A 72089-nucleotide genomic window follows, 5' to 3' on the forward strand; every position below is an offset into this window, starting at 1 on the left:
TCCCAAGTGGCGACTCTGAAATAAATAAACAAATCCCATTTCGATTGTCCTTTAATTGGAAAAAACTCCCTTGTACCCCCTTGGGTGCGGAAAAAGGAGGTGCGGCATGTACTACCTATTCTTCAGAGTGGTTGCCAGAGATCTATATCAGAGAGATTGTTCGCTTGCATGGTGTCCCAGTCTCCATCATTTCAGATAGAGGTACCTAGTTTACTTCGCAGTTTTGGAGAGTCGTGCAGAGAGAGTTGGGTACTACGGTTGAGTTAAGCACAACTTTTCACCCTCAGACAGACGGGTAGTCCGAGCGCACTATTTAGATATTGGAGGACATGTTGCGCGCTTGTGTCATTGATTTTGGTGGTTCTTAGGATCAGTTTCTACCACTCGTGGCGTTTGCATATAACAATAGTTATCAGTCGATCATTCGGATGGCTCCATATGAAACTTTATATGGGAGACGGTGCAGATCTCCAGTTGGTTGGTTTGAGCTCGGTGAGGCTAGGCTTTTGGGTACAGACTTGGTGTAGGATGCTCTAGACAAGGTGAAGGTGATTCGGGAGCGGTTTCGTATAGTGCAGTCGAGACGAAAGAGTTATGTTGACACGAAGGTTCGTGATGTGTCCTACATGGTTGGGGAGAAGGTCTTATTGAAGGTTTCACCCATGAAGGTTGTTATGAGATTTGGGAAGAAGGGTAAATTGAGTCCTCGGTTCATTGGGCCGTTTGAGGTGCTTCGGAGGATTGGGGAGGTGGCTTATGAGCTTGCTTTGCCACCCAGCTTATCGAGTGTGCATCCGATATTCCATGTTTCTATGTTTCGGAAGTATATTGGTGATCCGTCACATGTTTTGGATTTCAGCACGGTTCAGTTAGATGGTGATTTGACTTATGATGTGGAGCTAGTAGCTATTTTGGAGCGGCAGGTCCAAAAGTTGAGATCAAAGGATATAGCTTTGGTGAAAGTGTAGTGGAGAGGCTGGCCTGTGGAGGAGGCTACCTGGGAGATCTAGCGGGAGGTGCGGAGCAGATATCCTCACTTATTTGAGGCTTCATGTATGTTTTTTGACTCGTTCGAGGACGAACGCTTGTTTAAGAGGGGGAAGATGTAACGACTCGACCGGTCGTTTCATGAATTACCGCTCCGTTTCCCCCATTTCTACTTCTTTGTGAGTTGTTTATTTATATTATGAGGTATTGAGTTGGTTGGTTCGGGTTCAGAGTGTTTTTGGAAAGGAATGAGACACTTAGTCTCTTTTTGGGAAGCCTTAGTTAGAAAAGTCCATCGGAAGTTAACTTATAAACAAATGATCTCGGAACATGGTTTTTATGGTTCAGATAGCTTCGTGAGGTGATTTGGGACTTAAGAGCATGTTTGGAATGTAATTTGGAGGTTCGTGGTAGATTTAGGCTTGAATTGGCGAAATTAGAATTTTGGCGTTTCTAGTTGGTAGTGGAAATATTGATATCGGGGTCGGAATGGAATTCCGGAAATTAGAGTAGGTCCATAGTATCATTTGTGACGCGTGTGCAAAATTTTAGGTCATTCGGAGTTGATTTGATAGGTTTCGATGTCGTTTGTGGAAATTGGAAGTTTCTAAGTTCTTAGGCTTGAATCAGAGGTTGATTTGGTGTTTTAGTGTTATTTTGAGTGATTCGAAGGCTCGACTAAATTTGAATGATGTTATGGGATGTTTTGACATGTTTTGTTGAGGTCCCGAGGGCCTCGGGTGAGTTTCGGGAGGTTAACGAACCAAATTCTTGTTTTGGAGAGTTCCAGATTTTCTGGTTTCTATTGCAGATTATTATCCTTCGTGTTTGCGAAGGGATGTGGAGTGAGGCAGATGAGTTACTCTTCGCGTTCGCAATGTGGGTCCCGCGTTTGCGAATGGGTGTGGCAGAGTATGCATCGCGAACGCGTGAATGGAGTTGCGTTCGCGAAGAGGAGTGAGGCAGTTGGGGACCCTAGGTCTTTGGTCTACGCGTTCACGAGGTGGGGTCCGTGCTCGTGAAGGAGTGAGGTGATTAAGCATCGCGTTCGCAAAGCATTTTGTCGCGTTCGCGAAGGGTTAAGCGGAGGCAAACTGAGTTTGGCCTACGCGAACGCAAGAGGACGGTCGCGTTCGCGATGAAGAGAGTACCTGGGCAGAATGTATAAAATCCATCTTCGCGATTTTTAGCCCATTTCTCACCATTTTTGAACGGTTTTGAAGCTTTTTGAGAGGGATTGAAGAGGGAATAAAAGGGAAACACTTGGAGGTAAGGTTTTTGAACTCAATACTCGATTCTATGTGGATTTCTAACTAATTAGACATGAAACTAGTGGGATTTAAAGCTTAAAATTGGGGAATTATGGCTTGAAATTGGAGAGTGTAAGTTGAGGATTTGAGGGGCCATTTGAGGTCCGATTTTGATGTTCTTGGTATATATAGACTCGTGAGAGGATAAGAATTCTAGTGGTGTAATTTTTATCGGAACCCGAGACGTGAGACCGGGGGTCAGTTTGGCCAATTTCGGGACTTTTGAGTTAATTTGATTATTTTCGCTTGGGCTTTGTTCCATTAGCGCGTATTAATGGTATAATACTGCTTTTTGTTAGATTTGGAGCATTCGGAGGCCGAGTCGAGAGGCAAAGGCATCGCGGGCTAGAGTTTGGACCGGATTGAGGTAAGTAATGATTGTAAATATTGTCCCGAGGGTATGAAACCCCGTATTTTACATCGTGGTGCTACTTTGAGGTGACACACACGCTAGATGATGAGCGTGGGGTCGTGCACCATTGGGGATTGTGTCTTGGTCCGTCCCGTATGACTGTTAAGTCGTGTACTTGATTGAAAACTGTTTGATATCATTATATTTTGGAAAGTATTGCTATGTTTTGGGCGGAATGCCATATTTGGACCTCGTGCCAACTATTTTGGACCCTTAGGGGCTTTTACTACTATTCCTCACTATTTTGACTTAATACTTGTACTCAGTCATATTGTATTCTACTATTTTTATAACTCAACCGTATTTATTCCGTTTTGATATTTAAATAATATTTTGGGCTGAGCATCATGTTTTACTGTTTTCCGAGGGGCTTGAGAGATTTATGATTGAGTAAGGCCGAGGGTCTGTGTTGTGAGGATATCATGGGATCGGGCTGTGTGCCACAGCAGGTTGTACTGATTTGTGATATATGAGAGGCCGAGGGCCTGATTTATTATGCCACGAGATGGCTTGTGATAGCGCTTAGGCTGTAGGAGACCTCCGAAGTCTGAACACCTCTAGTGAGCGTGGGTACCCAGTGTGAGAGATGTGATATTGCCCGATGGGCTGTTGTTGTTTTATGTTGTTGCCCGAGGGGTTGATTACGAGTGATTTTGAGGTAGCCCAAGGGGCTAGTTCTGTTGATATTTTGCCCGAGGGGCAGTTTATGGTACATGCTTTGCTCGAGGGACTGTTTACCTTTCTATCCTTTTACTCACTGCTTTTATCACTTGTTTGAAACTATTGAAAGATGTTTTAAAAAGGGTTTTACTGAACTGAGTTGTTTTTACGAGTTAATTGATTTACTGTATTGTACTGGACATATACTATTTTGCTGTACTGCAATGACGTGGAATTACCTGTTTTCTTACTGCTCAGATGCTTTTACTTTTATTACTTGTTGAGTTGGCGTGCTCACATTACTCTCTGCACCTTGTGTGCAGATCCAGGAGTCTCGGGACGCGATAGTGAGTGCTGATCAGTCTTCCAGCAGGTCTCCGGAGTTGGCTAGGTAGCTGTTTGGCGTCGCAGCCCTGCACTTCTCTTTCTTATCTTCTCAGCTTGTCTTAGTATTTTCTTTTCGGACTATGTTAGCTTTTCGTTTTCCTAGAAGAGTTTGTAGTTGCTCATGACTGGTGACACCCCGATGTCGAGCTTGTGCTATACTTCCGCACTGCTTATTTAAACTTATATTATGCGATTTTAGTTAATTAATGGCTTAAAATGACTTCTTATAAATTTTCGGTTGGTTTCGGGTTTGTGTCGGATGGCCTAGTTTCACGATAGGCGCTATCACGACCGGGTCAGTTTTAGGGTCGTGGCAATAACTATGAAATTTTTTTGGAACTAATTTTTCATGTTATATTAAAATATGTGTTCTACAACATTTTTTGCTATAGCAGCTAAAAGAAGTTCGGACCAGCAATGCCATTATTAGGGGTGTACAAAGGAAACCGATAAACCGCACCAAACTGATAATCCGAGTCAAACCGAGAAAAAAAAACTCGACGATGGTTCGGTTTGATTTAGTTTGGTGTTGGGAAAAAATCCAACCATAGTTGGTTTGATTTGGTTTTAACTAAAAAAAGTCAAACCGAAACAAACTAACCCGATATTATATGTATATAAGTTTTTTAATATATTTGATACATAAAAATAATTATTGCAATATAGTTTATAAATATTTCCTAAACTTTTTTATAGTTTTATCTTTTAACGAATTACTTCAAGCTTGGACTTATAATTTTTGAATGCTCCAATAAGTATTATAGTCCATAAATGTTAGTAACTCAAATAAATGCCAAATTAAAATTAAATCAATACTAATGCTGACAAAAGACATTCAACAATTGTACTAAGAATGACAAAAGTGTTGAATATCTATTTTTTAGTTTTTCCATGATTTAGATAAAATGCATAACTTATTTTTTTTAGTGTTTGGTCATGTAAATAGTAGTACTTATTATGTTCATTTTCATTATGGCTTATTAATAATATTTATTTTATGCGACTTTATTAATTTTATTGTTGAATATTTTAGTATGATGCCATGACTCATCTCACATATTATGTTATTTTCTTGAAAATACCTTATATAGTTATGTCTTACTATGATTAAATAAATATTTGGAGCATAAAATTCGATGTTTTGTGCTGCGAAGACTTTATGAAAGAGAAAAAGCCGAAAAATCTAAAAACCTAAAAAACCGGAGAAAAATCGAAATAAAATATCCAATTTTTGTTGGTTTGGTTTGGTCTTTAGATTTAATAACCCGATACAATGATTTGGTAATTGAAAAATCCGAACCAACCCGACCAATGTACACCACTAAGTCATTATCAAAAGGTTTGACTGTATCAGAAATAAATCTATGATTTTGATTTAGTGAGTTTGAACATTTCTCTACCTACTAATTCTTTGTAGCACTTGCATTAACAGAGTATATTTTTCAGTAGTTAAAAGTGTGATATAGTGTAAAATGAAGTTGATGAAAACTATCAGAGATTAAAGTTTAGATTTCAAGAGTAAAAAAAATATTGTGGTGTCTATGTTTTATCTTATCTATTTTAGTTTTGGTGCGGAGAAGTTGATGTGATACAACACTAAATACATGTAATTTAGTTTAATAATTAAAGTGCAGGCAAGCTAATCCGAATGACTTTTATTTTGACTATGAATGTGTCCGCACTCCTTGCATTATAGTTGTTCTTTCCCAGAACCTGCTTGAACGCGAGATATTTTTGTACACTGAGTTTCCTATCCTTTGAATGTGCCCCACTCCTTGCATTACAATTGCCCAAGCATAGACGAGCTATTGATGGACGAAATAGGATGGAATGCCGTGTGTGTGTCATTGCAAATTTGTCACTATTGAATCGACATTTTCCATTTTCTACATATGTTTTTTATATTTTATGTGTTTGATAGTGAGGTCTGAGGTCCAAGTCTTAGGAAAAATTGGTACATTTGTTCAAAAAAGGAAGAAGGGACCCACCTTAACGACTTCCATTTGTTGAACACAAAAGCAGGATCTGAAGCTTGACTTAATTGCCTACTTTATTTTTCTGAATTAAGAAATTCCTAAGACGCAATTAGGAGCTAAAGCTGCTAGGATTATCCTTTACGTGTACTTAATTAGGGTTAGAGAGAACTTTCTCCAAACCAATTTTCAACTTTTCACATGGCTATGTACCTGACCTTTTCATAGAATAAAAGAAAATTTTAGAGCTATGTCAGAAATATACCATTAAAAATCATCTTTCTTGTTAAATTTCAACGGCTACGTTATTCACGAGATAAAATATTAAGAAATTACTATGCATTTTCTACATATGTTCCATAACGGTGACAATTTTCTAATGGCTGGACAGCTGGTAATTATATATACTATGTATAACTCTATTACATTTCAAACAACTGAAAATTATACAGATCATTAATTAGTTAATTAAAAGGAGGAAAACATGGGAAAATGGTCATACCAAAATGCTACTACCTCTCGTTCATATTACCTATAGCATTTGTCTAAACCAATGTTTTAAAAGGCGGGGTGAGGCGAGGCGTTTTACCTCTGACGAGACGAGGCGTAAGCCCTGAGACATGGGGCGTAAGTCCTCCGGATCTTTAAATTTTACTAGTTTCAAGAATTTTAAAATAGTATAAAATAAAAAAATAATTATTAAAATTACATTTAAATCACAAAATTATAACAAATAATCTATTTAAAATATTTGTAAAGTATAATTCAACTATGAATAATACGAAAAGTATGACATATATCATAATATGCAAATTAGCTGCAACGTCATTACAATCAAACATCAAAAGTAATGTATTCGATACAAAATCTTATATGTATCTCTTAAGCAGTAATGAATCTTGAAAGAATTTCGATATTATAATTTGATATTTTCTTAAAATAGTCCTTTTATTTATTATGCTTTCTATTTGAAAGAGAATTAATATAAAAACATAATTCACAATTTCAATACGATTCTCTAGCATCATTTATTTTTTAAGTTTCAACAAGTTAATAGAGTGACACATAATTCACCATACAATACTATGATAACCAATTATTACTAGCTAATACTGAGCTATTAAATTAATAATTATTGTATCTCGTAAACGTGAAAAAATAATATTTAGAAAAATAATTATAAAAAAATTATGGACTATTATATATTAAAGACATAACAAAAGTTAATAAATAATACTTTTTAAAATGAAAGATTTATTTAAAACTAACTATCATAGCAGTCTTAGTGGATAATGTACAATAATTTTTATTTTAATCGTGACATAAAATACTCTCAATTTAATGATTTATGATAATAAAAAAAGTAATTTTGAATACTTAAGGATTTATTAAGAAAATTTGAAGATTTACAAGGTTAGTTACATACAATTGCATAAAGTTCTAGTGAAATGGCGTGTAGTAGCCACTAAATAAGGGTGTATTTAATTTTTATCCACTATTTAAAATGCTTATCAAAAATAGCCACTACTAAGGGGGAAAAGACACAATTACCCTTTCTCTATTTCTTGTATAATCCCAAAATCGACGAAAACCCTTATTTCATTCCTTCATCTTCTCCGTCATCTTCCGTCATCTTCATCTTCATCTTCTCCGTCATCTTCTGTCCTTCATCTTCTCCGTCATCTTCCGTCATCTTCATCTTCATCTTCTCCGTCATCTTCTGTCCTTCATCTTCTCCGTCATCTTCGTTTTTCTTTATTTGTAAGTTGGTTCAATACCGTGTGAAGTATGTGTGAAATTTCAAAAATTAGCATTATATGTTGATTCAGTGTAGTATATTTTGTGTGATTCTGTTTTTGATAAATTTTTAGTGTGTGAAATTTGAAATGTGTTTGTGGTTGATTCAATATATTTGATTATGTAGGTATATTTCATAAAAATAGTCGTAGAAATTCATAAGCTTACTGATTATGAATTTTCAGTTAACTGTGTTCATTAAATGTAAAGAAGAAACGACATTAAATTTTGTAGTTGGAATTCAAAGTTAAGGACTGATTGTCCTTAACTTTTGCACATGAAACTTGAAGTTAAGGACAAAGTGTCCTTAACTTTGGATGTTGAAAGTATATGTTAAGGACTGTATTTCCTTAACCTATGCACTTACAATTTAAAGTTAAGGACTGATTGTCCTTAACTTTTGCACATGAAACTTGAAGTTAAGGACTAAGTGTCCTTAACTTTGGATGTTGAAAGTATAAGTTAAGGACTGTATTTCCTTAACCTTTGCATTTACAATTTAAAGTTAAGGACTTATTGTCCTTAACTTTTGCACATGAAACTTGAAGTTAAGGACTAAGTGTCCTTAACTTTGGAAGTTGAAAGTATAAGTTAAGGACTGTATTTCTTTAACGTTTGCACTTAAAATTTAAAGTTAAGGATTGTATTTGCTTAACTTTTAAACTTGAAATTTTAAGTTAAGTCCTAATCTTTGTTTGTTTTTCCTTCTTTTCTAGAAGGCGATCATTTTTTTGATTTTGACGATTGGCGTAATTTTCTGGTATATTGGAAAGGAGATTTTCAATATAAGGAAACAATTAAAAGTTTTCTGACGAATGGCCAATGGAAGAAATTGAGGGAAAATATTTTTGGCAACTTCTTCATATTACAAAGTGTGAAGTTCTCGGGTAAACTTATGCACTGTGTATTGCTTTCTGAAATTGTTAGTAATGAACCTGATTCGATGACCTTCAAGGTATTTGACCGCGATATTAAGTTTACTCGTGATGCATTCCATATTATTACTGGTTTGAAGTCTTATTCGTCGCTTGACATGAAAGGTTTAAATGAGAAAGAGAATAGGCTTTTAAGAGTCTATTTCCCTGGAAAGGACAAAATTGAGTTGGCTGATTTGTATAGTTTTATTTCTAGTCGCCCACATGGTACAACTTCATCATTTGCTGGCAGTGATGATGATGCTTTGAAGTTGGCAACACTCTATTTTGTTGAGTCGGTTTTGATGGGCAAGAGTAAAAATAGGAATGTGTCGGAGCAAATAATGAAAATTGTTGACGATGATACACTTTGTGCTTCCTTCAACTGGGGCTCTCTTGCTTATGAAACGCTATTAAAATCATTGAAGAGTTGCTTGAAATCAAATGAGAATGATGTTCAGAAGGAGAAAGAGAAAGAAAAAGATATTGATAGCTACACTTTAGTTGGCTTTCCTTTTGCGTTTTGTGTCTGGATTATGGAAGTACTTCCTTTTTGTTGGGAGTATTGGACTTGAATCAAAAAAAGATTGATGTATATGATTCCATATACAGTGAGCCATATGAAGCAGGAATGAACTACATGCAAATGTATGCACGCATGATCCCCCATTTGCTAAAGTTCTCACAGTTTGACAAAAATCACAAGTCTTTTGGGAATGTCTTCAACAAATTTGATATACAGTGGCAAAGATCACCACACCAAACTGGATCGTACGTGTTATTATTTGTTATATTATTTATATGTACTTAAGATTTATTGTTTAATTCACTGCATATCTTACATTTCTCTTAGGACTGATTGTGGTGCATTCCTGATCAAATTTGCCGAGTTGCTGATGATTGGAAAGGACGTGCAGCAATTCCAACCCGAAGACATAAAAGACTTTCGAAAAGAACTTGCTGCAAATCTTTGGGCACATGGTGAATGGAAAAGAAATTCTGGTTATGGTACTCCACCAGAAAATGTTGGTGATGATTATGAGAGTAAAAATGAAACATTCTGTCCAAAGGAGTTGTAAAGAAATTGTGGTCTTATTTTTGTATAAAATTGTTGTAAAGGTGACATCTGAATTATGCCAGTTTAGGATAGTTCTGAAATATTCTGTAAATTTGTGAAAAGGCACTTATATTTTGTTTTGTTGGCATAGCGTAATTTTTTGTAACAGCTATGCAAAATTACAATTTCAAAAGTTATGTCAAGGCATTTTGTTATTTATTTCGTTGTTTCTCTCAACTGTTGATTTGTCCATTGAGTTTGTTAGTATTTGTTCATGACTAAGTGTAAGTGAACTTCAAATTCAAAGTTAATGACCAAATGTCCTTAACTTTTGAACTTGAAATTCAAAGTTAAGGACCGACAGTCCTTAAGTTTTGAACATGGGACTATAACTTAAGGACCTCATGTCCTTAACTTTTGAACTTGTATTTCAAACTTAAGGACTCCTGTAGTTAATGACAAACAGTCCTCAAGTTTTTAACATGGGACTATAACTTAAGGACCTATGTCCTTAACGTTTGAACTTAAAATTCAAAGTTAAGGACAGACAGTCCTCAAGTTTTTAACATGGGACTATAACTTAAGGACCTCATGTCCTTAACGTTTGAACTTAAAATTCAAAGTTAAGGACAGACAGTCCTCAAGTTTTTAACATGGGACTATAACTTAAGGACCTCATGTCCTTAACGTTTGAACTTAAAATTTAAAGTTAAGGACAGACAGTCCTTAAGTTTTTAACTTGTATTTCAAACTTAAGGACTCCTGTAGTTAATGACAAACAGTCCTCAAGTTTTTAACATGGGACTATAACTTAAGGACCTATGTCCTTAACGTTTGAACTTAAAATTCAAAGTTAAGGACAGACAGTCCTCAAGTTTTTAACATGGGACTATAACTTAAGGACCTCATGTCCTTAACGTTTGAACTTAAAATTCAAAGTTAAGGACAGACAGTCCTCAAGTTTTTAACATGGGACTATAACTTAAGGACCTCATGTCCTTAACGTTTGAACTTAAAATTTAAAGTTAAGGACAGACAGTCCTTAAGTTTTTAACTTGTATTTCAAACTTAAGGACTCCTGTAGTTAATGACAAACAGTCCTCAAGTTTTTAACATGGGACTATAACTTAAGGACCTATGTCCTTAACGTTTGAACTTAAAATTCAAAGTTAAGGACAGACAGTCCTCAAGTTTTTAACATGGACTATAACTTAAGGACCTCATGTCCTTAACTTTTGAACTTGAAATTCAAAGTTAAGGACAGACAGTCATTACGTTTTTAATATGGGACTATAACTTAAGGACCTCATGTCCTTTAATGTTTGAACTTAAAATTCAAAGTTAAGGACAGACAGTCCTTAAGTTTTTAACATAAGACTATAACTTAAGGACCTCATGTCCTTAACTTTTGAACTTGAAATTCAAAGTTAAGGACAGACAGTCATTACGTTTTCAAAATTGCAAGTTGAACTTACTGACTCCTGTTAATAACTTTTAATTGTTGAACTCAAAAGAAATTAAAAGAAGGTAACAAGATATAAATATTGAAAATCTAGGCATCCGCTCAAATTAGAATAATAATGAATACAATCTATAGAAAAAACTTAAAAGAGTCGATAAACATAAGTGTATATTTCTACTCTTCTCTATGCTTTCTTAAAAATGGATGGAGTGCCGGAGAATATATACAAGCTGTTCTATTATGACCAATTCTTCTACAACGACCACATTTGAATGTTATTTTTGATGACTCGGTAGCAGGAATATGCCTTTTCTTTTTCCTTCTACCTGGTGGCACTTTGAAATCTGGAGGTTTAACAATTTGTGACTTAACACTCTCTGGTACAATCCATGAATCAGTATGTCCTACAGGATGTATTTGTCTTTCATATGTTTTCAGCCAAGATTCCTTTAAGTACCAGTGCGAACAAAAGTCAGACTTCTTGATGTTTCTCTTCTCGATAGCTGCAATTGCATGTATGCATGGTAATTCATCAAGTTGAAATTGAAAACAATCACATGTTCTTTTGTTTAAGTCCACCAAGAAAGTTATTCCTTCTTCTTCAACTCTAGAACGCCATGAATCAACAGGGAAGACCTTCAATGTTGAAAAATTATAAGTGAGTACATTATGTTAAAAAATGTCAAAATCATAATATAAACATAAAACATAATACTTACGTTCAAAGTAAATGCTAAATCTATTCTGTTCTTCAATTCCTCCTCTACCCAACAAGAAACATCATAAAATGTTCCTTCTGCTTTATTTCTTCTTTCATAAAACCAATGTTGTAGCTTCACTTGAATGAAATCCATCATTCTTAGTATAGGCAGCTCCCTTGCTTCTAATAGCACTGAATTCATCGACTCAACTATATTTGTTGTGAGCATGTCATATCTTCGTTGTGGACTACAAGAACGTGCCCATCTTTCCGGTGGTTCTTCCATCAAGTAGTCATAAGTTTTCTTATCTACATTTGCAATATCTGACATGTATATGTCAAATTCTTTACGCTTGTATACTCTTGCAGCACTTTGGAAAAGTTTTATGACCTCACTTTTCACCTTTCTTCGCTTTAGGTTCTGCTCCAAATGATAGATGCAAATCCCATGATGGCTTTCAGGATATACCTTTACAATGCCATTTGCAATAGCTTGATGCCTGTCTGATAAAAAAATCAAATTCTCACGGCTCCCAATTGCATTGCGAAGCTGACTAAAGTACCACTCATAGGAATTGTTGTTTTCAGATTCTGCTATTCCAAAGGCTAATGGGAAAATTGGGTTATTTGCATCTTTTGAAACTGAAATCATTAAAACACCACGATATTTTGACTTCAAAAAAGTCGCATCAATAGAAATCACTGGTCTACAATGATTCCAACCAGCTATCGATGATCCATATGCGTAAAACATATAAAGAAACCTGAAAATACAATATAAAACAAGGTTAAAATACTCGAAGTTTAGGACAGTCAGTCCTTAACTTACATTTACAAGTTATAAAGTTAAGGACATGCTGTCCTTAACTTTTATTTCAAAGTTCAAAACTTAAGGACTGAAAGTCCTTAACTTTTAATTACAAGTTCAAAACTTAAGTATAGGCAGTCCTCAACTTCTGGTTATAACTCAAAAGTTAACAAGGCTAAAGACAGCATGTCCTAAATTGTTTACCTGTTGTTGTCGTCTATCTTTATGTTAGTATAAGTTCCCGGGTTTTTACTTGTCATCATATACAAGTATGAACACAATAATTCATAATTTTCTTCGGGACTTCCTCTTATTAAAGCGGAAGCATGTTGAATAGCACGCCACGCCTTGTGATATCCAATGTCTAGTCCATGCAATTTTTGCATCTCTGCCATGACAAAAGCTGGTGTAACTTCAAATCTTGGGTCCCGAAGATTATCGATAATGTAACCACTAATCAACTTTGAAGTAGCATGCCTTTGATCTGCTTTCCTAGTGTTAACAGAGCAGTCATGCTTTTTCTCAAGCTTTACTATCTTGAATAATGTTGAGTCTTTAATTCTGAAAGCACGCACACACCAACGACACCTATCATCATTGCATGTCAACGAATATCTTGTTGAGCTTGATCTAACAACTTTGAATTCAAAATGTCCTTTGATTGCTACATTAGAAAAACAATTAATTATGCTCTTCTTCTTGTCAAATACTGATCCGACTTTTATTTGATCCAAAGAAGCATTTTCTCTTAATATCGTAGTTGGGGATTCTTTTTGTTTCAAATTTGATCTTCGTTTAGTTATTTGAGTGCAGGTTTTGTCAGCAACTACTTCGATTACCGGTGCACTCTCTAAGACTTGAATACCCAAAGCTTGTTCGTTGTCAATCTCTATAATGCTTTGTCCTTCTACTTGAATAGAATCAAATGTTTGATGCACCTCTTCATTTAATGGTTGAGCTTCAACCATATCTACTTCAACTATCTGTTGGCATCGCTCTTGATTGTCATGTTGAGTTTTTGTGTTGGCATGTTCATTGCTTGTTGATGCAAAAACTCTTTCCGAAATATCAACTATGAAACGACAGCTCTTGAAGAGTGAATGAGTTTTTAGCAACTCTATACATGTGTGAAGATCTAAATCTTTGGATACAAGCATTCCTTTGCTTGTTCCAAGGTTGATATCAAACCATATCAATATTTCAAACTTTTCACTATCCAATTCAATAAGCTCAAAAATCTGTTTAACGAAATCTTCAAACTGAATTGACTCAGGTGCTAGGAAAAGCTTTGTTTGATGATCAAGATATTTATAGTCTTCAGTCCATCTACCATTAAAAGCAACTATTATGCATATTGTTTCCATCCTACAAGTCAAGAGAATGGGAAACAAAGGACATACGTTATAAAGCAATCCTTGTAGAATTAAGAACAGGTGTACTGTAAGTGCAAGACCAAGTTAAGGACTGTCAGTCCTTAACATTTAAACATGTAATTAAAGTTAAGAACTGTCAGTCCTTTAACATTTAAACATGTAATTAAAGTTAAGAATTGCCAGTCCTTAACATTTAAACATGGAATTAAATGTTAAGGACTGCCAGTCCTTAAGTTTTAAACATGGAATTAAAAGTTAAGGACTATCAGTCCTTAACTTTTGAACAAGAAATTAAAAGCTAAGGACTACAAGTCCTTAACATTTAAACATGGAATTAAAAGTTAAGGACTGCCAGTCCTTAATTTTTAAAGATGGAATTAAAAGTTAAGGACTACCAGTCCTTAACTTTTGAACCAGAAATTAAAAGCTAAGGACTGTCTGTCCTTTAACATTTAAACATGGAATTAAAAGTTAAGGACTGTCAATCCTTAACATTTAAACATGGAATTAAAACTTAAGGATTGCTAGTCCTTAACTTTTAAACCAGAAATTAAAAGTTAAGGACTGTCTGTACTTTAACATTTAAACATGGAATTAAAAGTTAAGGACTGTCAGTCCTTAACATTTAAACATGGAATTAAAACTTAAGGATTTCTAGTCCTTAACTTTTGAACCAGAAATTAAAAGCTAAGGACTGTCTGTACTTTAACATTTAAACATGGAATTAAAAGTTAAGGACTGTCAGTCCTTAACATTTAAACATGGAATTAAAACTTAAGGATTGCTAGTCCTTAACTTTTGAACCAGAAATTAAAAGCTAACGACTGTCTGTCCTTTAACATTTAAACATGGAATTAAAATTAAAAGTTAAGGACTGCCAGTCCTTAAGTTTTAAACATGGAATTAAAAGTTAAGGACTACCAGTCCTTAACTTTTGAACCAGAAATTAAAAGCTAAGGACTGCATGTCCTTTAACATTTAAACATGGAATTAAAAGTTAAGGACTGTTAGTCCTTAACATTTAAACATGTATTTAAGAGTTAAGGACTGTCAGTCCTTAACATTTGGACCAGAAATTAAAACATACAATTTGAAACTCAAGCTACAGGACTTTGTATACAGAAGAACAACAACAAAGTGAAGGACATTTTGTCCTTAAGTTTTTTTATTCAATTTGCAAAATGAGGCCAGTAGAATCAAAGTTAAGGACATAGTGTTCTTATTTTTTTGAATTCAATTTCCAAAATGAAGACACTATGTCCGGAATACAGAATTATCATAGGAGGCGGTGTCTATAAATTTATCAATCCAGAAATTCAAAAAAATCAAATTCTTATCTAATATATAATCAAATCAATACAGATCTAAAAAAGTATAACTATAGCGAAATAAAAATTGATAGAAACACATGAAATTACAACTTACTGTTTATCTATGTTGTTTTTTTGGATTAGATTGCTGAATTTTTTAAATCGGGAAGAGAAATAGTGGTTCGTCCTCAGTTGATCGCCGTTGCTGCTGTTGCTCGCTTCTTCTCTTTGTGTAACTGCTGCTTGTGTTGATAGCGTAGGTATAAGTTATACCAAAAGGGTATTTTCGTCTAGTCAGGTATAAGTTTTTTAAAAGGAGTGGCTAAAGTCTAAATACATTGAAAACAGTGGCTTTAAAATAAAAGCCACAGCTTTTAGTGGCTATTTGTGTCGTTCGACCTAAAGTTCTATTAGGCGAGCCCAGTACGTTGGGCGTTGGGCATGTCCGGGGCGTAAGCCCCGATGACCGAGGCGTAAGTCTCACGGAACTAAGCCCCACACATAAACCCAGGGGAGTTTTACGAGTGCTCCGCCCTAGGGCGAGCCCCGGGCGAGTCCTAATTCTGCCTTTTAAAACAGAGGTCTAAACTATTGTCTTTTTTAAATATGTTAATTAATTAATATTACACTAATTTGAACATAAGGGTAGATTTGAAAAAAAAAGACTTTCTTATTTTGCTAAAAACATCAAATATTTAGAAATAAATTAAATTTTCATAAACGGCTAATTTCTTAGACCGAAGACAGTAACATTCAATTTATTCACTAAACTGTACACTTAAATTAATTCAACACTTCCTATACAAACTAGACCTGAAAATATAATAAATGCAGGGTAAATATTGCTGGTGGGTCAATGGCCAATAAATCCTCGATTCGTACATATCCTTTTAACATTTAACTATAACATTTATAGTAATAAATTATTCTGATGTTAGGTTTCCAACTTGCAGATAAGTCAGGTCAATGACCAAATAAGTGTTCGTTAGAGACATATCATTATGCTGTCCCACATGTTTTTTCATATTTCACATAGTAAAAAATGGTAAACACAGATATGTCACATTAAAAAAATCTACATTAAAAAGTAGTCTATCTTTAATAAGTAAAATCATTATATGTATTCTCATTACTTTATTTCTTCCCCCTTCCCCTATTCAATCAGTTCTCATCAATTTTCAAACTATTCTTCTTCTTATTATTTCTTCTCCACCCTTTATCACATGCGCTGTGAAAAATGAATTTATCTCTCTATGTTAGAACAAGAAGAATTCTATGTTTGTTTATACTTATTATTTCATCGAATATAGTTCTTGGATCAACCAATTGTACACATTCATGTGGAAAAAGTTTTCTTCAATATCCTTTTGGTTTTTCTTCAGGCTGTCCAATTCAATTAAATTGTACCTCACATGGGGCAATGGTCATTAACAAATTCCCAGTTCAGGCTATAACTTCTGAGACCATTTTAATTAATCTTTTAGCCAAATGTAGCCGTCCATTTTCTGCAATTCACAATCTTTTTAGCTCAAATTACGCACCCACTTCACGTAATGGAATACTTTTCCAAAATTGTAGCTTTTCACAGTCTAGTTGTTTGATACCTTCAACTATGATTCAAACTCATTTTGAGCTTCTTGACTGTGGGAAAGAAAATATGAGTTGTTATTCTGAACCAAATAGTGAGAGTAATTTTATTGACTTGAGGAATTTGTCAAGAACTGGGTGCCACTCTTTGTTTTCTGCAATATCTGTTGAGTCAACGTTGAATGGTTCGGCAGTTTCTTTGGATGTTCAAGTGGTTCAATTGGGATGGTGGCTTCAAGGAAATTGTCAATGTTCTTCTAATGCAAATTGTACTAAAATCTTGTCACCTATTGATGGGAAATTGGGATATAGGTGCCAGTGTTCAGAAGGTTTTATTGGAGATGGTTTCTTAGCTGGCTCCGGCTGCCGGAAAGGTACGTCTGATTAATTACTTAATTATGTAATCAACGCACCTGCCAGATTGACTCTTTCTCTTGGACCTCATACGTGTAAATTCATTTTGATTATGGATAACGATGAGACTTGAAGTTAGTATTTCTGTGTGATCCTACAGTGAAATGCAATGATCATTTCATTTGAAAGTTAAATTGTTAATAAAATACACTTTTAATTACTTAATTATATCTTCTCGCCAACTTTCAATGTAAAACTAGATGTTTTAGTTTTCAGAAAGTAATAATTATAGAGAAAATTATATACGACCTCTGGAAAGTAGAAATTAAAGGTCATATATGCAAAAGTGTGATGTTATATCTTCAAATTTCTCCAAGCTACTTTGGTTATAAGCCAAAAGTTTATCGGAACAACTCCTCTATATTCACAAAATAAAGATAAGGTTTGCGTATACACCCATCCTAATATCCTATTTGTAAGACTATTGGGTATGTTGTTATTGTTATTGTTAGGTTTGAGTTGGGAGGTTTAACTAATAAATTGAAGTAGATGTATGATGAGGAAGTTTTGACCAACTTGGAGAGAGAAGAACATCATAATTGGATGAGAAAACATGGGTCCAAGTAAAAAGATGACATACCGGGGCGGCTAAAAAGAAAAAAAGTACCATAGTTGACTGTATAACTCTTGTTCAAGTTGAAATTTTTATTCTTTACTAAATCTTAATTTCTCTAATCTGAGACGTGGATTGCATGTTAAGGCACTGTAAAGTCATAGTCTTACTAAACTTTTCTCATGTTCATACTAAAGTCGGAACAAGTTTCATAGAAATTGAAGATAGAATCAAGAAAAGAGCAAATAGTGACTATTATCAGATCAACTTGGTGATTGTCACCTTTCACAAACTAGGTAATAATGACAACCTTAAGAAGACAATAACCGTATGTGTTTGCTTCATCAGCGGAGCAACTCGTGACTAGCTAGCTAGGTAGGACCTAGGAATGGTGATGGTTGTTGCCTTTCAATGTCGCTTATCAATGCCAATTAGAGGCAAATCTATATATAGACTTAATTATATATTTTAATTATTTTAGATATTTATATACGTATGCATAATTAGAGTCGATAGCATGTTTTAAGTTGAACCAAGTGATAGCTACATATAATGAAAAGGTCTCAATTGGTAAATTTCCTTCGTTGGAAAATTATGCTGTGCAAATAGGATAAAAACAAATATTCTTGAATGTATATGAATTTTTGAATCCCAATGATACATACGAATCTTTTTGCGATTAAGGTGATTCAAAATGTTTGTTAGGTTTAGATTCGAATACTGACTGTAACATTTTTTGCATTTTTTATTATAGTTTTTATTCCTTTGCTAATTGAACTTACAAAATTCGTCTTTTTAACTCCATGCAAAATGTTAAGGCATGGGCTTTTACGTGTTGTGGATTGGTTGGTGTAGTGTCCATTCATGATATTCTATCAAGATGTCCAGCCAAAATTTGTTTCATCATTAATTCAAGGAAGGTTTTTTTTTTCCCTTGGTTTTCTTCATTTCCTATATATCTCCATTTGGCTGCGAGTAAGCAAGGAAAATGGAGTCGCCATCATATTGTGTGGCGATAGTAGTTCAACAATGTCAGTGGACCCCTCCACGCATTAATTTCCTTCCTTTTCAATAATGCTTAAGAAAAAAAATGTTTTTGGTGACTAATTTGGATTTTGGATAGGGAAAGATTTAAACTAGGGAGGGGAGCCTTGCCATAATATAATTGGTAAAGTTATTGTTATGTGACCAGAAAGTTACGAGTTTGAGCCGTGGAAACAACCTCTTGCAGAAATATAGGATAAAGTTGCGTATAATAGACCATGTGGTCTGGCTTTCCCCCAACCCCGCACATAGTGTGAGCTTTGTATGGGTCAAAAATTACCTTTGACATGATCAAACCATGTTAACATTAAGGAGGCATTCACGAGCTGCTACGTGTTGCCAGTATGACTTCGATAAAGGCTTGCCCGATGTCGAAGTGATCTATTAAGAAGTGATGGGCAGGGCCGGTGAAGCTATTGAAGAGACACAAGGATAGGGGACTTAAGGCATTCACTTGTAAAAAAACACATTGACTTTATAGAGAAAATTTGGCTTTACTGCAAGCACACGAGAGATGCATTTTTACAAATAATCGTGCATAACTTTCCACTTGATCCAAGAACAACCTGAATATTCAAAGGCTTATCAATCATTCATCATTGTCAGAAGGAATATCCACATATCTCACCCCTTTTCGAGTGACTCGCATGTTCTTATTTACTTAGATGTCATTCATTGCTATTTATTATTATTTGATGCTATCCTCGAGGGGAAAAAATGTTATCCTCCTCCTTTTGAGTCATTGAATATTGTTAGTATTGTCCACATTTATTGCTATTCGGTCAAACATATATATTATCTACTGCAAAATCGGTTAACATATCTTTTGGATATTAATATTAGCTAAGATTAACTCTACTTTATTTAAATCTAATTGGTTGAACCCGTATCTAAATTTTGGGTCAAACAAACTTAGTGCACCGGTCTTTCCTTCTAGTTAACGTGAAAAATAGATGTGTCATAGCTAATTCCAAGTGTTTCTTATGAATGCAGATGACACAACATGCAACCCTTCAAATTACCTTTCAGGCAAATGTGGAGGAACCACCAGGGTTGGCGTACTTGTTGGAGGTAATACTCAGCTCGATTTAAGTTATATACACCGATAGTGTAGAGTCTCATAGCGTATAGTACTAGTCGAAATGAAATCCTTTTCTTGTCCTTTTACTTATTGAAAACCATTTTTTCTCCAGGCATTGCAGCAGGTGCTTCATTAATGGTAAGTATAGGCCTAATATGCTGCTTTATTCGACGAAGATTGAATTTCCAAAACAGAAGCAGAAGAAGCCGCGAGCTATGTGAAACAACGGGGATTACTATCCCGATTTATCCATACAAAGAAATGGAAAAGGCAACCGATTTCTTCTCTGAGAAGCGAAGACTAGGAAATGGCGCTTATGGAACAGTTTATTCAGGAAAACTTCAAAGCGACAATTGGGTAGCAATCAAAAGAATTATGAATAGACATACTGATAGCATTGAACAAGTCATTAATGAGATCAAGCTCCTTTCTTCAGTAAATCATCCGAATCTCGTTCGACTCTTGGGCTGCTGTATTGAAAAAGGTGAACAGATTCTTGTTTATGAGTTCATGCCTCATGGAACTTTGTCACAACATTTACAAAGAGAAAAAGGAAATGCACTTCCGTGGCCTGTTCGCCTCACGATTGCAGCAGAAACTGCTCAAGCTATAGCTTATCTTCATAATGCAATGCACCCTCCAATATATCACAGAGATGTTAAGTCTAGTAACATACTCTTGGATTATAATTACAAGTCAAAAGTCGCGGATTTTGGACTTTCAAGACTTGGTATTATTGAATCATCCCATATTTCTACCGCGCCACAAGGAACTCCAGGATATCTTGACCCTCAGTATCATCAGAATTTTCAGTTGTCTGATAAGAGTGATGTTTATAGCTTTGGCGTAGTTTTGGCAGAGATCATAACAGGACTAAAAGCAGTGGATTTTGCTCGTCCACAAGACGAAATAAACTTGGCTGCACTAGCAATTGACAGAATAGGAAAGGGTAATTTAGATGAAGTTATCGATCCCTCAATCGAGCCACATATGGATGCTTGGACGCTTTCGTCTGTGCATAAGGTAGCTGAACTGGCATTCAGATGTCTTGCATTTCATCGCGATATGAGGCCATCGATGATGGAAGTGGCGATTGAATTAGAACAACTTAGATTAAGCAAATGGGCAATTTCAGAAGATAATATTACAGCTTCATCAGAGGGATCTTCTATTTCATCAGCTTCAGATGTGAGTGAGAAACCATTGAACCTTTCAATTAAGAAGAGAGAAATGGATATAAAAGCTATATTTTCGACGGAAAAAATAAAGGATTATTCTCCTGTTTCAATACAAGATCCATGGAAAAGTGAGCAAAGCTCTCCATCTTGTAGTAGTTTGCTCAATCATATAGTCAAGTAATGTTAATGTAAAGGCTTTTCTATTTTTTTGTAATTTACTTACAGGAACATGTAGCTGTTGACAGTGTAGTATACTAGCAAAAAATTACTAGCGAGAATACTGCATATGCCATATTTGTGTGTATCTCTAAAGTTTTTTCTCTTCTTTTGTGTTCTTTTTTATGTATTTTCCTCTGTGGATACTTGATAGTATAACTATGCCTTTGTTGCTGCCTGGAGTTAGATTCTGCCTTGACTGTTTATGGGCTTCGTCTCTGTTTATAGGGAGAACGACACAACACAAATAGGATCATTTGGTGCCACCATTAAAATTTTGACCCCAGTAAAAAAGTCTTGTGTTTCCGATCAAAATTTTGAAGTACGCTGGTCAAAAAATTTTGGGCAAGTCTTATGCTGATTTGCTAAAATTCTAAGAGTTTCCCATAATTTTGCTAGTTGTGGTGATCAAATCCCGATGGTTACCATATTTTAGTACAATTGAAAGTATTTCTTACGGTTGCCATATATATATATTTTTTTGCAATTGGCCACAAAATTCTAATCGATCACCATAATTTTTCGCATTGTGGTTATATATTCTGGTGCTTGTCATCTTTGGTGCTTCAAAATTCTGACCAACGTATTTTAATTCTGACACAAGATCAAAATATAAATAATGGTTTTAAAATGGTCCGTCCAACGTCACTTCCAGCTGTTTTAAGTTCTTTTGTTTATTAAATCTCTTTTGAATTATACTTATGGGAAATTTAAAGAGCACCTATACTTTGGGTTTTGTGTAAGGGTGGCAAGTGGGACGGTTAGGCTCGGAACCGATCCAGGACCGCGAGCCCATATGGGTAGTAGGCATAAACGGTCCTACCCGTTTAAGCCCGGGACCAGGGAGATATACAGGCCCATGTGGGCCGGTTCACAGTAGGGGACCGTTAGGATCGGGACCGGGTCCTAAGTGGGCCAGTTCAACCGGTCCCAAACGGTCTCAAACGGTCCCCAACGGCTATATTTAAAAAAAAAATCCCACTTAATTTTCTGACCATTACCCATTTAAAATGTAACCGTTATTGTTGCCAAAATAGTTGTTGGCTATTTTATAAATAGCCATTTAACCCCTCCAACTTTGTTTTAACCCCAAACTTTTTATAATTACACTTTTTTTCCTATTTTCAACTATAAATACCCCCTCATTCTTTCATTTTTCTTCACCAAATCATCAATCTCTCTCTAATTTTCTTCTAAAATTGGTTACTTTGTTGTTGCAACTTGTGTGAAAAATTGTGAAGTTGGTGAATTGAAGTATTCAAGTCTTCAACGATAATTAATTTTCAACAAGTTATTCGTCAATTTGGTAAACTCGTTCCAACTCTTTAGTTTTAATATTATAGTTTTGTTTGTTTTATTTAATTACTTTGTATAATTATAAATAAGATGGAATATTCCTTAAAAAAAATATTTAGTAAAAATAAGGAAAAATCCAAGAGTGGTAAATCTAGTGACCAATCTATTCCTCCTCTAATTCCCCGACCTCCCCTACCCAAACCCGATATCCGCCCTCCACCTGCTCCTATTCTTGATAGTGATAATACTTTATTACAATTTACGGAGAGTTAATATATGCATAATGTTGGAGGTGGTGAAAATTTAGATCATGAATATATGAATTCTCTTTATGGTAATCCAACTATTGATGAAGAAGATAAGCAGGTGTAGACATGTAATTTTGACCCGCGCATTAGAATCACCTTTAATAGTCCTAGTATATTTATGATATTACTTGAGTTTATTTCTATATAGTTCATTCTATTTTTTAATTTTAATTCTATTTTTAGGCACAAAAAAAAACAAAAAAACACAAAAAAAAGTAGTTTCATTTTTCTATTTAATTCAATATTAGGTATTTTTGGAAAGATATATTATTATTATTTTAACCTATTTTTATTCTAATATAATCATTGGAAAAAATATACAAAAATAGTTTCATATTTATTTTATTTCTATTTAGTTTAGGTTATTAACGTTTTTATAGCAATATACTTTTTGTTTTCACTTTTATTTTGAATATAATAATTTATAAAAGAAAAATATATATAAAAATATAGTATCATAGTATGATATATTTTGCTTTAATTAATTAGAATTAATTTTAAATTATTTTAAAAAAAAAAGAAAAGTTCAAGTTTCTAATTATTGGATCTAAAAGAGTTAGAACCCACTAAATTTGAGCCCAATTGCTCCAAAATTACCCCCCCCCTCCCAAAATCCGCCCAAGTAGCCCAATCCGGCCAACCCAATCCCCTAACCTAAGTCCCAACCCAAACGGCGCCCCCTCCTTCTTTTCACCTCTGTCGCGCCCAAACACCACAACCTCACCAGAACTCGTCCAAACCAGCGAGTCACTCACCCAAACTCGCCTCATATGGTCCCCTATAGTCCCCTCTCTTCTCCTCTCCTTCTTCCACGTCACTCAAATCGTACAATCCTCATCATAACAATTAGATTCATGCATTTTTCCTTTCTTTTTCGTTCGATGTGAAGCAAATCCGAGACCCTTGAATAAATCTTGGAATAATGGGAACTGTTGGATGAAGATTTTTATCCAAAGTCTCCATTTTTCTGATTTTTGTTTGTGAAAGGGGATTTTCGGAATTTATTTGATGGCAAATTCGGGTTTTTGGGGGCTTTCTTGGAGAAGAAGGAGGAGGAAGCTTCTAGGGTGCCTATATATTTGGGGATATTCGGACAGAGGAAGGGGGAAGAAAACTTTGGTAGGAAAATTGGGGTTCTAAGAGAGTATTCTTCTTTTACTCAATTGTTCATCTTCATTTTTTATTTCCAGAAAAGAAAAACGAAAAAAAAAGAGTCTCATTCAACCTTTAATTTTCTTTTTCATTAAATTCCAAAAAAAAAAAGACTCTGTTTTGGATGTTATTTGAGTTTAAATTCAGAAACATATCAGCTCCTTTTCTTGGATTTAGATTTTTGGTTTCCCTTTTGAGCGAGACATAGCCGAGTGAAGTTCGCTTGCCGATTCGAGGTCGGTCCATGATTCCTACTCAATTTGCACCTGCTGTTTTTACGAGTTTACTGGTTGGGTTACCTTGTCGGCCTTCTTTGTACGTCCAAAAACAGAGTCTAGTTGGAAGAGCTTGAGGTTCAATCCCTTATCCTTCTCTTATTTATTGTGTTAATGGTAGTGATAAGCATGATATTAGTTTTTGACTTAATTATGTTTGTTTCTTGTCTGAGATTTGTGAATCACTTTTGCGTATTTTTGTTTTAGTTGCCTTCGTAAGAATTCATCTTAGCTATATTGAGTAGTTCGTGAATATTGTGTAAATTCTATTTAGGCTTTGAAAGTTCTGTTCAATCTCAGTCTCGTGCCTCACAGTAGTCCTTTATCTAATTCTTGAAATTTCAAATTCTAGTGTAGTTAAAGGAGGTTACTGTGTTTGTAATAATATTCTTCTTCATCAATTTAGAAAATAAAAAGTAATTGTTTAAGTGATTGTTTGGTCTAGTGTTATTGAAGTTAATTAGAATATGTTATCATCTTCAGCAGGTCATAGTTTTCAACTTAATGATTTTCGGAGAATATTGATTTTTGAGAAAGTCTAAATGTTTCCTCACAAAGTGATATCTCTTTGTTAGATTGATTTGGGTGTTAATTGATTAGAGTAGTGTTAGTTTGTTAATAGATCATACTATTATATTTGTGAATTATTTAGCTTCGATTGAATTTTTGAGGCTTGTTGGTCTTTTTAGTCTTATTGGTCCGAGATGTTCCTGACAAAATAATTAAGAACGTGTCAAACATTTTTTGAAGGCTATGTGTCAAATCTATATTTAATTAATCAGAAGATCATTCCCTGATACTCTAAGAAGTTATAGAAAGGACCCTTTTATTGAACCTATTTTATTGAAATCTTAGGATGTTTGAAACCAGATCAATTATATAAATCCCACCAGTTCTTGCTTATCTAGGTATCCTGATTTTAGATTCCTTTTAGTTGTCTTGATCTTTGTTTAAACCTAACACTATTTTTTCATTGTTTGTTTTCTTAAGAATTGATTGTTTGAGCCTAGTACTTAGTTGAACTAATTATTTCGGTGATATTAATGCTTAACTGCCAGTTTATGCCTTTAGTTTCTTCATGAGTTGATGCTTGACATGAAGTCGCGTACTAATAGAAGAAGATTAAGAAACGAATTGCATGTTGGACTGTGGGAATGGGAAAAGACAACGGAAAGAAAAATTTACTATTCTATTTACATATTTTAGTTATCTTTCATTTATTTACTTTTATTACATTGCCTGCTAGGAGCATGTTTTAGGCCGACCACACTAGGGTAGGCAAACTTTAGGATTTTTGTTAGTTTTGGGGCGAGAGGTCGTTCCCTTAGTTAAATTTATCCGGGGAATGACCCGAATGATTTGTACATATTTTGTTCCGGGGAATGCCCCGTAGTACTTGTATATGGAGGCCAAAAATAGTGCTTGCAGTATTTTATTTTTATTTTTTTTATTTTTATTTTTTTTATTAGGTGGGGATGACCTCGAGCCCTTTTGCGTGTTTATTTTTCTATGTTTGTTTTATCTTAATTCGAATATTCTAAAAGCCGACTAGATCAAGTATGCAATCGTACTTGTTACGGGACTCGGAGAATACCTAGCACCTTTTCCCTGAATTAAATGAACCTCTTTACCCGAATCTCTGGTGCAGACTTAGTTTTGGAGTCTCAAATGTTTTGAAAGGAAAAAAAATTATTTTAGAAAAACGGAGACCTGACACACCGAAATCAAATGTCAGGTGGCGACTCTGAGTTAATCCTTTTGAACACAAATTTTTGTCACTTTTTAATTAAAAACCCTTTGGAGCTTTACAAATCTTTTTTATTTATTTAAATGGATTAAGTGAGAGTTGGTAAAAAAGGGGTGTGACAGCTCTGGCGACTCTGCTGGGGAGTTGCAGGTTCGAGCTGATACTTGATCTTGTTGGCTTTTAGAATATCCTGTTGAGGTGTTTATGTTTTTCTAGCTTTATCTGACTTTTATGTTTTATACTTTGTTATTATTTGCTAGTTGTTTATATGTTTACAGTTTTTTTTATTTTTTTATGTGTTTACTGCTTTATAACTGTCATCATTTGCATAACCCCGGATCTTCTTTCTGCAACAAGTATTTCAGAGTACGTTTGAGTGTACACGACCTTTTTGTGAGTCACCCGTGTATTTAGGGGGTGGCGTGGGAGCGTGGAGTGGGCGGACAGCTAGAGCAGCTGCCATCGACCACGTGCCGCCCCGAATTGCCTTGTGAACCCCAAACGTAGGTCAGCCTTTAGGTCATGCTTGTTTGCATCATATCATTTAAACCTAGCAGGGTTCAGTCCCTGGCACCATATCTCGTTGTAGGAGGCCTATCCAAATTATGCCAAAATGGGCTTATGGCCCAAAAACACATTTAATCATCCTTATGTGCTACATGCTGCATTTCTTCAGGGGTAGAAGGGTCATTTGTCAGACCAACGATATTTGAGGGTGAAGTAAAAAATGAAGCAAGTAGGGCCCACTCGCATTTTTCGTTCATAGTTTTCCAAAAATTCAAAACAAAAGGAGAAAAAGAAAAATCCAAAAAAGATTTTATATTTTCCATCATTTTCCAAAATCAAAAAAAAGGAGAGAAAAAGAAAATCCAAAGAGATTTTACATTTTCCATCATTTTTCAAAAAGACAAAAAATAGTTTTTCCAAACTAGTTGCATTTCATTTTAAAGCTTTCTTCCATGTCCGATCTTCCCGAACTACGCATACCTGATTCTCGTCTTTCTGGGCGGGATACGTAGGCAACTCACATATGGTCCGGTCTTCCTAGTGAGTCTTAGGTTCTTAACTTTGCGGAGTCTTAGCCATATCTTGCATGTCTAGCCACTTTTGGCCACATCGGAAATGGGGTCATTTTCGCAAAAGTAGTTCAATTACCCATGTCTTCGAATCTTGAGTTCACAACTAGGGGTCATATTACTTTAAAGTCCGTCCTTTTCAAGTTTGCATCTTTAGCCACTTCTGGCCATATCGGTCGTTCATGCAAAATGGGTCATTTCTGCAAATTAATTTTGGGCCATGATTATTGGGAGTTTGAACCCATATAAGCTTTAGTGAGGTATTCTCATGTCTTTGAGGTCACTATTTGTTGAGTTTGCACTTTTAGTCGCTTTCGGCCCCTCAGGCCATTTTGCAAAAATAGCCCAACCATCCCCTAGGAAATGTTGTGGTGTCACATAATATCTTGAGTCATTAACCATGTTTTCCCAATTCAGGTATGGATCCATTTACCAATGCTATAGTATCAATGGTGGTCAAAGTCCCTATAGGGCTAGTAAAATGGTGGAACATGTTCACATTACTTGAGCAGCGTGATCTGATGGGTAAATTAGGGATTCTTATTTCTTTGATGGACATCACTCCCCGTACCGACCTTGTAGAAGCAATGTTGACATTTTGGGACCTACAGGGAATGGTATTCAAGTTTGGGGATCTTGAGATGACACCCACCTTAGCTGAGATAGCCGGGTTAACTCGCCTGGCCATACCTAGATAAGGATTTGATTTACACAAGGGCTAATTCAAGCACCAAGTTCCTTAAGATCATAGGGATGGATTTAGAAAATCACATGACATGTTTAGATCAATCTTGGGTACCTTTGGACTTTTTATTCGAGAGGTTTGCTCGTCCTACTGGGTATGAGTCTTTCATAGATGAATTTTCCATATCATATGATTCTTGGAAGAAGAGGCGTCCTATGTTATTCACTATTGCATTGTTGGGTCTCCTGGTATTTCCTTTGGAGGGTAGACATATTAGCACGCGTCTATGGTCAATAATCTTTGCACTTTTCAATGATAAACACAGTACTGAAGTCACCTTAGTTCCGACAATTTTGGCAGAGATCTATCGTGTTTTACCAGGATTCGAGAAAGTAGGAGGTTCTTTGAGGAAAGCAACTTGTTGCTACAGCTGTGGATGATGGAACACTTACATCCCGCTGCCATGTTTGAGAAAGATGTGATTGACCATTATCTGAGAGATCGAGTGAAGTGCATTGAGCATAAAATGACGTTCGATAAGTTTGCCTTACCACTCGGAGTTCAGGCTTGGGTTGATTATTTAGGATCCTTGACTAAAGAGAAGATTTTGTGGTCATACCTATGGATTGATTTGGACGTGATCTTAGCAGGATCTCACGTGCAAGACTTCTTGGTACTGATTGGACTTTGGTGTACTAGACCATATACCCCTGCTAGAGTGATGCGTCAGTTAGGGAGGCAACAAGAAGTCTCCTACATTCTTGATTCTCGTGACTTCACTAGGGAATTTGACACTATGCCTCACAGGGAGATCGACATCCAGACCTATTGGCGTCATGCAATGAAGATGGGTAGAGATACTTTAGCAACTGACCCGCATTCACCTGGGTATACCCATGAGTACTTCATATGGCTACAGTCTACTCACCGGGGGGGGGTTAGTAGGCCATTGCCCTGACGTGTTAGAGGAGTATTTGACGAGGAGGTCACCTCGCGGATATTACTTAGATAGTTGATGGATCGATTTACCCAGGCAGAGGAGGCCCATGCAGCATAAATGGTTGGGATTCGAGCTACACTTCAGTCATTGAGATCACAATTGGCAGGGTTGGTAGAAAATATGGGACAACACCGTGAGTACCTTACGAGAGTTAGCCTTCCAGATGCAGGCGCACATTCCAAGATTCTCATTCCAGATAGTCTCATGTTGTCTTTTACTTTCGTGTCTTGTCTAGGAGTACCGAGTCCTTTAAGTAGTGTCAGATTCTATCGTAGTGTAGTCGAGCCCGTCATGTCTTTCATTAGCGTACTTCCCATTGTATTTTAACAGCGAAAAGTTTTTAAATGAAAAATCCCAAAAATATTTTATTTTTAGTTTATTTTCTATCACTCTTCCAAAACTATGCTTGGTCTGATTCATAAGGGATATGATACGTAGGCAACCTATAACGGGTTCGATCAAATCATTTTTGGTTCCAAAAAAAAAGAAAAAAAAAGAGAAAGAAAAGAAGAGAGTGAAAAGCCAAAAGAAAAGAGTGGGAAGAAAATGATGTGCAAGGAAAAGAAAGAGAAGGAAGGATTGAAATGAGCAACTTGGAATGATGCCATATGACCCTGCGATCTTCAAAGCCATTTTAGAACCGTTAATTGTTGCTAGGTGCATTGCACGTAACGTGATATTATTATTTGATAAATGCCCTAACGCTAACATGGTGGTATTGTGTTGTTGTCCTCTGTTATCGTTATTTAATTTCAGGAAGGTGGTTAGTTTGTTGGCATCCTGGCAAGTCATCCATACAACACCCGATCAAAGCATCAAACAGTTATGGCTAGCAAGGAAACAGACACTGGAGTTGTAGAACTACCAAGGGAGATTGTTGAGTCGGAATCTGAATTGCAAGAGGAGGTCCGGAGGTTGAAGCATCAGATGGCAGAAATGTATCAATCCTGGATTAAAGGACACCCTCCACCCTCGTTCCCTACCAACTACACAGAAAACCCTACTTCCATCCCAGCACTCTCTCAATCCCAGATGCCCAATACTATTGATCTTTCCCCACAACACGCACCTGGCTTTACCCCTTACCACAACTACCCCGACACTTTAGCCCAAACTTTTCATGCTCCGCCAGCCAAAACAACCTCGTACCCTGCTCCGACATCTGCTCCTATTTTTGTACCCCTTACACAAGCTACCGTCCACCGATCCTCTAGTGAGCTCACATTCCTCGCTACAGATGCCCACTACTATGCATCGGAGCCCATATTCAAATCCCAGATCCTTACTCTTACACTCCCCAATTTGAGCCTCATATTGAAACTGACAAACCACCCAAGAACGCAGAGTAAGAAGAGATGTTTAGGAAGGTACAGAGTCTGGAGGAATCATTAGATATATGCAAGAGTTGGGAAACCAAGTGAGTGTGGCCTATAAGAATTTGTGTTTGTTCACCGATGTCTAACTGCCTGCCGGGTTCAAGATGCCCAAGTTTACTTGTATGGCGGACATGGAGATCCTGTATCTCATCTGAGGGGTTATTGTAGTAAAATGAGAGGCGACGTGGGAAAAGAAGAATTACTAATGGCATACTTCAACCAAAGTCTTAGTGGGGCAGCGTTAGAATGGTACACCCGCCAGGACGCTAGCAGGTGGTACACCTGGGACGATATGGCTCAGGCCCTCGCCCAACACTTTTAGTACAATATAGACATTGTTCCAGACTGCCTATCTCTGACCAAGGTTGAAAATAAACCCAGTGAAAGCTTTAGAGAATATGGGTTCCGATGGAGGGAGCAAGCTGCACAAGTCAATCCTCCGATGGAAGAAGACGAGATGGTTAATACTTTCTTCAAGCCCTGGAGCCCACTTACTATGGCCACTTGATCTCAGCCATTGGTAAGTCTTTCAATGATGTGGTAAAGATGGGAGAAATGGTGGAAGGGGGTCTCAAGTTGAATAAGATCATGAGCTATTCTGCTATAAAAGCAACCACCCAGGCAATCTAGAATAGTACCAGAAGTTTGCTAGGCAAGAAGAAGAAGGAAGATGTCACTATGGTTGTCTCCGGATCATGGCATGGCCAGAGGGGTTCACCTCATCAGTACACCCATCCTGGACCCCGACCTCAAACCTACACCCAAGCTCCATATAATCCACCCCAACATTACTTTTCCCCGCAAAACCCCCAATACTCAGCCAGGCTATCCAAATACCTTGTTCACCATGCACAGGCATATGCTCAACCCCCTACTTACCCACAATGGCGTGCCCCAGTCCCATATAATACCTACCCAACTCTACAAAATGAATATCTACCCCCACAACCTTACCAAAACCCTAATGGTTCAAATTTTCGATCAAGGCCAGCGTATAGAAGAGAGAGGCAGCAACGAAAATAGACTTTCACCCCGCTTAGTGAGTCTTATGCTAGTCTGTTTCAAAGGTTAAGGCAGTTGGACGCCTTGAGGCCGATTGAGTCAAAGATACCAAATCCTCCTTCAAAGAACCTCGATTATGCCCTGAGGTGTGCCTATTGTTCTAATGCTCCAGGGCATGACATAGATAAGTGCTGGCATTTGAAAAGGGCAATCCAGGAGCTCATTGATACAAACCAAATTGTAGTCCAAAGCCCAAACGCACCAAACATCAACCACAACCCTTTGCTAGCCTATGAAGAGACACATATGATTGAAATAGTTCACAAGGATGGGGAGCCCAAGAAGTCTTCTAAGTTCGTCATGATGATTTGGGCCAGTGAAAGTAATTTGGTTAAAGTTCCAAACTCTACCAAAGCAAATCCCTTGACAGTTGAAGGGGCGACAGAAAAGCCGAGCTCGCTCAATTTGAATCCATATGTGTTGGTCGTGAAAGGGCCCTCAAAAGATATTGGGGCAAGTCCGAAAAGTTCAAAGGTTTTAGTGCCAGGGATTCCAAGTAAGTCTGTTATAGTTGTGAAGGGGGATCCTATCACCCCTATCATCATTAAACCAGTGACTCAACTGCCAGTGATCGATGCCAAGGATGTTCCGTGGAACTACAAACAAGTGATAGTGACATACAAAGGAAAAGAAATAGAGAAAGAGGTTAATGAAACTGGAGGATTGACTCGTTCTGGGAGATGTTTCACCTCAGAAGAATTAAGGAAAGCCAAGCCATTCATGGATAGCCAAATGCCAATAAATAAATCGGTCACCGAGGAAGAGGCTGAGGATTTCCTGAAAAAGATGAAAGTGCAGGATTATTCCATTGTGGAGCAATTAAAGAAAACACCAACTCATATTTCTCTTTTGTCTTTGCTGATACATTCAGATGAACATCGTAAGGTCTTGATGAAGATTTTGAATGAGGCACATGTTCCTGATAAGATCATAGTGAATCACTTAGAAAAGATAGCTAGCAAGATTTTCGAAGTAAATAGGATCACTTTCTCGGATGATGAACTTCCTATGGAGGGTACAAAACACAACCGAGCTCTTTATCTCACGGTGAAGTGTGAAGATTCTATCGTCTCAAGGGTTTTGGTTGACAATGGCTCTAGTGCAAACATTTGTCCCCTGTCTACTCTGCAAAAACTAAAGATTGGCACCGAAAGAATCCACTTGAACAATGTGTGTGTTCGAGGCTTTGATGGGGGATGTAAACATTATGTTGGAGATATAATGCTCGAATTGTCGATAGGGCCAGTTGAGTTCACCATGGAATTCCAAGTGTTAGATGTGGCTGTCTCCTACAATCTGTTATTGGGCAGGCCCTAGATACATGTTGCTAAGGTAGTCTCATCATCTCTGCACCAAATGGTGAAGTTCGAATGGGACAGGCAGAAAATAGTTGTGCACGGTGATGAGGACCTGTCAGCTCGTAATGGAAGGAAAATGCATTTCGGGTCCTAAGTTATCTTCTGCGTTCATCATGGTTGCGAATGAAATGTTGAAGAATGGTTTTGTGCCGGGCAAGGGTCTGGGCTCATCTCTGCAGGGTATTGTGCATCCAGTGCGCACCAGTGGGAATCTTGATACATTTGGTTTGGGATTCACGCCTACCGAGAAGGACGTGAAAAGGGTTAAAAATCTGAAACATAAGGTATGGTCGCTCCCCAAGCCCGTCCCACACATATCTAAGTCTTTTGTCAAGCCAGGTGACGAAAAACCTCCAACCTCCTCAATCCCAAAACCTGTGATCGATGTTGATGAAGAGCTGATCATGAGGTTCCAAAGTCTGTTCGAAGAGGTCAATATGGTAGAAGTTGGTGAAGGCTCTAGTAAAGCAGATGTGCGGCTCGTTGGCCCCAACTTGAAGCTTAGCAATTGGGAAGCTACTCCTCTCCCCACCAGGAAGGAGTTTTGGTAGTTTGCTTAGTTTTCCTTTCTGTTATCTGGGTTATTCTGGGGTTGTAATCCAGATTTTTAGTTTTTGCTTGTTTTGATGTTCAAACCCTTCTATCTTTTTATTTTCAATGAAATGCAATTTCCCGTTTTCCGTTATTCTTAATAGTATTTTTCTTTTGTACAGTTCTTTTTATGCTGGTTGTAGTGACATGATGTGTATGAAGAATTTTCAGCCAAGTCTTAAAAGCCAATCTAATTCTAAAATAACAATCGAAGAAGTAGAATATGATGATGAAATAGAATATGATGAAGAAGCAGCATTTGAGGAAATTAGTAAAGAAGTAAAACAATTTGAAGAAAAAACAAAGCCTAATTTGAGTGAGACTGAAACAATCAATTTAGGGGATCAGGATGATGTTAGGGAAACCAAGATAAGTGTGCATTTAGAACCGCAAGTTAAGGAAGAAATAATCAAAACATTGTTTGAGTACAAAGATGTCTTTGCATGGTCATATGACAATATGCCGGGACTGGGCACTGATCTGGTAATTCATAAATTGCCGACTTATCCAAAATTCCCTCCTGTCAAGCAAAAGTTGCGAAAGTTCAAAACTGATCTGAATGTGAAGATCAAAGAAGAAATCACAAAGCAGCTTACTGCAAAGGTCATTCGGGTCACTCGATATCCCACTTGGTTAGCCAATGTTGTGCCAGTACCAAAGAAGGATGGTAGGACCAGGGTATGTGTTGATTACCATGATCTTAACAAAGGGAGCCCAAAGGATGATTTTCCATTGCCGAACATTCACATTCTGATCGATAATTGTGTCAAGCATGAAATTGGGTCTTTTGTGGATTGTTATGCGGGATCTCACCAGATCTTGATAGATGAGGAAGATGCAGAAAAGACAGCGTTCATCATGCCATGGGGAACATATTGCTACCGGGTAATGCCATTTAGTTTGAAGAATGCTGGGGCAACTTACATGAGGGCAATGACCACCATATTTTATGACATGATACACAGGGATATCGAGGTTTATGTAGATGATGTGATCATAAAGTCAAAGAAGTAGTTTGATCATGTCAAGGACTTGAGGAAGTTTTTCCAAAGGTTCCGTAGGTACAACCTCAAGCTCAATCCAGCGAAATATGCGTTTGGTGTCCTGTCGGGGAAGCTGCGGGGATTCGTGGTTAGTAGACGCGACATTGAGTTAGATCCGTCGAAGATCAAAGCCATTCAAGAGTTACCGTCTCCAAAGAACAAAACAGAGGTGATGAGTTTGCTTGGAAGGTTAAATTACATCAGCAGGTTTATTTCTCAGCTCACGACAACCTGTGAGCCCATCTTTAAGCTGTTGAAGAAGAACACCACAGTCAACTGGACTGACGAGTGTCAAGAATCTTTTGATAAGATTAAGAGGTACCTGTCAAACCCACCTGTGCTGGTCCAACCAGAGCCTGGGAGACCTTTGATTCTCTATTTGACAGTCTTGGATAATTCTTTTGGCTGTGTATTGGGTGAACATGACATCACGGGAAAGAAGAAGCAAGCAATCTATTATCCCAGTAAGAAGTTCACTCCCTATGAGGTTAAGTACACTCTACTTGAGAGGACCTGTTGAGCCCTGACTTGGGTGGCATAAAAGTTGAAGCATTATTTGTCGTCCTACATTACTTACCTCATTTCTCGCATGGATCCTCTAAAGTACATCTTTCAGAAGCTTATTCCCACGGGAAGACTTTCAAAGTGGCAGATTTTACTTACATAGTTTGACATTATCTATGTGACTCGGACCGCGATGAAAGCCCAAGCCTTGGCTGACCACTTGGCCGAGAATCCGGTGGATGATGAATATGAGCCACTGAAGACTTATTTTCCTGATGAAGAGGTCATGTGTGTTGACGAGGTTGACCATGATGAAAAGCCAGGTTGGAAACTCTTCTTTGATGGAGCTGCTAATATGAAAGGTGTTGGAATAGGGGCTCTACTTATCTCTGAAACAGGGCAACACTACCCTGTAACAACCCAACTTCGATTTTATTGCACCAACAACATGGCCAAGTATGAAGCATGCATTCTGGGTTTGTGGTTAGCTGTAGACATGGGAGTCCAGGAAATACTGGTTTTGGGAGATTCATATTTGTTGGTTCATCAGATTCAAGGAGAATGGGAGACTCGCGACTTGAAGCTTATACCATACCGATAATGTCTGCATGATCTTTGTCGACGATTCAGGTCGGTAGAATTTAAACATATTCCAAGGATTCACAATGAGATTGCCAATACTTTGGCTACTCTGTCATCAATGTTACATCATCCGGACAAGGCTTATGTCGACACCGTGCATATCCAAGTTCGTGATTAACATGCTTATTGTAATGTGGTTGAAGAGAAAATTGATGGCGAACCTTGGTTCCAGGATATCAAGGAATACATGACGTCTGGCTAGTGGATATTTCTTGAGTGGAGGAATCTTGTACAAGAGGACTCCAGATTTAGGACTACTGAGGTGCACAGATGCTAAAGAAGCTTCAACTATCATGGCCAAAGTACATTCTGGAGTTTGCGTGCCGCATATGAAAGGGTATGTGTTGGCAAAGAAGAAACTTCAAGCAGGTTATTATTGGCTCACCATGGAACGGGAATGTATCAGTTTTGTTCGCAAGTGTCATCAATGCCAGGTACATGGTGAGTTGATTCATTCTACCCCATATGAGTTACACACAATGTCTGCACCTTGGCCTTTTGTTGCCTGGGGCATGGATGTCATTGGACTAATTGAGCAAGCAGCGTCAAACGGGCATAGTTTTATTCTGGTAGTCATTGATTATTTTACCAAGTGGGTCGAAGCTGTAACTTTCAAGTCTGTGACCAAGAACGCAGTGGTGGATTTTGTTCATTCAAATATCATTTGTCGATTCGGAATTCCCAAGGTGATCATCACAGACAATGCTGCTAATCTCAATGGTCATTTGATGAAAAAGGTATGCCAATAGTTCAAGATCATCATCGAAACTCTACCCCGTATCGCCCCAAAGCAAATGGAGTTGTTGAGGCTGCCAATAAACTTATAGAAGATACTTCGTAAGATGGTTCAAGGTTCTAGGTAGTGGCATGAAAAGTTGTCTTTTGCCTTACTGGGTTATCGCACTACTATTCGCACTTCAGTAGGTGCAACTCCTTATTTGCTGGTATATGGAACTGAGGCAGTTATACCTGTGGAAGTTGAGATTCCATACCTTCGGATCGTTGCAGAAGCTGAAATTGATGATGATGAGTGGGTCAAAACCTGGCTTGAGCAGTTGAGTTTGATTGATGAGAAAAGATTGGCTGTAGTATGTCATGGTCAATTGTATCAGAAGAGAATGGCAAGAGTGTACAACAAAAAGGTGCGTCCTCAAAAATTCAAAGTGGGTCAGATGGTATTGAAACGCATCCTTCCTCATCAGGTGGAAGCTAAAGTCAAGTTCCCCCCAAACTGGTAGAGGCCATTCATTGTGACAAGAGTGTTGCCCAATAATGCTTTGTATTTAATAGACATAGAAGGCAAATGTGTAGATATGGTTATCAATTCTGATGCAGTTAAGAGGTACTATGTATGATTTCTTTGCTTACCTCCAATTGTATTTTGTACTTGGCATGTTCAAAGTTGAAATGACGAAGGCATTTTGTTCCGCTACCCAAATACTTTCATCCTTTGCTACCCCTTTTGAGCCTTATTTATTTTCTTTCATATCCCTCTTTTGGAATCAGTAGCAGAATTAGAAAAAATATGATGAAAAAATGAAAAATAAGAAAAATGAAAAAAAAAGGAAAAAGAAAATAAAAAAAAGGAAAAGAAAAGAAAGAAATAAAAAAAGGAAGAAAGAAAAGAAAAGAAAAAGGGAACAAAAACAAACAACTTTCTTTTGAACTACATCCGACTTGATTCTTTTTAAGGATACGTAAGCAGCCTTACAGTTCGGTCCCATCAAAATAAAAATAAAAATAAAAATTCCCCAGACCAAAAGAGACTAGGGCTGAAGTTTTGGTTTTGAAAAGGTCTGATTCCAAAAGTTGTAATTTTGACCCCTTTTCATCTTAAGTTAGTTTGAGCCTTCATGCCACCCTTTCTTTCTAACTCCGTTCAAAAGCCTACATTACGGTCCAAAGAAAGGCCTTCCGATCAATCTTTGAGGATGCCAGATCAAGCAAGATAGAGGTATGATTTACATCATGGGTAACACTTTGTTCATGGGCGCAAGAGAGAAAATTTAAAATGAGAGAGTCTTATTGGTGAAAACCCTCGCGGGCACCGTAAGGCGATGGTGAGTTGATAGATGAACAAATGAGAGAGGCTTGTTGGTGAAAACCCTTTAGGGCACTACAAGTCAAATGAGGCTCATGACTTTACAGAGAAATTGGATCAGTAAAAGCCCAGTTTTAAAGTATGAAGACATGACATGAACTGAAAATATGATTGGTTGGACGGATTAGGCTGATCAGTCCGAAATGCATGTCATGATCATTGGAGCTGGCTGCTTCCCTTAGATAAGTCTTCTTTTTCTCATTCTTCTTCATATATTCATCTGTGTTCAAAATTTTCCTTTGTTCCTTTTGTCAAAAATCATTTCACTTTGCTCTTTGAGTCTATTTTTATGGGTCTCTTTCTAGTCAGCCCTTGTTGAATAAGCAGGAAAGGATTTCAAAGCCTACTACCAGCTTCTAAATTGCACAAAGCGGAGTCCGGCCAGGCACATCACAATTGACTTGATTTAGAATAAGCAGTATGGTGATAACTGAGGTTCAGGCAATCAAGTGAATCTTGAATTTTGAGAAAATACAAGGATTCAACAACTTTCAAAATGAAAACATAATGCAACAAGTGAGTGTGAGAGATTCAGGTCATGCAGAGGTTTTGTGGTCCAGTTCCAATCAAAAAGTCAAACAACTCATTGCTAGCCCAAAGCAGCTAATCAGAATGAAGCATGGAAGTGGCGGAAGCAGACACTCAGCAATAACGCCACAAACTAACCACCACGTTTTCAAACTAACAAGATTGTATTTGTCTGAAACGGGGGCAAGATTTTTTTTTAATCCACAGGGACCTCCCATGGAAAAGCATGGTTCAGGGAGCAAGAAATTCTGTTCAGAATCCTCCAAGACGAGAGCATGGCTTAGGTAAGTTCATTCTCAATTTTCAGGACCCTCCTGGATAATGAGATTTAATTTAAAATTTCAGGACCCTCCTGGATAATGGGATTTAATTTTAAAAGTTCTCAGGACCCTCCTAGATAATGAGATTTAATTTAAAAGTTCTCAGGACCCTCCTGGATAATGAGATTTAATTTAAAATTTTCAGGACCCTCCTGGATAATGAGATTTAGTTTTTAAGTTTTGAGGACCCTCCTGGATAATGAGATTTAATTTTAAGTTTTAGCGTAGGTTCTCCCTTTAGAAAATATAATTTAGCTTTAAAGTTATCACTCTTAAGATGAAATTTAATTTGAAGTTTTCAGGGCCCTCCTGGATAATGGGATTTAGCTTTTAAATTCTTAGAGCTCTGTAGGTAACATGATCCGATTTACACTCACAAACATGCCCAGATCCCAAACTGGGGCAGAAAAATTTCTTTTGTTTTGTCTGTTTTGTTGCAATATCAGGCGCCCACCTGGATAACGAGGGAATACAATTCAAGTTTTCGGTAATCAGGCGCCCACCTGGATAACGAGGGAATACAATTCAAGTTTTCGGTAATCAGGCGCCCACCTGGATAATGAGGGAATGCAATTCAAGTTGTTGGAAATATCAGGCGCCCACCTGGATAAGAGGGAATACAGTTTCAAGTTTAGCAATCAGGCACCTATCTGGATAACGAGGAAAGACAATTCAAGTTGTTGGCAATATTAGGCGCCCACCTGGATAACGAGGGAATACAATTTCAAGTTTAGCAATCAGGCGCCCACCTGGATAACGAGGGAATAAAATTCAAGTTGTTGGTAATCAGGCACCCACCTGGATAACGAGGAAATACAATTCAAGTTGTTGGCAATATCGGGCACCCACCTGGATAACGAGGGAATACAGTTCAAGTTTAGCAATCAGGCGCCCACCTGGATAACGAGGGAATACAATTTAAGTTGTTGGTAATCAGGCGCCCACCTGGATAACGAGGGAATACAATTCAAGTTTAGCAATCAGGCGCCCACCTGGATAACGAGGGAATACAATTCAAGTTTATTAATCAGGCGCCCACCTGGAGAATGAGGGAATACAATTCAAGTTGTTGGCAATATCAGGCGCCCACCTGGATAACGAGGGAATACAGTTTTAAGTTTTAGCAATCAGGCGCCCACCTGGATAACGAGAAAATACAGTTCAAGTTTTGGTAATCAGGCACCCACTTGGATAACGAGGGAATACAATTCAATTGTTGGTAATCAGGCGCCCACCTAGATAACGAGGGAATATAATTCAGGTTTTGGAAATCAGGCACCCACCTGGAGAACGAGGGAACTCGTTTTATACCAAATTCAAGCTATTGGCAGGCGCCCACCTGGAGAATAAGGGAATTCATTTCAGAGTTACTTCAATTCGCAAATTCAAGAAGCATCAGGAGCCCGCCTGAATAACAGGGTTCATTTTTCTCATGTTGAAGATCAAGTAGAGATTCAAGGAAGATTCAAGACAAGAAGTAGATAGAATCTTGTATTTTTCTTTTATTTTGTTGTAATATTTCCTTTTATTTTTTATGTGACGGCAGGAACTGCGGACCGGAACCTCGACGACACTTCACTCGGCTTTCCACCTGGGTACTCCATCGTCCTTCTCACTTATGAACTACATGTGGCCTGATTTTTTTTATAGGCAAGGATATGTAGGCAGCTCAGATACTAGGGCTCGGTCGCATTCTCTTCCTTTCTCTTAGTTTTTGGGTCTTTCTAAATAAGGGTCGGGTCAAAAATATGTCTTCTTGTTCTTTGTGTGAAAACACTTTGTGTTTTCCGTCAAAGAGGGGTAGCTGAAGACATGTAATTTTGACTCGCGCATTAGAATCACCTTTAATAGTCCTAGTATTTTTAGGATATTACTTGAGCTTATTTTTATATAGTTCATTCTATTTTTAAATTTTAATTCTATTTTTGGGCACCAAAAAGACAAAAAACAATAGTTCCACTTTTCTATTTAATTCAATATTAGGTATTTTGGAAAGATATATTATTATTTTTTTAACCTATTTTTATTCTAATATAATCACTGAAAATAAATATACAAAAATAGTTTCATATTTTATTTTATTTCTATTTAGTTTAGGTTATTAACATTTTTATAGCAATATACTTTTTGTTTTCACTTTTATTTTGAATATAATAATTTATAAAAAAAGATATATAAAAATATAGTTTCATAGTATGATATATTTTCCTTTAATTAATTAGAATTAATTTTAAATCATTTTTTAAAAAAGAAAAGTTCAAGTTTCTAATTATTGGATTTAAAAGAGTTAGAACCCACTAAATTTGAGCTCAATTGCCCCAAAATTACCCCACCAAAATCTGCCCAAGTAGCCCAATCCGGCCAACCCAATCCCCTGACCTAAATGCCAATCCAAACGGCACCCCCTCCTTCTCTTCGCCTCTGCCGCGCCCAAACACCATAACCTCACCAGAACTCGTCCAAACCAGCTAGTCACTCACCCAAACTCGCCTCATATGGTCCCCATGGTCCCCCTCCTCTCCTCTCCTTATTCCACGTCACTCAAATCGTACAATCCTCATCATAGCAATTAGATTCACGCGTTTTTCCTTTCTTTTTCGTTCGATGTGAAGCAAATCCGAGACCCTTGAATAAATCTTGGAAGAATGGGAACTGTTGGATGAATAATTTTGTCCAAAGTCTCCATTTTTCCAATTTTTGTTAGTGAAAGGGGATTTTTGGAATTTATTTGAGGGCAAATTCGGGTTTTGGGGGGCTTTCTTGGAGAAGAGGGAGGAGGAAGATTCTACGGTGCCTATATATTTGGGGATTTTCGGACAGAGGAAGGGAGAAGAAAACTTTGGTAGGAAAATTGGGGTTCTAAGAGAGTGTTCTTCTTTTTCTCAATTGTTCATCTTCATTTTTTATTTCCAGAAAAGAAAAAAAAAAGAGTCTCATTCAACCTTTAATTTTCTTTTTCATTAAATTCCAAAAAAGAAAAAATAATGACTCTATTTTGGATGTTATTCGAGTTTAAATTCAGAAACATCTCAGCTCCTTTTCTTGGATTTAGATTTTTGGTTTCCCTTTTTGAGCGAGAAATAGCCGAGTGAAGTTCGCTTGCCGATTCGAGGTCGGTTCGTGAATCCTGCTCGATTTGCACCTGCTATTTTTACGAGTTTACTGGTTGAGTTACCTTGCTGGCCTTCTTTGTACGTCCAAAAACATAGTCTAGTTGGAAGATCTTGAGGTTCAATCCCTTATCCTTCTCTTATTTATTGTGTTAATGGTAGTGACAAGCATGATATTAGTCTTTGACTTAATTATGTTTGTTTCTTGTCTAAGATTTGTGAATCACTTTCGCGTATTTTTGTTTTAGTTGCCTTTGTAAGAATTCATCTTAGCTACATTGAGTAGTTTGTGAATATTGTGTAAATTCTATTTAGGATTTGAAAGTTCTGTTCAATCTCAGTCTCGTGCCTCGCAGTAGTCCTTTATCTAATTCTTGAAGTTTCAAATTCTAGTGTAGTTAAAGGAGGTTACTGTTTTTGTGATAATATTCTTCTTCATCAATTTAGAAAATAAAAAGTAATTGTTTAAGTGATTGTTTGGTCTAGTGTTATTGAAGTTAATTAGAATATGTTATCATCTTCAGCAGGTCATAGTTTTCAACTAAATGATTTTCGGAGAATATTGATTTTTGAGAAAGTCTAAATGTTTCCTCACAAAGTGATATCTCTTTGTTAGATTGATTTGGGTGTTAATTGATTAGAGTAGTGTTAGTTTGTTAATAGATCATACTATTATATTTGTGAATTATTTAGCTTCGATTGAATTTTTGAGGCTTGTTGGTCTTTTTAGTCTTATTGGTCCGAGATGTTCCTGACAAAATAATTAAGAACGTGTCAAACATTTTTTGAAGGCTATGTGTCAAATCTATATTTAATTAATCAGAAGATCATTCCCTGATACTCTAAGAAGTTATAGAAAGGACCCTTTTATTGAACCTATTTTATTGAAATCTTAGGATGTTTGAAACCAGATCAATTATATAAATCCCACCAGTTCTTGCTTATCTAGGTATCCTGATTTTAGGTTCCTTTTAGTTGTCCTGATCTTTGTTTAAGCCTAACACTATTTTGTTCACTTTTTTTTTCTTAAACTTTGATTGTTTGAGCCTAGTACTTAGTTGAACTAATTGTTTCGGTGATATTAATGTTTAACTGGCAGTTTATGCCTTTAGTTTCTTCATGAGTTGATACTTGACATGAAGTCGCGTACTAATAGAAGAAGATTAAGAAACGAATTGCATGTTGGACTGTGGGAATAGGAAAAGACAACGAATTTTTTTTTTACTATTCTATTTACATATTTTAGTTCTCTTTCATTTATTTACTTTTATTACATTACCCGCTAGGAGCATGTTTTTTGACCAACCACACCAGGGTTGACAAACTTTAGGATTTTTGTTAGTTTTAGGGCGAGAGGTCGTTCCCTAGTTCAATTTATCCGAGGAATGCCCCGAAGGATTTGTACATATTTTGTTCCAGGGAATGCCCTGTAGTACTTGTATATGGAGGCCAAAAATAGTGCTTGCAGTATTTTATTTTTTATTTTCATTTTTCTTTTATTAGGTGGGGATGACCTCGAGCCCTTTTGCGTGTTTATTTTTCTGTGTTTGTTTTACCTCAATTCGAATATTCTAAAAGCCGACTAGATCAAGTATGCAACCGTACTAGTTACGGGACTCGGGGAATGCCTAGCACCTTCTTCCCGAGTCAAATGAACCCCCTTACCCGAATCTCTGGTGCAGACTTAGTTTTGAAGTCTCAAGTGTTTTGAAAGGAAAAAAAATTATTTTAGAAAAACGGTGACCTGACGCACCGAAATCAAATGTCAGGTGGCGACTCTAAGTTAATCCTTTTGAACACAAATTTTTGTCACTTTTTAATTAAAACTCTTTGGAGCTTTACAAATCTTTTTATTTATTTAAATGAATTAAGTGAGAGTTGGTAAAAAAGGGGTGTGACAGCAGGAAATAAATTTAAATGAAATGCAATCGGATGATGATTCACCCACTAGTCATGTTGTTCAAGTTAACCCAACTAATCCAAATGTTGCCCCGGTTGACCCCCTTGTTACTACCACTACTTTTTCTAGACAACCTTCTAAACGGGCCGAAGCATCTCTTGTTTGGACATTTTTTATTCAAATAAAAGAAAAAAATAAAGCTAAATGTAAAATTTGTGGCAAAGAATTAGTTTTTCACTATGTTGATCGGGGGAACGAGAAGTTTGAGGAGACACATAATGATACACCCTCAAGATAAAGCTAAATATTTTCAAATGAAAGCTGCGGCCGGGGAGTCAAGTCCAAATAGTTAGCTCGACCCTAGTACCCGGTCAAATCAATTTCAACCGGGAATTAACACTGTTACCGGTAGTATTTTATATTATGACCCAAGAAAAGATAGGGAAGAATTGGCAAAAATGGTTACTGTTATGTGCTTACCCTACAGTTTTCCGTCTAACCCCACTTTGTGCATTATATTAGAAGAGATTTTAATCCTACTTATAAAGGATGGCATCGCACAACCATAAAGAGCAATATTTATAAATATAAACATGAATATGAATAATATTTGCGCTATCTATTTACTCATATTAATTATCATGTTGTGATTACTATTGATATTAGTAGAAATGGTAATGACTGTGATTATCTTACTGTTACAAGTCATTGGATTGATGAGGACTGGATAATGCAAAAGCGCATTATTGTTTATAGAATAATTAATTCACGCCACACATGGCAGTTTATTTCTAGCACGGTTATAGATATTTGTAGATATTTTTTGCATTAGTGATAAAATAATGTCAATTTCAATGGATAATGCTACTAGTAACACTAATGTTGTAGCCTTGCTTACCACTACACTAAATCTTGCATTTAGTAGCATTTTACATGTTAGATGTATTTGTCATATTTACCATTTAATTGTTGGTGATAGTATGAGAATTTTAAATGTTGAAATTGAAAAGGTTAAAATGGCTTTTAACTGGCTTTTTTATTCAAACCGTAGAAGTAGACTTAGAGAATATTTTAAAAGATGCGATGAATCTGGCCAAGGTTCCTAAACCTTGTCCAACTAGATTGAATTACATATATGAAAGTTTATTTATTGCACATGAATATAGAAACCCCATAAACTCAACGTTTAATGCTCATATAAGTGATGACGATGAGCACCTTACAAATGCGGATTGGGCTAATGTTAAAATGCATGTAGATTTTTTAGAAAGATTTCATGTTGCTACGAATGAATTTTTTGGGCAATATTATCCTACTATTTCGAACTGTTTAGTTTATCTTGCCGATCTTGCAAATTTTTTTGCTTATTTTTCACAGGGTGGAGAAATTTATGAAGTAACTATTGATTCTATGAGAAAGAAATTTAAAAAATATTTTTACCCTATCCCCCCCTCTATTTATGGTATTGCTACCTTGTTAAATTCTACTATGAAATTAGGTGGTCCTCAATATTGGTATTGATCTATTTATAATGGTTTATCACTTGAACCTGAGGAGTTGTCTACACTTTCGTACACACAAGCCTCAATTAAAATAAATGCTCTAACTATTTATAGTGCTTATCAAATTGCACTAGATAATGCTAGACCAGATATTTCAAATCCTTCTTCTTCTACTTCGCAATCATCAAAAAGAACTGTAGGAGTAAGAACACTTACTGCTTGGACCGAGTTCAGGGGTTCTCAAGGTTGTACCACTAGTGATTGTTCACAACTAAATGAGCTTGAAGTTTATTTGTCACAAGGACTTGAGGAAGTGAATCCCGACGACTCATTTAATCTTTTGGAATGATGGAAGGACAAATAAAAATACTTTACGATCCTTTCAAGGATGCCCCGAGACATTTTAACCATTAGAGCTTCAATAGTGGCATCGGAGAGCGTTTTCAGTCAAACAAGACTTCAAATCGGTGATTATAGAGCATCTATGAGGGAGAGCTTGGAAAAATTAGTACTTTTCAAAGATTGGATCCGTTCGGAACGAAGAAATTTTGGACTTGCTGAATCACAACCAGAGGTAGACGAAGCTTACGAAGAAATGCTAGCTGAACTTGTGGAGGATGCAGCTTCGCCCGGAAGCGGTGATGAACAAGCTTCTTTTCCGCCACCACCAACGAAAATTCCTCTGAACCTTGATGGATTTATTAAATTTGTAAGATATACCATGTAAAATTAATATGTAACTTGTATTTTGGCACATCTTGATTAATTTTCTTTTCTTTTCAATGGTGGTATTAGCACCTTGGTTGTGCTCACTCCATTAGGGGTGGAGGAGGGGGGGAGCTAAGAAAGATTGGGTCATATTTTCTTAATGTCATAATAATAAAAATTATAATGCATTCCTTTGAATATCTTTTTACAATATATATAGTTTAGGACCGGGCCCGTCCCACATAGCTCGGGACCATTAGTTCGTGGTCCCGGTCTGGATACACCCAAAAGCCCACGAAGCCCGAGGCCCACGAAGCCCGGGCCCACATAGACCCGGACCGTTTAAGTCCGGACCGCGAGGCCTGTTTAGGACCGAGCCTGGACCGTTTGCCACCGTTAGTTTTGCGAAATGAAATTTTTTTAAAGTGACAAGAAGGTAAATTTTGCAACAAATTAGAGTATGGCCACTAATGTAAAAACTTTTAACATTGAATGTTTGACCTATAGTACTGATCAGCTATGCCTTTTATTACAGGGGCGGACCCACGTAGGTTTAAGGGGTTCAATTGATCCCGGTTCGTAAATAATATTTTACAATTTTTATGTGGAAATTATGTTTCAAAGAAACAAACCGGTAAAAAACTAATGCAGCTGAACCCTCTTAGTTGAAATTGTATGGTGATCGGATGGTTTAAGCGGGGTCAACTCACCGAATTGTCGTGTGTTCGAACCCATGCTTCAACACGTTTAGTTGTTTTTTCAGTAAACTAGAAAATTCCATGTTTTCTCGTTATACTTATACACTTCATCTTCGTCTTCCCATAGTTAGAAAATTCCATGTTTTCTCGTTATACTTATACACTTCATCTTCGTCTTCCCATAGTTTTGAAATTTCTAGTCAATTTAACAATTACTTCATCTACTTATACACTTCATCTGGTTAACAGTTAGTGCAAGTCAATTTAAAAATAATAAATAAATAGAGTTTAGTATTTTAATATACATCAAACTTATGTTTGTTACAGTAAAATTTGTAAAAAAAAAATGGAGTTCAATAAATTAGTTTGTTAAGGTAGAATTTTTTTTTGTTAGAAACAAAATAAAAGGCACTAGGTAACTTTGTTATTTGTTAACTTAATATCGTTTTTATTGTCGATTATTTTTATGGACTTCGATCTATATATATTTGCACCCGCTTGTATAAAAATTTGGGTCCGCCACTGCATGCGTATATGATATTAACGCACTCTATTTCATTCTCGGGAACATATCTTACATTTATTCTCGAAGAATATTATGTGTTTTAACTGTTGCAGAATTGCACTACCTTGCAAGTTTTTTCATTATTGGGAAAATATGTTTAATTCATAATATGAGGAAAGCCACTTATTAAAATTGTCAGCATTAACAGATATAATTGGGCTTTCACTTGTGATATTCGTTAAGTTAAACGTGGTGAGATGTACTATTTGCAATATAGCCCATATCTTCATTTTCATGCTTGTTTGGGGTTGCATGTTTGGTAGAAAGTGTTTGACTCAAAAGATATTGGGATCTTTTTGAATAAATAAATTTAAGAAAATGAAGAGGTAAATCTTAACTAAATATAATAATAATCTCTAGGACAAAAGATATACGAGATGAATACAAAGGATAATATTTCTTGACCTTCTCAAGAATGATCGAACAATACTGATATTAGTCGTTTTGTAAGCAAGTGTACAACAAGTGTTCTTAGTTGGGAAAAATGCAGCAGAAGCCCCTTACAAGGTTGTCTTTAAGCTATATATATAAGGGACAAACCCCTTCTAAGCCTTAAAAAACAAATCATAGAGAATATTCGAAAGAATATTCTTAATGCCCCCTAATGGTCCTACACTACTGCAAAGGTAGTGCAACTTGGTGCGTCCTCGATAAGAGGACACCACTCACTCTTATGGAGAAATTTGGTCTTATGAGGCATTACGGCTTGGCCAATAACGGGCGGTCAGCGTGCTCAGCAAGACACCGAATAGTGTATTTTATTGGGAAATGACGTCATCTCCACGTGTGTCATCATTATGTGTGTTTTCGAGACAGGGGTTGAGGGCTTGTCGCTTCGTTTTTGGTGCCACTCTTCAACCTTCCGCTTCGATTCTGGAACCACTCAATCCTATAAATAGATGGAGGGTTTGTTTTTTCAAAAACTCTTGGCCATTTCATTTCCGGTTATCCTTTCTCATCCCTCCCAAGTTTGTTCTAACAACCTACAGCTTCTTTTTTTCCCATTCTTCGTTCACAACTTTCTCTACTGTCTTAACACCGTTTTCATCGAAGAAATGCCAAGAACACGTCGATCTCGTGAGGGGGTTTCTAAGGCCGCCCCGTTGTCTGTGGCACTCCCTTCTAGGAGGAGAGGGATAGTTTCCCCACTATGGAGGAGTTGCTGTCGAGACACCCCATGTCTCGAAGCGACTTTCTCAAGGATCTTCCTCCTACTCCTTCCCCTCTGCTCTCTGAAATGGAACATGTTCACATTGACGCTCTCCGTACAAAGTATAACATCCCCGCTCATGTTGACATGGTTCCAGCGGGAAAAGACTTCGTAGAAGTCCATAGGCATGGGTACTGCACTTTTTATGAGTACCCTTTCGTGATTGGTCATTCTTTCTCCCTCCTTCCATTAGTGGAAGAGTTCTGTAGATTCTATCAAGTTTGCCCGGCGCAACTTTCACCATACACGCTTAAGATACTTCTGTTGTTGACAAAGTAGACGGAGTTGGCAGAATGCGAGGTTACTATCCACCACCTCTTGCACCTGTTTTTGCCCAGCTTCCACAGGGGCACTATAGTGCATTTGAGGCACCGTGGAACAAAAGGGCTGGTGGTTGGGACCAACGGCCGAGCAAGTCGCAAGTTTTGGCATTAGTAATTTTTTTTCAAAACTGAACACATTGTTTCTGACCCCGCCAGGTTCCCGGAGCGATGGAACGAGACTCGTAAGTGTCGCCACTTATTTTACTCTTTCTTTTTCTCTTTATTCATTATAAGGTTTGTTTACTTCTCGCTTGCAGCTATAGGGCGTCCATCCCGCCCTATTGCGAGTATAAGAGATTGGGTAGCTTGTCTGTTGTCCCATTCAGCGGAGACCCGAGATTGGCCCGCCTTTGTAAAACGTTATGGCCTAAGAGTTTCATCAGGTAAAATGTTTTCCCCTATATCACTTCGTTAGTTATACACCGTCATCTATTGATTTGACTCTTCATGATGACAGGTCGAGGAGCTTCCAGGAAGAGGGCCCCAGTCCCTGCATTCTGACAGGTTGTCGCTGCCGCAGAAATGTAGTTTATATTGACTGAATTTGTTCGAGGGGGTGGTCCTCAGCCGATTCAAATGGAAGGTCCCTCTCGGGATATGGTCGTGGGGGAGGAGGCCTTTTCCGTACCGACCCCTCACCTCTTGGACGAATCCTCTAACGGGGACGAGTCGTTGCTGAGAAAAAGGAGGAGAGTAGAGCTTGGGAAGGATGTGGCCGTGGACGCTGGTAGAAGTAGGGCGGGTGCATCGCAGACAGCACCTATGCCCACATTTATGGCCGATGCTATCTTAGCGGGGAGGTCTCCCCCAATGGAAGGGGTTTACCTAGGAGCCGGCTCTGTACGCTCTGCTAAGGATGGCACATCATCCAACGTTGGAGGAGGCCTGCGCATCAAAGGCGAAGGCTCGGGTTCAGATGTCGACCCGGAGGATGTTCGTGAGTTTATAGGGAGCCATACTCATGTGGAGGTCAGGGTGGAAGGGTCTGATCATTATATAGTTGTCCTAGGGGACTACAACCTGTTGTTGAACTACGATCAAGTGACGTCTGCTTTAGCCCCTCTATGTGCTGCCCCAGAGAGCGAGGTGCTTAGAGCAATGAACGACATAGAGTTGTCTCAGAACGTCGCCGACATGGCCTTGTGGGTAGGTGTCTGTCTTTTCCTTTTCGTCGTTGGGTTTGCATTGTTATTGTCGACTTGTCTTTTTGACTTAACTTCTTTCTTTTTGTGCTAGACCCTTATCATGGAGATTGAGAGCGAGCGCCGGGAAAGGAAGAGGATGGCCATCTACAGCAAGATGTCTTCCAAATATCAATAATATCGCGCTAAGCATCGTGCAATGGCCGATATTTATAATCAGGACCCTGATTTTCAACTGTTCCGCGAGGGGCGTAAATAAAGGGAGGACCAACTGGCGTGCAAGGTCGAGGAGGTGAGGGAGCGAGATGAGGAACTTATGAAGGCCGTCCCCTGTAACAGTTAACTTGAGGCCTCCCTTAAGGTGAAGGAAGATGAGCTTGAGTTAAGTAAAGGGGTAATGGCCGAGAATGCCGACTTGCAAGCAAAGGTGGCCAGTTTGACCGCTGAATTGGGTACGAAGGCGTGGAGATTGATGGGCTTAAGGGTGAGCTGAGTTATGCCCGACGAGGATGACATCAATTCTGATGATGCGAACCATCTTCCCTTTGACTCTTGGTATAAAGATGCGTATCCTGCCGGGGATGATGTGTAATTTTTGGTTTGTACTTATTTTTGATTCAGGATTTTTGTAAGGGCATGCTTGAGCCTGTGGTAAAGATAGGTGCTAGTAATATTTTGTTGTAATGAAGAACTCGTTTTGTCAATTTGGTGATGATGTTTGTAATATTTATGACATTCTGTGTACTTGTCGAATTGTTAAGCCGAATTTGCTTCGGGTTAGGTTAACCCTTTTATTTTTGGCAATGGCCTTAGCCTTTCGGATGCTACTCTTGAGCTGGCATCAAGGTGGTATCCCGTCATAGTTCGAGGGAATTCGGATGCGTTTGTCATCGATGGCCTTAGCCATTGGGATGTTACCTTCGAACTGGCGTCGAAGTAGGATCCCGTCGTAGTTCGAGTGAGGTCGAACTCATTTTTCGTCAATGGCATTAGCCATTGGGATGTTACCTTCAAACTGGATTCGAAGTAGGATCTCGTCATAGTTCGAGTGAAGTTGAACTTGGTTTTCGTCGATGGCCTTAGCCATTGGGATGTTACGTTCGAACTGGCATCGAAGTAGGATCCCATCATAGTTCGAGTGAAGTCAAACTCATTTTTCATTGATGGCCTTAGCCATTGGGACGTTACCTTCAAATTGGCATCGAAGTAGGATTCCGTCGTAGTTTGAGTGAAGTCGAACTCGTTTTTCGTCGATGGTCTTAGTCATTGGGATGTTACCTTAGAACTGGAGTCGAAGTAGGATCCCGTCGTAGTTCAAGTGAAGTCAAACACGTTTTTCATTGATGGCCTTAGCCATTGGGATGTTACCTTCGAACTGACGTCTAAGTAGGATCCCGTCGTAGTTCGAATGAAGTCGAACTCGTCTTTGTCGATGGCCGTAGCCATTGGGATGTTACCTTCGAACTGGCGTCGAAGTAGGATCCCATCGTAGTTCGAGTAAAGTCAAACTCGTTTTTCATTGATGGCCTTATCCATTGGGATGTTACCTTCAAACTGGCGTCGAAGTAGGATCCCGTCGTAGTTTGAGTGAAGTCGTACCCATCTTTTTCAATGGCCTTAGCCATTGGGATGTTACCTTTGAACTGGAGTCGAAGTAGGATATCGTCGTAGTTTGAGTGAAGTCGAACTCATTTTTCATCGATGGCCTTAGCCATTGGGATGTTACCTTCGAACTGGCGTCGAAGTAGGATCCCGTCATAGTTCGTGTGAAATCGAACTCGTCTTTGTCGATGGCCTTAGCCATTGGGATGTTACCTTCGAACTGGCGTCGAAGTAGGATCCCGTCGTAGTTCGAGTAAAGTCGAACTCGTTTTTCGTCGATGGCCTTAGCCATTGGGATGTTACCTTTGAACTGGCATCGAAGTAGGATCCCGTTGTTCGAGTGAAGTTGAACCCATCTTTGTCGATAGCCTTAGCTTTTGGGATTTTCGTTTATACGTTGGAGATTTGATTATGTTCATGTAGGAAATACATGTCAACTTTGTATATATAATGGAGATTTGATTATCTATATCTTGTCCCTTCATTACTCGGCTTGGAGATCACGTTGGCGGGCGGGGTAATGAACAATACTTCGGACCTCGAGACGTCCCCCTTGCCGCCTCATTAAAAACCTTACCAATAATACCCGATTGGGACAAAACTCGGATAAGGGAAAAAGAGTATGACTTAGGTGGCGCCTCCTTTCAGAAGTGGAAGTACTTGAGGTGAGCGACATTCCAATTATTTTGAAGTAGTTTTCCTTCTATTGTCTCTAACTGGAATGCTCCTTTGTTTGCTGCTGCCGTGATTTTGTATGGCTCGTCCCAATTTGTTCCCAGTTTTCCCTCATTAGGATATTTCACTGCTTGTGTTTTAGCTTTGAGGACGTAGTCTCCGACCTTGAGCAGTCGTACTGCTTGTTGCTTTTGGGCTACCATTCTTATGTGGGCCATATCTCTTCACTCTTCGCTTTTATCCAGATCTTGTAGCTTACTTTCGTTATTGCTTGGTCCGCTTTCGTTGGAGTAACTCAAGCTAGGTTCTCCAACTTCGACGGGTATAACCGTGTCAGTCCCATAGACTAATGAATATGGCGTCTCGCCTGTGCTAGTTTTTGGCATAGTGTGGTATACCCATAGTACTTCTGGCAGCATTTCAAGCCATAACCCTTTGGCATCCTCGAGCTTCTTTTTCAATATATTCAGTATCACTTTATTAGAGGATTCAGCTTGGCCGTTACCGGCGGGATGGTATGGTGTGGAGAATATTCGCTTGATGTGCTATTTTTCAAGAAACTCGGTCGTTTTCTTTCTGATGATCTGAGGTCTGTTGTCATAGCTGATTTCTTTGGGAATGCCGAAGTGGCATATTCTGTTTTTCCATATGAATGCGATAATTTCTTGCTCACGTATTTGAGTGTATGCACCTACTTCCACTCATTTAGAAATATTGTCAGTTAAAACCAAAAGGAAACATACCTTACCTCATCCTGTCGGGAGGGGCCCGACAACATACATTCCCCATTTTATGAATGGCCATGGCGAAGTGATGGAATGTAGGAGTTCTCCTGCTTGGTGTATCATAGGGGAGTACTTTTGACACTGTTCACACCTCATGACGTAATTCGCAGCTTCTTTTTTCATGGTAGGCTAGTAGTATCCGGCGTGGATGAGGCATCGGATGAGGCCGCAGTTTCCTGTATGGGCACCGTAGTGCCCCTCGTGTACTTCTCCTAGTACTCGTCTTATTTGATTTGGCCCAAGACACTTGGCCAGAGGGCCACTGAACGTTCTCTTGTAAGGATCACAGTTTACGAGGCTGTATCTGGCTGCCTGTATTCGAAGCTTTTTGGGCTTTTTATTATCTTGTGGGAGCGTTCCATCCTACAAATATGTTAGGATACGGTTGCTCCAGTCCCAAGTTAGGTTTAGAGAATGTACCTCAACCTGGTCTATTGAGGAATGGAGAAAAGTGACCACGTTTTCCTTGTTGATATTTCCGGTGGCTGCTGCTAGTTTGGCGAGACCATCCGCTTTGATATTCTGTGCCCTAGGTATCTGGTCGAGGCAGAATTCATCAAATTCTGGCAGCAGCTTGTGAATTTCTGACTGGTATTTTTGTAGTCTCTGTTCTTTGATTTGGAAAGTCCCAGTGACTTGGTTTACCACGAGTTGAGAGTTGCAATTGAGGACGAGTCGTCGAGCGCCATATTTGAGGGCTAATTTCAATCCAGCAATTATAGTTTCATACTCGGCCTCATTGTTAGTCATCTCGGGGCATCGTATGGACTAGCGAATTACTTCGCTCGTAGGAACCTCGAGGACAAGTCCTATTCCCGATCCCGATACATTAGATGCGCCGTCGGTGTAGAGGACCTAGAGGTCGGAATGTGTGGAAGCGAGGAGCGCCTCCTACTCTACTTCAGGCAATATTTCCGTGCTGAAATCGACAACGAAGTTGGTGAGCACATGCGACTTTATAGCAGTTCGCGGTTGGTATGTTATATTGTGCTCGCTTTATTCTATGGCCCATTTGGCCAACCTACCCGATAGCTCGGGTTTGTGTAGGATTACCCTGAGGGGGAAGGTTGTCACCACCTTGATGGGGTGACATTGAAAATATGGTCTAAGATTTTGTGAAGCTACGACTAATGCCAGAGCTAGTTTCTCAAGGTGAGGGTACCTTGTTTCGGCATCAATTTTAAGGTTTTGCTGATATAGTAAATCGGAGATTGAGTACCTCCAAAACTGGAGTTACCGCTACTTTGGATACGACTAGGTACACCAAGAGGCATTTGCCCGGGTCTGCCTTGACGAGTAGTGGTGGCGAGGACAAATACGCTTTCAGTTTTCTCAAGGCATCGACGCATTCTGAATTACACTGTAGCCCGTGGTCTTTCCTTAGTACATTGAAGAATTTATGGCATTTGTCTGATGATCGTGAAAAATACCTCGACAGGGCGGCTATTCGTCCTGTTTATTTCTACACCTACTTTTTGCTGGTTAATGTCTCTGGTATTCCTTCGATGGCCCTGATCTGATTCGGGTTGACTTCGATAACCCTTTGTGACACTAGAAAACCAAGGAACTTTCTTGAGGTTACGCTGAAGGCACATTTTTCGGGATTCCGTTTCATTCCGTATCGCTTTAATATCTCAAAGGCTTCCTTCAAATGACCAATGTGATCCTTTTTATTTTTCGACTTCAAAAGCATGTCGTCGATGTAAACCTCCATGGTCTTACCAAGTTGTTCTTTGAGTATCTTGGTGAATAGCCTTTAAGAAGCTTAGTAGTTCGTGTCCCGCCGTAGCATCGATGAGCTGGTCGATATGTGGTAACGGAAAGGAATCTTTCGGGCATGCTTTGCTCAGGTTGATAAAGTCGACACACATCTGCCACTTCCCATTCTTCTTTTTTACCATGGCCACATTGGCGACCCACTGAGGATACTTCAATTCTCGGATGGAACTATTAGCGAGCAACTTATAAACTTCTTCGCTAACTACCCCATTGATGGCGACATTGAATTTTCTCATCATTTTCCATACTGGTGGGTAAAGAGGGTCGACATTCAGCCTATGTATAACGATGTCCCTTGGAATTCCCGACATATCTGAATGGGAAAAGGCAAACAAATCGGCATTGTTAGTTAAGAACTCATGGAACTTACTTGGTTCTGAGAGGTTGTGTCCGATATAAGCCTTTTCGTGCTGTTGGTGTTGTCCAGTTGAATGGGGTCAAGGTCTTCTCTGGTTGCCTTGCAGGCTTCTACGACATCCGGTTCTTTGATGGCCTCTATTTGTATGTCGGGTTTGGTTCCCGATATGGCTGATTGCTATGCTTCTGCACTTGCCCCTTTAGTTGTTGGGTGTGTGTGCAGTCCTGGGTGATTCGATAGCATTCCTGGGTGGTGCGTTGCTGTCCCCGAATGCTGAATATCCCCCATGGGGTAGGGAATTTGATTACTTGGTACGGGACGACTTGCGTGGCATGTATCCACGGCCGCCCTATGATGGCATTGTAGGCTATTTCTTGGTTCATGATGTGGAATTTCGTTTCCAGGGTGACTCCTGCTGCCAGAACGGGTAGCACTATCTTTCCAGAGGTCCGTTCCACTACATTATTAAAACCCGTTAGTGTTATACAACGCGGTACTATCTTATCCTCAAGTCTCATCTGTATGATGACTCGTGGGTAAATAATAGATACGTCGCTTCCGTCATCCACCATTATTCTTTTTACATTGGTATCCGCGATATGTAAAGTTATAACCAAAGCATCATAGTGACTGAAAGACAAACCGTTGGTATCCGACTTATCGAAGATGATACTATCTTCGAGGTCGTCATACCGTTCATGGGCGACTGTCCGCTTGAGTTTGTGTGTGGTAGTGAATTTCACATGGTTGATAACCATATCGTTGTCGCCACCAATGATCATTTGTATGGTGCGAGCTGGTGATGGTGGTTTTGGAGTTCCCTGAGGTTGATCACGTCCGCGAGCGAAGTTAGCCTGTCCTCGATCGCTCAACAACTCTTTCAGGTATCCCTGATTTAGCATTCTTACCACTTCCTGTCGCAGACCTATGCAGTCTTCGGTCTTGTGTCCTCTTTCCTGGTGGAATTCACATAGAACGTTCGACTTCCTGGTGCTCGTATCTGACTTCATTTTTTGCGGCCACTGCACCTTTGTGCTGAGCTTTTCCAGCGCATACACTATTTCTGAAGGAGAAACACAGAAGTTATGAGCAGATAATAGTGGAGGCATACCTCTTTTGTTTCGAGATGGCGCGATGTGTCGAGGCTTGACATCTGCATGTCGTGGAGGAGGTGGGTTGGATGTTCGGATATAAGGCTAATGTTTTGCTCGATTGAAACGGGATAGTTGGTCCCTTCGACCATCATTGCGGCAATCTCTCCTTGTTTCAGTTTGGACCGATGTTAGACGCTGGATCAGGCCATTTAGGTCATCCTCGTCTGCCCTTACTTCGGCACAATAGGAATTATGGATTTCTTCCCACGTGGCGGGAGGGTACTTCATGAGTCTACTTAGCAGCTTTTTAGTTGCTTTTGACCCGTTTCTGTTTAACCCATTTTGGAAGGCCGCTACCAACATACCTTATGATACGTTCGGTAGGCTCATTCTTACCCTATTGAATCGGGATAGGAAATCCCGAAGTCACCTCGTCTGTCATCTGCCTGATGGCGAAGATGTCATTTACCCTGGCCTCTGCCTTTTTCTCTCCCGTGAGCGATAACGAATTTATCTGCCATTTCTTCGAACTTTGATATCGATCATGATGGTATTTGGGAATACCATGTCAGCGCTCCCCCTGTCAGGGTTTCTCCGAACTTTTACAGCAGCACCGATGGCACCTGTTCTTTCGACAGATCGTTGCCTTTTACTACAGTGACGTAGTGGATTAAGTGATATTCCGAGTCCGTGGTGCCATCATATATTTTCAAATATGGCGGCATTTTAAAGGTTTTCAAAATAGAGTGGGGATCCACCCCTTCACTGTATGGTTGTTCGACAAACCGGCCTACATCATGTTTTGGTAGCAGCTTCGGAGGGCCTAGTATTTTATCGACCCTTTCCTGATACTCCTTTATCTGATCGCGTAGCATTTTGTTCTTGTTCTCCATCTCTTCCATTTTCTTTAAGATGGCCGCAAATGCATTGTTACCTACATCAATGGCAGTATGAGTGTTACCTGTGTGTGGAGTTTCTGGCTCATCAGCGATAGTTGTGGTTTCTGAGGGTATAGTGCCTCTGATATCCCTTTGAGTGGGTTTGTCGAGTATGTTGCTCAAGGTGTTTGTCAACCACTCTTCTAATAACCTTTTCATAGTTGGTGGTTCTTCTACTGCTGCGGATGTTGAGGTTTCCCTCTCGCACGAGACAGTCACACCTTCGTGCGGGAGAGGTGAGATATCTCCCTCAAGTGTAGCACTTGTCGTTGCGTTTTCATTGTCTTCCCTACCGACTTCGTTGATGGAGTCCAAAAGGTTGTTCGTGACACCTACTATTGCCTTTAATCTTGCTTCTCCCTTTCCTGCCATTGTTGGCCTTTGCGAGAAGAAGAGATGATTGCTTTTTTCAAAGATCTAGACGCAACTAAAATCTCAGCTATAGAAATCCCCACAGACGACGCCAAATTGTTTGACTCAAAAGATATTGGGATCTTTTTGAATAAATCAATTGAAGGAAATGAAGGGGTAAATCTTAGCTAAGTATAATAATCTCTAGAACAAAAGATATACGAGATGAATACAAAGGATAATATTTCTTGACCTTCTCCGGAATGATCGAACAATACTGATATTAATCGTTTTGTAAGCAAGTATTACAGGAAGTGTTCTTAGTTGGAAAAAATGCAGCAGAAGCCCCTTACAAGGTTGTCTTTACGCTATACATATAAGGGACAAACCCCTTCTAAGCCCTAAAAGACAAATCATAGAGAATATTTGAAAGAATATTTCTAATTCCCCCTAATGGTCCTACACTACTGCAAAGGTCGTATAATCTCTTGTTCACTCGTCTATCATCTCCTGCAGGATATCGAGCTACGAGGTTCTCGTCGCTTGTCGTACTAATCAACAGTCGTGGTAGTCCAAATTTAGATCCATACAGAAAGCTTGAAAGAGTGTAAAATTATGTTGATTTCACATGTAATTTTGTTTTATGAGGCTATTGAGTGAGAGAGGGTGAATTTGAACACAAGATATTCTAATTTGAACAAGCATCTTTGAACAAAGAATGAAGAATGTATAATTTTGAGTGGCCTCGTTAATATCCTCTCAGTCTCGTTCCGAAGTTCAAATCGTGACCACAAAGAGAAAATTATAATAACGAATCTCTCCCTCTATATATATATATATATATATATTACAAAAATATCTATATCTATATTCAGAGGCGAACCTCTGTTGTGGGTTGAGGGGTCACGGGACCCTGTTAGCCTCGACAAAAATTTTGTATATACATATTATATATCTGTACATACATATACGGACCCGTTAAATATATTAAGTGTGCCCCCAAAGACAAAGGAGGCGACGGGAGTAGTGGTTCCTTTTGGACGCTTTAATTCCTTCATTTACTGGTGACGCAGGTTCAAACCCCACCTTCAGCTCTTTTTTACTACTTTTCAGTCTTTTCTCCTCTTTTCTATTTTCATTCTTTGAGTACAATGTAATTTATATTTAATAGCAAAGTGTTTTTTTTTTACTTTCTTCTTTTTTGAATTTACTTATAGTTTAATATTAATACATAATAGTCAACTTCATTAATTTTATTTTTTTTCAAATTCCATCCTTAAAATTGAAAGCCTCAAATTGTAACTTATCAGTCCACGAATAGAAAAATACAAATCCTTGTGCGATAGCCTTCTTCAACAATCTGACTCGGCAACGGCAACTAAGAGTTTGCGACTCTTCTTCAATTCTTTTACTATTACCGTATTCTTAATCTTGATCTTTAGTAAGTCTTTGACAATTTTAAGTTTGAACGCCCTTTTGATCACTGACCCCTTTATTTAACTAAAAACTAGAATTTTAAAGTATAAACATGCTTAATCAAATCCCTTCCCATAATACCCTTTTTGCGAAGAAATCTCTCTCTCTCTCTCTCTCTCTATATATATATATATATATATATATATATATATATATATAAGTCACCATAATCATTAAGTTTCAAAGAGTTGCACGCCGAATTTTATCGCTAGTGATCAGCATACAGTGGTGCCCCCGTCGTGCTCAAATCCTGGGTCCGCCTCTATCTATATTTATATCTATCTATATTATTATAAAAGCACGAATATTGCACGCTAAATATTGAATGACAAAAATATCCTTTAAAATATTGATCGATTTTTTTAACCTTAGTAAATTAAATTAAGCTTCATTGCATCTTGGACAAAATAGTAATATTCCTACTATTATGGTCTTCGAGGGTAAGTATAATTCAATTTTTATGGGATTCTAATACCAATCAGGTGTCCTACATAGACACACAAATCCCACGCCATTATACCACTATATAAAGTGAAGCAAATTACATTCTGCAACAGTCTCTCCCCAATTTGTACGAGACTCAGAGGCAGTTTATGTAGTATTATAACTAAACTTCAATTTGTTATGTGTCCTATTGTCGAAAATTTTCTTTCCCTTAATGCTTCTAATCATCTTTCTATTTGCTAGCATAATTCTTTTCTAACATGGTGTTAGTTTTGCTTGTCTTGTATCATTACTTTCGATTGCTGATTTTTTTTTTCTCCAAACGGGGACTAATTTGTGTATTGTTGAAAACATGAACTTCTTTCCCTTAAACGTTTCTTTTTCTTTTTGTCCCTATTTGTCTTGCCTTTTTTGTGTGGAGATTCTAGGGTCCTGAAACTAGAGTTTTGACATGTATCATGAGTGATGGAGTATGCTTATGAAGGATCGAGTCTTGATGGCGGTGATGATCAATCAAAAAGTTTCAAGAACAACGTCAATAATAATCAAATAGATAATGAACAACAACGTACCTCAGCAAGAAAACGCTATATATTGTGGCTATATGTTTCTTGCATTGATAATTAGATCGAAGATTAAACCTTTTCATGAAGCAAATTATACACTTTTAATGATTTAATAATTTTGCATACTTGAAAGATAGACGTAAAGCATTATATACATAATTCTTCTGGTTTTCTTATTAATTCTGAATTAGATGAATAATATCTATTTATGTGTGTATAGTCCTAGACTTTCTGTAATTGAGTCCACATAGTAAGGGGATATCACTTGGGACTGGAAAGTATAAACATGTATGTGTGTTTTGTATGTAGCATAAACAATCTTGACTTATTATTACTGAAAGAAGAGCCACCTTTAATTTTATTAATAGCTGGCTCAAAGTTATTGAAACATTTTTCATATTAATCGGATAATATTAGTAAAATTTGTATAATATTATATTTAAGAGATTGGGGTGATTTAGGGTAGTAGTGTACATCTGAGATTTTTTCATACACCTATGCTGTATTGAGATCGAGGCAACAATCATGAAGTCCATTGTGACTTTATTATTATTTTTATTTAAGTAATTTTGTTACAGTCTTGGGACTTGAGGAACTTAATTTTTCAGAGCCAAAATAACTTTAACAATAAATACGTCTTATCTTATAGCCACGGAAAAATCACTCTCTACATAAATAAACTTCCATTAAAAAATTCGCGTAATAAAACTGTTTTCAAAGAGAGTACTGGAATAAAAAATTACTATAATCACAAAATGAAATAAAAAATTAAAATAGTATATTGACCTCTTTATACTATAGTCTAAAGCAATAGACAAAAAGAAAAACTTAAAATTAGTTCGGATGAAAAAAATAAGCTCTAGAGGGCAATAATTTTGACGGGACTCTTTCTGTAGAGTACTATTTCTCGTTCTTTATTTATATTTGGGTGCAAATATTTGCCTTTCTTTACTTGTTATGTTTTTAGGAATGTAACACAGTATATTCTTTCTTAAAAAGGTAAGTTCCTCTTTTATTTGCATTATGAATACGGAGAAATTCAAAAATAGCCAGATTTATAACTGGTCGTTCAAAAATAGCCTAGTTTCAAAAGTAATCGAAATTTAGCCACTTTTTATGTAAAGATAAATCTAAGCGAAAACACTGTTCAAAACCCGAAAAATACGCCAGTATATTATGCTGGAGTTCCAGCATAAGTATACTTGAACTCCAACATATTATATTGGAGTTCCAGGATAAGTATGTTGGAACTCCAGGATAATATGATGGAGTTCCAGCATAAGTACACTAGAACTCCAATATAATATACTAGAGTTCCAGCAAATATACCGGTCCAGCATAATATACTGGAGTTTGGAGCATCGGTGCTCTAGTCTCCAGTATATTATACTGGAGCCAGCAACGTATACCGGTCCAACATAATATGCTGAAGTTCATACACAGGTGCATCGAACTCCAGTATATTATGCTGGACCGGTATCTGTTGCAGCAAACTAGTGGCTATTTTTCATTGACTTGGTAAATGCTGGCAATTTATGAATGACCAGTCCGAAAAGTGGCTATACCGTGCTATTTTTACTTATGAATAAGAATTCTCGGAATTGAAAATATTTGATTCCTTCTTAAAAATATATTTTCCTTTTTATTTATGTTAGAAATTTTAGGGATGTTCTTACAACTTTTTTATTCAGTTTAGGTAAGGAGTTTTAGGAATGTATTTTCTTATTTTAAACACAATTTAATTCCTTCTTGAAATTTTTTACCTTATTATAAAATTTTCTTCCGCGAGTTCTCTTTAAATTTCAAAAATTAATTTATCTTTTTGTATAATTTTGTCCTACCTAAACTTTAATATTACTTGATCATTACATGTTTTTAAAGTAAATAAGTTTACTAAATAAGATATGACCATATTGCATATTTTTACACAATCTAAATATAAATACTTACTAACTTAACTAAATTGATTATATATGCAAGTTTAGACGATGTTTGATCTTTTTCATTCAAGTCTTATGGTAATATAATGACATTGGTTTTCTGCATTTAAAAGATTTTTTTTTAATTTTATTTTTGCACATTAATTGCTTTACAACAAGTGTGTGTGTATATATATATTTATCTTTTATATAAAATAATGTTGTATTAGTGTAGGTTGGTAGGTTGTCTACATCATACCTCTATATATTTATCTTTTATATAAAATAATATTGTATTAGTGTAGTTGTCTACATCATACCTCTTGAGGTGCGACCCTTCCCCGAACCCTACATAAATGCGGGATGCCTTGTAGACCTTGTTGCCCTTTCATAAAGGCAACACATGTACATAGATACTAGTACTATATTAAAAACACGAATACCCTTAACAAAATGTCGTTCGCCTTTTTTACCCTTCGTAAGTGTATTCTAAGTTGGATAAAATTATAAATACAAATAAAGTTTTTGTTATAGCAAAAAACGAATGCCGTATGGCAAAAAGAAGGAAAAGAAGAAGAGTAAGTAGGAACATCCTGCAATTAATATTCCATACGAAGAGTGATTGTGTAGGTCTAAAAAAAGGAAAATAAAATAATAAGAGAATAAGTAGGAAATTGTGTTGGCTCAAAGGGATAAAAGAATAAGAAAATAAGTAGGAAATTTTTTACTATTTAATATCATTATTAAAGAGGTAAAAAATGTCGGTTAACATCTCAATTTTGGATTCTCCGTGAACACTATTATTTGCCATGAGTTCTTCGATGGTGAAGTCCTTCTCCGATGCTACTTCAATCAGTATATATGAAATGAAAAGTAAGTAACTGAGAGTTGATATTTTTACTGTGAAATTTTAATACGATTTTAGTTTCTTTTTAAATTCTTCTAACATGTATAAATATTGGCAATTATGACATGCCAAATGTTTCTACGCCTCCCAAAAGAAAAAATATGGTTTTTGAAATTACATATTCTATCTCGTTATGCGCTAAAGATTCACAATTTCACATTATTCAGACGAATTTTTATCTTCACAAATCTTAAGATTAAAACTGAGCTAAGAATCAAGTAGTCTACATGGATGCTAAATAACTAATTACATTTATGTCTTTCTTCTATTTCATGGTGAGCATTTTTCCAATTTTCTTTACATAATTAGTGTTTTATGGTATGAGTAGATGTATTATTTTGGAAATATTGGTGGCCATCAATTTTTATGGCTTTCAATTTTTCCTATTTATTTAATGTTAGACTTGCCTTAAGCAGGTAATTTAAATGTTTTATGATCAAGTTAATAAAAATTAAATGATGAAAAGAAAGAGTTGGTAATACTTAACTATTAGTTTTATTATTATACTTATTAGAAGTCCACAACGAAATTTCTAATATAAAAAAATTTAGTAAGGTCCAATCAAAGAAATACTAACACTACGACAAACATAAGTGCAAAAGTTCGTTTTTTATCATTTGACACAAGAATTTTGTGGATAAAATTAAAGTAATAATTAAATATTTATTTTATGCTATGAGCTAATATTAATAATTTAAATACTCAAAAAATAAATTATTTCTATTAGTGATTAAAAAATATTACTCCTATTAAGTATTTAAGTAAGAGGTCCTTATACTTAGGACTTTACAATTATTAAAGTATTATCTTATATGAATTTAAAATTTAAGTATAATTAAATAACACCAAATATATATGTTTTACCTTATATGAATTTTACACAATTGGACGTTTTTTATCTCAAAAAAGATTGTTTAATCATGCTAAATTTTAGGTGAACAATTATGATATAAAAAAAAAAATAAGTAAAAAGATAAAGAAAGAGAAAGTAGTTTGCTTTGTCCTTTATTTAAATCAGCATTCAACCTATAAATGCTAGAAGTATTCTATGTGAGATTGGTCCATTAGCTATTAATTTTATTCTTCGATCAATAATTTGCTTAGATATAAATATTAATATAGATTTTAAAATATTATTAAAAAAATAATTACGAAAATATTTTGCAATAACAAGAGAAAGAGAGAGAAGTAATTGACAAAAGTCTTTTAATAACAATATGACAAATATAAAGTGCAAAAGTTTGATTTTTATCATTTAACACAAGAATTTTGTAGATAAAATTATAGTTATAATTAAACATATATTTTATACTATGAGATAAAATTAATTATTTAAATACTCAAATAATTTATTTCCATTAGTGATTAAAAAATATAATCAAGTATTTGAATTCATCATTTTTCCACAAATTTGAATTAACTAACTAGAAAATAATCCAATTTTATTCCTTTCCAAATTCATAATATAGGTAAAAATATTTTTCAAGTTCACACAAATCTTGTAGTATAAAAATTATTTTCCAAAAATGACCGTCAGCGATAAAAGAAATCAAAATATAAAATAAAATTTAATTATTGTATTAAGAATTAAATTATTTAAATGCAAACTTAAAGAAATAAGGATGAAATTAGTAGAAGCCAAAATTTATTCATAAAGAGATTTCAGGTGAGATACAATTTAGCAAATTTGTAAATCATACTATAAAATATGTATAATTACAAAATAATGTACGACTAAAATTTAACTAAATTCATTATCTATGCATATTCAAAAGATATCTAATACAATTACTATGAGAAAAGTAACTTTTATCTTTTAAACAAATATTGCATTTTATTTTAACGTCAATATACATATTTCTAATTGATGGACACTATATACACGTGCAACGCACGTATACTAAAACTAGTTTATGCTAAATGTTGAACGACTCCCTAAAATATTGATAAACTTTTATAGCCTTAAATATTTGTATAATTTAAGGATACAATTGAAAATTACCAAAAATCAAATTTTTTTCTGATTTAAACTACACCGAAGGACTCTTCCAAGTAACAATTGTAATGGAATTGAAACTTTTCTTCAAACGTCTGATTTCTTTTGGGATTCTACCACAAATTACCTTATTTAAAGGAATTCAATGGTTTTATACAAAGGGCTCCATATGAATTTGTTATCTTGAATTCCAATAAAATTACATTGCTATAATCTATTTTATTTTTCATGTTTTAGATTCATAAGATAATACATGTCTTCTTCATTGGTAAATTAATTGTATGTTTCTACTAACTATTCTTGAAATTTCAAATTACGAGAAAATTAACATTTTTAATATTTTGTCAGTATTTTAAATTATATATTATGTACGTCTCATGCTGATAGGTCATAAGAGATGTCGAGTTATGAGGTGCTCGGAGATAGTATTATCATAAATTCTTTATTCTTGATGTAACGATCCGATTGGTCGTTTTGTGCAATTGCGTCCGGTTCGGCAGTTTGAGGTCACGAGTAGTTTCATACAGAGTATTATGATTTGCGTGCATCATCGGTTCGATTTTTTGAGAAGTTCGGAAAGGATTTTTAGAAGTGACTTTCATTTGAAAAGCTTGAAGTTGAAAGAATTGACCAAGATTTGACTTTTGGGTATTTTACCTCGGATTGAAGTTCTGATGGTTCCGATAGGCTCGGGTGGTGATTTTGGACTTAGGCATGCGTCCAGATTTGGATTTGAAGGTCCGTAGGGTCATTTGAAGCATTTTGGCGAAAATTGAATTTTTGGAAGATTGAAAGGTTTGACCGAGAGTTGAATTTGGTGATATCGGGGTCGGAATACGATTCCAAGAGTTGGAACAGCTTCGTTATGTCATTTGGGACTTGCCTGCAAAATTTGGTGGCATTTGGAGTTGATTTTATATGGTTTGAACGCTTGGTTGTGATTCTAGAAGTTCTTGAAGTTCATGGTGATTTTCATGTGTTTTGGCATCTGTTTCGTGGTTCTAGAGGTTATTTTGGTATTCCGATAGTGCGAGCAAGATCATATTATTTTTTCAGACTTGTGTAGGTATTTGGTTTGGATCCAAGAGGGCTCGGATGAGTTTCGTACGCATTTCGGAGTGTTTGGAAGAAGGTTGAGAACTGCTACTTCTGATCTCGCATTTGCGAGTTGAGGGTCACATTTGCGACCACCGCTTTGCGGACTTGGAATCGCATTTGCGAAAAGGCTGGGGATTGGTAGGTTTCGCTGTAACGACCCGACTTGTCGTTTTAAGAATTAACGCCTTGTTCAACGACATAATATTTCGAGCAGCTTCGTAATATGTATTATGACTCGCATGTGAGGTCGAGTTTGGTTTTCGGAAGATTCGGAGTTAAATTTAAAGAATAATTCTCATTTTAAAGCTTAAATGGAAATAGTTGACCGGAGAGTTGATGTTTATACAAACGACCCCAGAATAGAATTTTGATGACTCCAATAGTTTCGTATGGTGATTTTGTACTTAGGAGCATGTTCGGATTTGAATTTGGAAGTCCTTAGGACAATTCGGCGCTTTTTGACGAAAGTTGGAAAATAGAAGATTTTTGAAAAGTTTGACTGAGAGTTGACTTTTTGTTTCTTGGTCGGAATCCATTTCTGAAAATTGGAACAACTTCATTATGTTATTTATGACTTGTGTTCAAAATTTGAAGTCATTCCGGATTGATTTGATATGTTTCGACGCAAAAGGATAGAAGTTGGAAAATTTAAAAACTCATAAATCGATTCGATGCACGATTCGTAATTTTGGCGTTGTTTGACGTGGTTTGAAGCCTCAATTAAGTTCGTATTGTAGTTTGGAACATTTTGGTATAATTGGTTAATGTCTCGAGAGTCTCGAGTGGATTTCAGAAGGTTAACGGGATGGATTTCAGACAAAAGAAACTGCTGCTTGTTTTGCTGCAGCTGCTCTTTTGGACAGCAATGGTGCAATAGAGGAGGCTACTTTGGAAGCTTATAGCTCAAATTCTATAAAGAATCTGAAAATGTGCAAAACATAAAAATTATAGCCCTTTAATTCTAGTTTCCAGAAAGCTAAATCATTCATCATTTGGATATTTGTACAAAACGTTATGATCGATTTAATAAAGGTTTGTAATGCTATTTAGTAATTTTCCCAGAAATTTCTAATGCGAGGAGCCTATTTTGGAAGCTTATGTCTCAAAATCCATAAGGAATATGAAGATTTATGAAACATGAAAGTTGTAGACCTTGTATTCTAGTTTCCAGAAAGTTAAATCATTCATAATTTAGACATTTGTACAATGAGTTATGACCTATTGAATAAAGGCTGGTAAAGCTAGTTCTGGTGGACTTTTAGTGACGCCTTTTAGTGACGAAAATGGCTTTTAGTGACGGATGGGCAGAAACATTTAATCACAAAAATCAGCACTTTGCCATTTCATTCTGGAATTTTTGGAGCTCGATTCTTGGGCGATTTTTGGGCGATTTTCACGTGAAAACATTGGAGTAAGTGTTTTTTTATCCTATACTGATTATATTTCATGATTCCATACTCATTTACATCATGAATCCATGAATTTATGGAAGAAAAATTAGATTTTTAGCAAATCTTCCAAAAACAAAAATTTAAGATTTGAAAGCCAGTCTGATGTCGGAATTTGGTAAAATTGGTATGGTTGAACTCGTATCTGAATGGATGTTCGGATTTCGTGAAAATTATGTCGGGGTTCCGAGAGGCGGGTCCCGCGTTGACTTTTGGTTGACTTTTTGAATGTGAATTTTTAAGTTGATATTATATTATCCGGAATTATTTCCGATGAATTTTAATAAAGTTATACAATTAATTTCGATAGATTTGAGCCGTCCGGAGGTTAATTCAAGCAAGAAGCGATTGTGAAATATCGGCATAACTTCGAAAAGGTAAGTATCTTGCCTAACCTTGTGTGGGAGAATTTTCCTTTAGGCGTTGAGTCTTATGTGAAAATTGTGTGCTTTGAAACCATGTATGTGAGGTGACGAGTACGTACTTGGTTTATATGTGCAAATTATATTGGTTAAAATTCGTGGACACCCTTATGTATTAAATTGAAATTTTTTATGGGACTTACTAAATCTCTTATATGCCATGCCTCATTCATTATTTGCCAATGTTATTTTGATATGATAATTTGAAGTGATTGCTACTCAACTTTTATGTGAACTCTGTGTTTGTATGAGTTTCCATTTTTTTATGGAAAATACTTTCATTCTTGATTTTTATCAATCGATAATTTAAATGAGAAATTGTGTTAATAAGGTGAGTAAATATATTTATTTCATGAAGTTGTGATATTTGAGCACTTGCAGTGCAATTTGTGAATGTTGTGATAATTGAGCACTTGAGGTGGAAATCGTGATATGTTGTAATATTTGAACATTTGTAGTATAATTTTAGAATGATGTGATAATTGAGCACTTGAGGTGAAAATCGTGATATGTTGTAATATTTGAACATTTGTAATATAATTTGTGAAGAATGTGATAATTGAGTACTTGAGGTGTAACTTGTGAATGTTGTGATATTTGAACACTTGTAGCGCCCATGTACTGGATTCTATCCTTGAGATTGTTGTGTTTTTACTTTGGGACTACGGATCGATAATCCGGAAGATTCCCTTGCACATTTATATTTGGGACTACGGGAATGCACCCAGGTGATTCCCCTGTACTGGATATTTACTTTGGGACTACAGATCGATATTCCGGGAGATCCCCCTACACATTTATATTTGGGACTACGGGAATACACCCGGGAGATTCCCATGTACTGGATATTTACTTTGGGACTACGGATCGATATTCCGGGAGATCCCCCTGCACATTTATATTTGGGACTACGGAAATGCACCTGGGAGATTCCCCTGTACTGGATATTTACTTTGGGACTACGGATCGATATTTCGAGAGACTCCCCGACACATTTATATTTGGGACTATGGGAATGCACCCAAGAGATTTTCCTGTACTGGATATTTACTTTGGGACTACGGATCGATATGCTGGAAGATCCCCAGCACATATATTAAGGATACCAAGAGATCCTCGAGATACCAAGAGATCCCTAGCACATATATTGAGGATACCAAGAGATCTCCAGCACATATATTGAGGATACTGAGAGATCCCCGAGCATTTACGTTTGGGACTACGGGACGGGATCCCGGGAGATCCCCTGTCGATGTTCCTGAGTGCAGAGTGTCTAAACAAAAGAAAAGTACCTAAGGGTGTGATGAGGGCACAAGATGCCAAGTGCTAGGGTTCAAGTATTGAGACCCGTATTGTATGATTATGAGATGAGGTGTCACAGGGTGACTTATATTTAAAGGTTATCTATTTGAAAAGATTATACTCAATGGTACTTATTTTCAATTAACTATTTTGAAATGTCACCGGGTGACTTATATTCGAAAAATATTATTTGAAAGAACTTTTATTCAAAAAAATATATTTATTTGAAAGAATTATATTCGGTAGAGACTTGTTGAAAGAATTATATTTGAAGATATTTATTTGGAAGAATTATATTTGAAAGATAATTATTCGAAGGAAGTACAAAATATATTTATTGGAAAGGATTATATTCTAAAGATTATTATTGAAAAACTTATGGGCGAAAGATTTACATTTGAAGGACTTGTTAATTGGTTGTACTTGTATTCATTAGTTGTTGAACAATATTTATAGTGTTCTTGTTTCCCTGCTGTTTATATCACTGGTTGATTTTTGTTGCTATCACTGCTAGTTGTTTTCCAGTACTATTGTATACTGCTATATTGCACAGGTTATTTGACTAGTAAGTGTCTTGACTGTACCTCGTCACTACTCCACTGAAGTTAGTCTTGATACTTACTGGGCACCGACTGTGGTGTGTTCATACTACACTTATGTACATTTTTATATAGAGCCAAGTATTGGAGATATCGGACTCGGACAGAGTTAGTGTGTTGATCGCAAGGATTCAAGGTAGAGCTGCTTGGTCGTCGCAGTTCCTTGGGGTCTTTCTATTTTATTGTACTGTTAACACTTATTCAAATAGTATTGTATAATCAATCCTTGAGATCATTGCATGTATTCAGTTAGAGTTCGTGACTCAGTATTACCAATCTTGGGAAGTTGTTATAACTATTTCCACAGTTGGTTTCGATACTTGTTTCTATTTATAAAAAAATAGCTTGAATTGTTATTAAAATCGGCTTACCTAATCTTAGAGACTAAGTGCCATCACGATGCCTGTAGTGGGATTTTGGGTCGTGACAAGTTGGTATCAGAGCTCTAGGTTCATAGGTTCTACGAGTCACGAACGTTTTTCGTAGAGTCTTGCGGATCGGTACGGAGACGTCTGTACTTATCTTCGAGAGGCTACAGGGCTAGTAGGAAAATTTTCACTTCTTTCATTCCTTATCGTGCGACATTTATTGAGATAGAAGCATATATCATATGTTCTTTTGCATCCACTAGTGTATGAAATTGCGCACTCGGTATCAACTATGTGCCAACGGTTCGTGATACTACAAAGGAGTTATAAGGGAGCCAGGATTGCTCAACCATTGTTACCGTGTGTCATCCATATCGATAATGCGAAAGTATTGAAAGATCATTCAGTTGTGTACATGGGGTGCAACAGGTTATGACATCTAGTTGATAAGTACGATCTTAAGAAGGCTTAATTAGTTGCCTAATCATCACAATCGTGGCATGGTCACGAGGTGGATGTAGATCCGAAGATAGTTGGTGGTATTAGAGACAATGTGGTTTGTATGGGATTTCTATTTAGCGAAGGGTACATATTAGCAAGCCAAGACACTGGAGGAAGCGAGTTTAACTGTCATGAGGATGACATGTGCCAAATAAATGGCTTGAGGTGTCTTATGATGGTGTCGTACGAGCGATAAAGGTTATTATTATGGACTATCAGAATGTGTCTTATGGCTTCGCGCCAAGTGAAGGGAGTCCACTATCAACGATCAACTAATGGGGTTATGTGTCATATCAGTTTTGGCTTGAGATATATTTATGTGGTATTCAAAGGTTCTCTGAAACTTGTATATAAGTAAGAGTTGAGATTTGTATGGGATGATGCTGGGACTTTCGATATTCCTGTATCCATAAAAATTCTACATTTCAGTATCAGCAGGGACATGGAAACAATTATTAGAATACTTGTAGTGCTCCAGTTAATCAAGGCACTCTCATGGGGCAGTCATCTTTTAATGCACCACTGACATAGGATTCCTTCAATGGTTATTCTAGTTATCCGGCACATACCCAATATAAGCAGCCGAACTGCTGATAGGTTGTTATGAATGTGGTGATACTAGGAACATCATGAGAAATTGTCCCAGACTTGGGAGAAATCTATTTCATCAAAACACTCAGTCCACACACTCCATTATAGTTACTAATCTACATACACTACAAGTTAGAAATGGAGGACAAGGGGGTAGATGACGCCTAAGAGGTGGAGGCCCGACCCATTGATATAATTGCTATGGTGTGGCTGAGGCCACTACACCAGATGGTGTTGTTACAAGTACGATTCCGGTTGTTATAAAAAGGATATTTTTCCTTAATTTGATTTGGTTCTGAAAATTGAGGCGAGTCCTCCTATTATGCTCCGCTTATGGGTAAGCTTCGTAATTTTGTGACCCACTTTTATATTTATCCCTGTTGGGAGATTTGATGATGTTATCTCGTGTATATCATTTTATTTTGTACACTATTGAGGGCTATAAGTCCAAAAATTACTTTCTATTACTCACTACAGTGGATTTGATGTGATTTCGGAATAATTGATTTCAATTTTTATGAATTGTATGCCCTATTGGTATGGGGGTTCATTCCGTGTTGTGATGCCCTATTGGTATGCCCTATTGGTAAGCTTCGTAATTTTGTGACCCACTTTTATATTTATCCCTGTTGGGAGATTTGATGATGTTAGCTCGTGTATATCATTTTATTTTGTACACTATTGAGGGCTATAAGTCCAAAAATTACTTTCTATTACTCACTACAGTGGATTTGATGTGATTTCGGAATAATTGATTTCAATTTTTATGAATTGTATGCCCTATTGGTATGGGGGTTCATTCCGTGTTGTGATGTTTATCGGAATTTATGAGAAGAAAGAAAAGAAATGGAAAGAATTCAGTTGACACAATGTGCAATTACTTGTGATGCAGAGTTGATGACGAGATCCTCACACTTTTTATATGATGTGAAATATTTAAAATGGGATACAAGCCACGGTGGGAGTTATATAAGGACGAGGTCCTTGTGGTGAAAACTTTCTATGTTTAAATTCTCCCTTTGTGAAATTTAAATTTGTACTATAGTATAAACAGGGAGTCATTCCTGTTAGGCTTATTTGATAATTTATTTTATGTGATTCTGTGCATATTTAGCCATATTTGTATTGTAACTATTGAGTTTTGACCTACGAGGTGAGTGCCTAGGTGGCGTTGAATGTGATTCGTTGATTCGGGTAAATAATGATGAGGTTTTCATGCCTCGCGATTGGCTGTCAGTGTTGTGAAAAAAAAATTGAAATGAGATTTTGGTTAACATGAGGTTTATTGGCGATTATGTAATTGATTATGAATAACTATTAAGACCAGAGATGTAGTTATGGACATACATATGATGTGTTTCATGTCCAGATATCATTATGATAATGCAATGCTTATAATGCTGAGATTAGTGTTATTGATATATA

The 72089-nt window shown here is 37.1% G+C and overlaps 3 protein-coding genes and 1 long non-coding RNA gene across 4 annotated transcripts; 3 read left to right on the forward strand and 1 right to left on the reverse strand.

Moving 5' to 3' along the window:
• The first annotated feature begins 8997 nt into the window (after nt 1-8997).
• Nucleotides 8998-9719, forward strand: LOC138889077 (uncharacterized). The gene is made up of 2 exons (XR_011406641.1): nt 8998-9211; nt 9294-9719. It is a non-coding gene; the product is annotated as an uncharacterized lncRNA (long non-coding RNA).
• A 1414-nt stretch (nt 9720-11133) lies between these two features.
• On the reverse strand, nt 11134-13831 carry LOC138890461 (uncharacterized). Its single transcript, XM_070173848.1, has 3 exons — nt 12672-13831; nt 11679-12423; nt 11134-11595 (listed from the first exon to the last, which is right to left on the reverse strand). Exons 1-3 carry the CDS (start codon nt 13829-13831, stop codon nt 11134-11136), a joined length of 2367 nt encoding a protein of 788 aa, XP_070029949.1.
• Nucleotides 13832-16302: 2471 nt separating this feature from the next.
• Nucleotides 16303-21409, forward strand: LOC104241326 (wall-associated receptor kinase-like 14). Its single transcript, XM_009796270.2, has 3 exons — nt 16303-17111; nt 19742-19819; nt 19942-21409. The coding sequence occupies exons 1-3, from the start codon at nt 16388-16390 to the stop codon at nt 21186-21188; spliced, it is 2049 nt and encodes a 682-aa protein (XP_009794572.1). The 5' UTR covers nt 16303-16387; the 3' UTR covers nt 21189-21409.
• Nucleotides 21410-28201: 6792 nt separating this feature from the next.
• Nucleotides 28202-32517, forward strand: LOC138890462 (uncharacterized). Its single transcript, XM_070173849.1, has 2 exons — nt 28202-28650; nt 31206-32517. The coding sequence occupies exons 1-2, from the start codon at nt 28202-28204 to the stop codon at nt 32515-32517; spliced, it is 1761 nt and encodes a 586-aa protein (XP_070029950.1).
• The last annotated feature ends 39572 nt before the right edge of the window (nt 32518-72089 follow it).

Source organism: Nicotiana sylvestris, chromosome 4, assembly GCF_000393655.2.
Source record: "Nicotiana sylvestris chromosome 4, ASM39365v2, whole genome shotgun sequence".
Lineage (NCBI taxonomy): Eukaryota > Viridiplantae > Streptophyta > Magnoliopsida > Solanales > Solanaceae > Nicotiana > Nicotiana sylvestris.

Excerpts from the sequence above, each read along its gene's own strand:
- LOC138890461 (XM_070173848.1), bottom strand. The coding sequence starts at position 13,831 with ATGGAAACAATATGCATAATAGTTGCTTTTAATGGTAGATGGACTGAA. Across the intron at positions 12,424-12,671 it reads AAGATAGACGACAACAACAG|GTTTCTTTATATGTTTTACG; the intron begins GTAAACAATTTA and ends TTGTATTTTCAG. Across the intron at positions 11,596-11,678 it reads ATTTAGCATTTACTTTGAAC|GTCTTCCCTGTTGATTCATG; the intron begins GTAAGTATTATG and ends TCAACATTGAAG.
- LOC104241326 (XM_009796270.2), top strand. The coding sequence starts at position 16,388 with ATGAATTTATCTCTCTATGTTAGAACAAGAAGAATTCTATGTTTGTTT. Across the intron at positions 17,112-19,741 it reads TGGCTCCGGCTGCCGGAAAG|ATGACACAACATGCAACCCT; the intron begins GTACGTCTGATT and ends TTATGAATGCAG. Across the intron at positions 19,820-19,941 it reads GGTTGGCGTACTTGTTGGAG|GCATTGCAGCAGGTGCTTCA; the intron begins GTAATACTCAGC and ends TTTTTTCTCCAG.
- LOC138890462 (XM_070173849.1), top strand. The coding sequence starts at position 28,202 with ATGGAACACTTACATCCCGCTGCCATGTTTGAGAAAGATGTGATTGAC. Across the intron at positions 28,651-31,205 it reads ACTGACCCGCATTCACCTGG|GTTAAGGCAGTTGGACGCCT; the intron begins GTATACCCATGA and ends TCTGTTTCAAAG.